The sequence below is a fragment of the Anomaloglossus baeobatrachus genome, chromosome 1 (assembly GCF_048569485.1).
Source record: "Anomaloglossus baeobatrachus isolate aAnoBae1 chromosome 1, aAnoBae1.hap1, whole genome shotgun sequence".
NCBI classification, from domain to species: Eukaryota; Metazoa; Chordata; class Amphibia; order Anura; family Aromobatidae; genus Anomaloglossus; species Anomaloglossus baeobatrachus.
The window spans coordinates 819,533,412-819,605,500 of NC_134353.1; the positions used below are offsets into that span (position 1 = coordinate 819,533,412).

General features: G+C 45.7%; 2 protein-coding genes across 2 annotated transcripts; one reads left to right on the plus strand and one right to left on the minus strand.

The window, feature by feature from the left end:
• Positions 1-15,498: 15,498 nt before the first annotated feature.
• RFESD (Rieske Fe-S domain containing) lies at positions 15,499-39,786 on the minus strand. The gene is made up of 4 exons (XM_075341907.1): positions 39,714-39,786; positions 27,106-27,295; positions 26,628-26,662; positions 15,499-16,262 (listed from the first exon to the last, which is right to left on the minus strand). Exons 2-4 carry the CDS (start codon positions 27,281-27,283, stop codon positions 15,987-15,989), a joined length of 489 nt encoding a protein of 162 aa, XP_075198022.1. The 5' UTR covers positions 27,284-27,295; positions 39,714-39,786; the 3' UTR covers positions 15,499-15,986.
• A 25,463-nt stretch (positions 39,787-65,249) lies between these two features.
• GPR150 (G protein-coupled receptor 150) lies at positions 65,250-68,645 on the plus strand. Its single transcript, XM_075341908.1, has one exon. The coding sequence runs from the start codon at positions 65,299-65,301 to the stop codon at positions 66,553-66,555; it is 1,257 nt and encodes a 418-aa protein (XP_075198023.1). The 5' UTR covers positions 65,250-65,298; the 3' UTR covers positions 66,556-68,645.
• The last annotated feature ends 3,444 nt before the right edge of the window (positions 68,646-72,089 follow it).

Sequence of the window (72,089 nt, forward strand, 5' to 3'; positions counted from 1 at the left end):
GGATCGTGGAGGGCTGACAGGGGGTAATAAAGATGGAGTCTCTAATGTGTCTGTGTATTTATTTCTATTAAAGTATTTTTTCTCTGTGTGGTGTCTTTTTTTTAACCCTTTATTGGAGATTCTTAATGGCCGGGTCAAACGTGCCTGACATTAAGAATCTCTGGCTTAATACCAGCTAGTAAAACAAAGCTATTATTAACTCATTATTACCCAACAAGCCACCCGGCTTCAGGGCTGTTGGAAGAGTTGGATACAGCGCCAGATGATGGCGCTTCTATGAAAGCGCCATTTTTTGGGGCGGCTGCGGACTGCAATTCGCAGCAGAGGCGCCCAGAAACCTCGGGCTAACCTGTGCTGAAGATTCCAATCCCCAGCTGCCTAGTTGTACCTGGCTGGACACAAAAATGGGGTGAAGCCCACGTCATTTGTTTTTTAATTATTTCATGAAATAAGTGAAATAATTAAAAAAAACGGGCTTCCCTATATTTTTGGTTCCCAGCCGGGTACAAATAGGCTGGGGGTTGGAGGCAGCCCGTGGCTGCCTTCTGTACCTGGCTATCATACAAAAATATGGCGAAGCCCACGTCATTTTTTTGGTGGGAAAAAACTTCTGCATACAGTCCTGGATGGAGTATGCTGAGCCTTGTAGTTTTGCAGCTGCTGTCTGCTCTTCGCCATACAGACAGACAGCAGCTGCAGAACTACAAGGCTCAGCATACTCCATCCAGGACAGTATGCAGAAGTTTTTTGCCCCCTGAAAAAATTATGTGGGCTTCGCCATATTTTTGTATGCTAGCCAGGTACAGCAGGCAGGTACGGCTGCCCCCAACCCCCAGTTGCCTATTTTTACCCGGCTGGGAACCAAAAATAAAGGGAAGCCCTTTTTTTATTATTTCATGAATTTCATGAAATAATTAGAAAACAAATGACGTAGGCTTCGCCCCATTTTTGTGTCCAGCCAGGTACAACTAGGCAGCTGGGGATTGGAATCCGCAACACAGGTTGGCCTGAGCTTTCTGGGCCCCACTGCTGCGAACTGCAGTCTGCAGCCGCCTCAGAAAATGGCACTTTCATAGAAGCGCCATCTTCTGGCGCTGTATCCAACTCTTCCAGCACCTGCCGGCTATACCTGGCTAGCATACAAAAATATGGCGAAGCTCACGTCCTTTTTTTGTAGTTTTTTGGCAAAATAAATAAAAAATGCTTCCCTGGATTTTCCATTGCCAGTGAAGGTAACACCAAGCAGTGGGGGTTAGCAGCCAGTAGCTGCTTGGATTACCCTTAGCTAGCAATACAAAAAATGCAGCGGGAGCCCATATATATTTTTTTTAATTATTTATTTAAATAACTAAAAACAAAATGGGCTTCCCTGTATTTTGATTGCTGGACAGCTTCACCCCAGCTCATCCCGTGCCCTGGTGCAGTGGCAAACGGGGTAATAAATGGGGTTGATACTAGCTGTAAAGTCACCTGAGATCAAGCCCAGCAGTTTGTGATGTCATGGCGTCTATTAGATACACAACATCATAAACTGTCAATACTAACAAAAAAAAAATGGACAAAAGAAATTTATTTGAAAAAACAGTCCCCAAAACATTTCCTCTCTCACCAATTTATTGCAAGAAAAAAAATAAAGGGGTCCCACGACTTCTCTGGACCATCTAGAATATGGGGGGGAGGGACACTCAGGGAACGTATCCCCCATTTTCTAGGAGTGCAGACCCTTCATGTGAGGAGTGTGGGTGCAATGAATCTGCACTCACTCTCCCCGGGTCCACAGCAGCAGAGTCCATGTCGTAATGGTTGCTACCAAAGCTGCAATGCCCTGCTCATGAGGTAAGGGCATGCCTAATCAGGAGAACTATTCTACATTTCCAAATATTGGTATTTGCTAATATTATTGCTATTCCACCTACTATATATTGGGGATAGGATCTTGGAGATGGAATACCCCTTTAAGTCTAGTTATCCAGCTGAATGAATACTTAACAACAGAGCTCGCTATTTAGATGTGTTTTCTTGTGGCGTATAACGGACTCTCATGTTTGGTAGTCGTTCAGCAGGGAAACTATAAAAGCAAATCCCTCCATTTGGAAATGTAGTATATAGCTCTCCTGATCAATTATGTTCCTTACCTCATGAGCAGGGCATTGCAGTAATAATAATAATTTATTCATTTATATAGCGTTATTAATTCCATAGCGCTGTATGTCTTTGGAGTGTGAGAGGAAACCGGAGTACACGGAGGAAACCCACGCAAACACGGGGAGATTATACAAACTCCTTGTAGATGGTGTCCTTGGTGAGAATTGAACCCAGGACCTCAGCGCTGCAAGACTGCAGTGCTAACCACTGAGCCACCGTGCCGCCCATTTAGCTTACAGATGCATAACCACCACTCACTGTGTCTGAACACAGGAAGCTGAGCTGACAGCCGCTCTGTGCATGCGGCAGCGTCTATTGTGAAGGAGAGGGCCGTGGGGGGATCAACGCTGCACAGGTACCGTGGGACACCGGGGAACACCGGTGGGGTTATAGGGGGTGACCTGGCAGGGCCTGGGGAGGAGTTTTCTGTCGCATGTGTCATGGCACATGCGACAGAAATCAGAGGAGTAGGGTGAATGCGGCCGGCGCGCTGCTGTGCGCGCGGCCATCTTGAATTTCTGGGAGGGCATCAGGGGGGGCACTTTGGCGACACCGGGGGACCGGAGGGGACCGGGGAGGAGATTTATCATGTTTGTTCATGCCAGATGGGAGATAAATAATTTTTTACCGGCGCTGTCATTTACTGTAACGTGATCATCGGTGTACGGTGTATACCTGTGATCACGTGAGCGGGGACCGGAAAAAACCGTCCTGAATCATGATCTACAGGGTCTCAGCTAGGCCTGAAACCCCGGAGACTTTCTGACGCTGGGGGGCGTTATTCACTTATTTCTGCCTGCTGTTTATAAACGGCAGATCAGAATAAGGCTACATTAACACGACCGATCCATTTTTGCGGTCTGCAAAAAACAGTCCGTTTTTTTTCACGGGTGCATCCGTGTGGCATCAGTTTCCGTTCCGTAGACGGTCCGTATGTCATCTGTTTGTCATCCGTGTGCCTTCCGTTTTTTTCGTGTACTGCAAAAAAACTGAAGGAGGGAAAATACATAAATTTACCCAGGATCCATAGTTTCATCCTACATGAGGCGGTCACATGTTCACTCCAGTGTCATTTTCTACTGCTTTTCACAGCGTAGAGCGCTCTGGTGATTTTCTTGTGCTTGTGCACTTCATATCAGTCTTTTCTGTCATTATAATGGCAGAAAGACACATAATGTCCCACTCTCCTGCATTTTGTAATTTTGCACCCTTTGGTGCCTTTCATGTGGCACTAAGGGGTGCTTAGCTTTGTATTTAGCCAAAAAAATGAAAAAAAAAAATGACGTAGGGTTCCCCCTATTTTTGTAGCCAGCTAGGGTAAAGCAGACGGCTGCAGCCTGCAGACCACAGCTGGCAGCCTCACCTTGGCTGGTAATCCAAAACTGAGGGCACCCCACGCTGTTATTTTAAATTAAATAAATAATTAAAAAAAAAAAACACGTAGGGGTCCCCCCAAAATTGGATCACCAGCCAAGGTAAAGCAGACAGCTGGGGTCTGATATTCTCAGACTAGGGAGGTCCATGGTTATTGGACTCTCCCCAGCCTAAAAATAGCAGGCCGCAGCCGCCCCAGAAGTGGCGCATCCATTAGATGTGCCAATCCTGGTGCTTCGCCCCAGCTCATCCCGTGCCCTGGTGCGGTGGCAAACGGGGTAATATATGGGGTTAATACCAGATGTGTAATGTCACCTGGCATCAAGCCCTGGGGTTGGTGAGGTCAGGCGTCTATCAGATACCCAACATCACCAACCCAGTCAGTAATAAAAAAATAGATGACAAACACATTTTTATTTGAAAAAACACTCCCCAATACATTCCCTCTTTAACCAATTTATTAGAAAGAAAAACGAATCCAGGTCTGGTGTAATCCAAGGGGTTGCCATGACGATCCACACTGTCCCAGTCAATGAAGAGCAGGATGTTCCCCATTGGCTGGGAGAGCAGTGCAGTGACCTGAGCTAACATCAATGGGTCAGCCCAGGTCACTGCAGGGGATGACAAGTGCTGCTGTCAGCGAGGTACATTACCTGCGCTGATCTCCTGCACTGCTGACAGCACCTGTCACTGAGTTCAATGACCGTCGCCTTCACAGCCAAGTATCGCGAGCGGCCCGTGACGTCACCGCTAGTCAGTCTCGGGTCGTAAGCGAGAGAAGGTGATGTGACAAGCGGCGGCCATGGAGGACAGTGACTGCGCTGAGGTCGGGACTTCATCATCGCAGGTAAGCCAAGCGGGACCATGTGTGCAGAGTGCAGGTGGGCGGAGCCATGTGTGCTGGCGGCGGAGTGCGAAGTGGGTGGCGCTGAGGATGTCAGTGTCGTGGACTGCTTGGCTGGGGACAGGTGACTGTGAGTGTGTGTGTGTGTGTGTGTGTGTGTGTGTACATGCCGCATGGAGGAGGGGGCGGAGTGAGCTGAGCGGGGAAGTGTGGGCTTCCTGCACGTAACTAGGATAAACATCGGGTTACTAACCAAAGCGCTTTGCTTGGATACCCGATGTTTATCTTGGTTACCAGCTTCTAGCAGGCTGCCAGCGATGGCTCCTGCACACTGTAGCTGTAAAAAGCCCTGCTTTTTGCTGCTAGAACCGTTCACGAACGTATCTAGAACTATCGAGCTTTAGCAAAAAGCTCGAGTTCTAGTTCGATCTAGAACAGCCCCCAAAATCACTCGAGCCGCGAACTGGAGAACCTCGAACCGCGAACCGCGCTCAACTCTAGTCCTAAGAGAATCATGGGCTCCACAGCACCTCCCCTGTGTTGAGCCAGCACCAGGCCTAATCATAAAGAACAAGGTAACTGATCAATCTTTGTTTCTGCTTGTGTGACGCCCTGGACTAGCCAGGTAGTCACAGGTAGGCCCTTGCACAAACACCCTTCCCCTAAAAAGGTATCAGCAGCCAACCTAAAAACCCTGAGTCACCCCTCTCAGGTCTTGACGTCCACACCCGGGGGCGGAGCCAGGTGGTTGGCCATGCCCACCAAGGAGTTTGGATCGCCTGAAGCAGGAAAAACACACAGATCAGTTTAGGAGGTGAAGGAGAGTAGTTGGAAAGTAGTAACGTCTGTCAGGGATCTGGGTAGGAGCCCGGATACCCTGTGGCCAGGAGGCAGATGGTGGTGGCCGCCTGCAGGAGCCGGGAAGACAGCCGGTGGAACCATCAGGGACTGGGACAGGGTAGTAACCCGCCGGTACCGAACCGGGGAACCGAACGGAAACCGGAGCACCAGGAGGGGTACTCAGACCCAGTATGAGGCCCAGAAGCCACTGGACCAAGTCGAATTCACTGATTGGGGTCTGGACCTTAGGTTCTTTCCCACCCAAGTCCCGACTGAAGGCAATAGCCCAATGAGGGGGATAGAAAGCCACCGCCCAGGCATAGAGATCCCACGGGCCAGCGTCTGCGGGCAAATGGGCTCCCCGACATCCACTAGCCGGGCAACGGACTCCCATCGCTGAAGCGAAGGAAGTCAGCATTCTACTAGAAAGGTGCAGGAGAAAGGCAGGAACCACCAACCTGAGTAAGGGGCAAAGCGCAGCCGGCTGCGGGCACCGACCACCATCTTTTTTGGTTTACCAGAGACTCCGGTGTATTTATAATAGTGAGTACAACAGTGCCCTCAGACAGCGCATCACACCGCACCATCCCGCCTGCACCTCACAACCACCGGGCCCCGGGACCATCACCCCCTGCCCACGGAGGGGTCAACACCAGGCTGCACAACACCATCCCCGGGAGCCTAGTTAATGGCAACGGTGGTGTCCACACTCACCACAATCCATGGGTGGCATCACGAACTTAACCCCCAAACAACCACAGCCCCGGCCGTGAACCTCCCCACCGAACACCACCCCTCACGTAGCGCCAGCATCCCTTCAGAGCGACGTGACCCCCCGGGTCCAGGAGGAGCTCGAGCCACCCACCGAAGAGACCGGATCCGAGCCCCGGGGCGGTATACTTGCAACCATAACTTACTCGTAACTGTATTTCTAACATAATATCTGTAAATCCCATGTATTGTCTGGTGTGCCGTTAAGGCGATTAAATATATAATTTAATCTTGGGCTGTTTCTTTTATCTCAATCCCCAAATCCGATGCCTGTGGGTTTGGTTTAACATCATAAACTACCTGGGTTGGTTTCTGGCCCAATATAGTCCTGCTAATGGACCAAGCCTATATCTAACGAGAGACTAGTGCCGTACTACTGTACAGGACTGGCAGAAACCTGTTTTTCTGTGCCTAGTGAAAAGCTTCCAGCAGCCTGTCAGGGCTGTAAGAGAGCTGGGTGCCGTGCACGCCCTGCTTTGTCTCCCTCCCTGTGCCTCGGTGCCCACAGGGATAGGAGGTGTCAGTGTTACACTGCGTCACATGGACCTTATGTACCCTTTGGGGGCACGGAACATCGTGTGTTGGGGGAAGTGATAAATCGTATCACGTCGCTCCAACGTATTAGAGATGTCAGGTTGGGGTGGCGAGGTGTGGTTTCTTCACAGATTGACAGGGCCATGGCCAAGCGGACAGACGTCCGTGTGACCCCCCCGGCTCATTTTGTGACGTAATTGGTGGAAGCGGTGGGATAGGTGAGGGGTGTACTCACTTTTATGATACTTGCAGTATGTCTTCTCCATACATACATTTATTAACTGTACATACGTTACGCAAAACATTTTTTATTATTGCTAAACGAAATCTAAAGTAAAACCTAGAACAAATCAAGAAATGTGAAGTTTTTAAAGTTTAACACACTAAGAACAATATGTTCAGCTCCACAGGTTACTTTCCAATGCAGCGGTTGTGACCTGAAAGAAGAACACATAATAACATAGTAATCAATCACAACAAGAAATGAATAAAAATTTCTAAGCCGCAGCAGCAGGCATATTACAAGAGTGGCCAGATCACCACAGCTAGGAGCTTATCCACGTATAGATAGACCAAGCTTTAAAGTTAATAATCACTTTTAAAGCATATTTAAATACTATAATGTGACTACTTATTCCATGTAAATGATTTTTGACCAAGTTATTGAAGAACCTAATAATGTCTTTACTTATCTGTAGTGTATCTATAGTGCCTTGTGAAAGTATTCACCTCCCTTTGCTTTTTCCCTATTTTGTTACATTGCAATTTGTGTTTGGGAAAAATATAGGCAAAAATTTAATGTATGGGATAAAATAAAGAAAAATTGCCATGTGCATATGTATTCAGCCATTTTGCTATGAAGCCCCTAAAAATTTCTAGTGCAAGCAATATCCTTCATAAGTCACAAGCTTAGTGAAAGGAAGTCTACCTACAGTGCCTTGCGAAAGTATTTGGCCCCCTTGAATATTTCAACCTTTTCCCACATTTCAGGTTTCAAACATAAAGATAAAAAAATAATGTTATGGTGAAGAATCAACAACAAGTGGGACACAATTGTGAAGTTGAACGAAATTTGTTGCTTATTTTAAACTTTTTAAAAAATAAATAACTGAAAAGTGGGGCGTGCAATATTATTCGTCCCCTTTAAATTAATACTTAATAGCGCCACCTTTTGCTGCGATTACAGGACAAGTCACTTGGGGTATGTCTCTATCAGTTTTGCACATCGAGAGACTGAAATTCTTGCCGATTCTTCCTTTGCAAATAGCTGGAGCTGAGTGAGGTTGGATAGAGAGCGTTTGTGAACAGCAGTTTTCAGCTCTTTCTGCAGATTCTCAATTGGATTCACCTGGATACGTTTATTTGTGAACCATTCCAATGTAGATTTTGTAGAGCAGGTATGTGCGTGTGACGCTGCTGTAGCGATAATGTTCGCTACGACAGCGATCACCACATATCGGCCGTACGACGGGGGCGGGTGCTATCGCGCTTGACATCGCCAGCAAATGCTAGTGATGTCACAGCGTGTAAAGCCCACTTAAGTGTCCCGGGGTCTGTCAGTATATACACACATTTTCTGATAGGCCATAAAGGCTGCAACACCATTAAGCAAGAGCCACCACTAACCAAACAACACCATGAAGACCAAGGAGATCTCTAAACAAGTCAGAGACAAAGTTGTTGAGAAGTAGAAGTCACGTTTGGATTCTAAAAACATATACCAGTCTCTTATGATCCCAAATCCATTATCATCAAATGGAAAGAATGTGGTACCACAACATACTGCCAAGAGAGGGCCACCCACCAAAACTCTCAGCTGAGGCAAGGAGGGCATTAATCAGAGAGGCAGCACAGAGACCAAACCCTGAAGGAGCTGCAGATTTCCAGGCAGAGACTGGAGTATCTGTCTATACAGCCACCATAAGCCTTTTACTCCACAGAGCTGGCCTTTATGGAAGAGTTGCCAGAAAAAAGCCTTTATTTAGAGTAAAAAATTGAAAGGCTCATTTTGAGTTTGCCAAAAGGCACATGGGAGATTCAAGAAATGTATGTACTGTAGGAAGGTGTTGTAGTCAGATGAGACTAAATTTTATTTTTTTTGGCCACCAAGGTAAATGCTATGTTTGTCGTCAGACCAACACAGCTCATTACCCCTAGAACACCTTCCCCACAGTGACACATAGTGATGGCAGCATCATGCTATGGGGATGTTCTTCAGTAACAGAGACACAGAAAATGATCTGAGAGGAAGATGGATGGTGCAAAATACAGGGATATTTTTGAGAAAAATCTGTTTCAGTCTCAGTGATATGAGACTGGGATGGAGGTTCACATTCCAACAAGTCAATGACCCAAAGCATATTGCTAAAGCAATACTCAAGTGGTTTAAGGGGAAATGTATAAATGTATTGGAGTAGCCTAGTTAAAACCCAGACCCAAATCTAATTGAGAATCTGTGGTCAGACTTGAAGATTGCTGTTCAGCAGAGTAAGCCATCTAACTTGAAGGAGCTGGAGCAGTTTCGCGTTGAGGATTGGGCAAAAATCCCAGTGGCAAGATGTGGAAAGCTCATAGAGACTTATCCAAAGCAACTTGAGCTGTAATTGCTTCAAAAGGAGACTCTACAAAGTACTGACTTTAGGAGGTGATGTCAGGCAACTGAAGAGGAGAGCATGACCTTACCACGTACAAACGTGCAGGTCTGTCCCTCATGTTTCTGGCAGTGCCCTGGCTCCCCCTCGAGTAGTCTATCATCATTGTCTAGTTGTGGGGAGGGAGATGCCACCTCAGTGTTGGTGCAAGTCACTGCCGTGCCTGTGCCCTTCGTTCCCTGAGTCCAACCTCGGGTCTTGGTGTGGTGTGGGGCCGGGATGCCAGTACTCTCACCACTTACGCTGTTCTGGGGTCCTGGGACCCTGGGTACCCAAGCATCACTTGTTTTCAGAGAACCTTGGACATTTTGTTTCCTGGCTCAGGTGTGTGATGGGAGGTTCCCTGCTCTTCACCCTCCTTGCCATGTTCTCAGTCACTCTGGTGGAGGCTGGAGATTGGGTGTTAGGTGACCTATGAGAGGGATATTTAAACCGGCCATCTCCTCTTGTTCACTGCTGATTATTTTCAGTTACGCTTTACTGAAGACCACGCTTGTCCTTTAAGCTGCCTGACACCTGAATAGCTATGTAAACTTAAGTTTTCAGTTATTTTCTCCTATTTATTGTTTGCTCCGCAATAAAAAGAAAACCAAATGATCACAGTTATAGGCATGTTCTTTACATGAACTGATGCAAACCCTCAAATAAACAGTGAAATTCCAGGTTGTGAGGTAGCAAAACACGAAAAATGTCAAGGGGGTGAATACTTTCGCAAGGCACTGTATTCTTTTCTTTAACAAACGTCAACAAGCCTCAATACTGTCTGTGTGTAGCCCCGCATTACCTTCAGGTGCAGGTCGTCGCAGGGTCTCCACGGGTTTTGAAATCTTCTGGTCACAGGTAGGTTAACTTCAATGGGGGATTCGTGACGCCACTCTCGATATTTGCGGTCAGGGGTGACTGCCACTGCAATTTAGGGAACACCTGGGGCTGATGTTAGTTGCAGTCAATTGTTGTGGCCTCCCGAGAGTGAGGCTGGCCCCAGGGCCCAGTGTAAGTGTGTAGTACCACAGGTCGCAGAAGAACTCACACACAAACAGCACAGTCTTTCAGGGTTTTTTACTCACTTTCAGATGGCAGGGGTGAGTTAACCCGGGCGATGCTGTGATGCTCCAAGAGGGGAACCAGGCTCCTTCAGGCTGACTTAGTGGTAGCTGCTGACTTGCCTTCCTAGCCCTCTTGTTTTTGTGGTGACCCAGACTTGAAGTCCTACGGGGTCACCCAGAGAAGTTGCTTCCGCCTGTTCTCCCCTTTTCACCCCATTTGCTTGCAGCCTGGACCATGTAACTCTAGCTGCTTGCCTCTTGTCACTTATGGGCCCTCTTGTTGCTGCGTGGCTCCGGACTCTGTATAGGTTTGGTGAAGGGCATAAAGTGCCCTCACCAGCAGGTTTGGCAGGCTAACTGAATGGGCCCCTGCTCTGGGGACCTGTAACCCCGTGCGGGCCTGGTCCACCAGGCAGTCCCCCTTACTCAGCCACCCTTTAGCACTCTGGCCCTAGGTGGTTTTCAGGCGGCACTGCAAGGTGGCCATTCTCCCCCGCCAGCAAGCACTACACCTGCGGTGTCCGAATAGTGACAGCCTGCAGGTTCTCTTTCTGCGACTGCTCTCTCTCCCTGAGCTTCACTAACTGACTCAGCTCACTACTCCCTCCCCTCTGTGCCTGCCTCTGCAACTTAGCAACCAGCCTCTCTGCCACACCCCTTGAGTGGAGTTGGAGGCCACACCCCATCCTGGATTCCCCAGGGGTCCCTTCAAAGGTAAGTGTGGGAGACCTGGTTACTATGTGCCTGTGTGTCCACACCCTAGTCAGCCTCTGGGATTACCTGCGTTGTACTGACACAGCATGGGTGCAGTACTCAGTGGTGCCTGACCAGGTCACGGGTGCCACATCTGCATGTTATACTAATCAAGAATGCTAACGTGCCCCATCCATTAACAGTTTGCTTTTCTGTGGTTATGAGATGAGGAAGAAAAGGGGGTGCTTGAGAATCCTACTATACTGATCACTGGGCGATCCTGTGGAGCCCCTAGTGATCAGACATTTATCATCTATTCTGTGGATTAGTGATAAATGTTCTTTTTGGGGCAATGCAACCCTTTTAGGAACTGGCACCTGCTACACAGTAAAGCGTGAGCACTTCAGCTCTTCTGCTCAGCCACTTTAATGTATACGAAGTGCTACCTTATGTCTACCACATTGAATTTGTTGGGGTATGGACACAACAACATACTGATAAAATGGGTGTTAAAAATTTGTCAGATGCAGAATTAAACATGATACTCCAAAGGTTCTCTAATAAATTAGGGTCAAGAGTCTGTGCAGGTCACCGAGCTAGTTTCAATATCATGTTCTTCGTGACATTTTGAATTTTAGTAGTATCCAACACAGACTGGCTATATATGTTTTCACATTTTCACTGTGTATGTACATATAATGCCTTGAAAGTATTCATACTCTGTGAACTTTTGATTTTTTTTCCCACATTTTTTCATATTACACCTACAAGCTTAAATGAGGTTTTTTGGGATTTTATGTAATATCCCAACATAAAGTAGCAAGTGCTTGGGAAGCGTAAAGGAAATAAAGTCAAAACCGACAATTAAAGAAAAGGTGAGGGTGTAGATAGAGGGAAAACAAGCAGGTGGGAAGGTGTTATTAAATGCCCGGATATGACGCACAAGTGCCTGTACTTGGTTTGAACATTTATTCTGTGCTTACAGAGTACCTCTAAGACTGGGACATAGCTTCACCTTCCAGTAGGAGAACGACCCTAAACATACTACCAGAGCTACAATGGAACAGATCAAAGCAAGCGCTAGAGCTATTTTGCAAAGAAGAATGGACAAAAATGTCAGCCTCTAGATATGGAAAGCTGGTAGAGACATACCCCAAAAGCAGTAACTGCAGCAATAGGTGGACCTACAAAATATTGACTCAGGGAGCAGCCTAATTTTACCTAAGTTGCTGTGTAACCCTAGCCTTATTGCTGTGTAGCTCTAGCCTTATTGTGTTTGGTTTGACTAAGAACTGAACCCTTTGACTTTATCTACTTTTATGGCACACAATTAATTTAATAAATAATTGTGTTATGCCACTGGAATTAAAGATAGGAGTTTATTCAAATCAAAGAGTTTTGCTAAAGAAAATAGCCAGAACCAGAGCCACCCAAGAATCACCCAAGAACCAACCAAATATAATGTAGTATACATGTAAAAGGGATTGTCCACTTCTGGGGCAACCCCTTCTTAATCATTGCTTTTGCCCCCATGAAAAAAACAACCCTTATACTCACCTTACAGAGCCGGCACCATTCCGGCTTTGACAGCACTCACTCTACAGGGGCTCACGTGACATTGTAACGTTGTATGAGTCCTGCTCCCAATCACCTCCAGCTTCACTCTCTCCATCTTTTGGATGAATTGAACATTAAGAGGAAGTCTGACCTGAGTCTGGCTGCTCACTTCCTCTTGATGTTTGTGACCTCTGAAGGCAGGGACAGAGAAGCCAAGGCTGATAGGTCTCATGGCTCACGTGATGTAATAATGTCACATGAGCCCTGGGAGAGTATGTGTAAACATCGTTGAAACAGTACCAGAAAAGGAAGTTGAGTATAATAGTTGTTTTTATAATGGCGGCAAAAATAGGGATTGAGAAGGGGTTGTCCAAAGAAGAAGAAAAGTAAAGTAATAAAATGAGCAAATCCATTTGTAGGACAATGGTGCAGCAGCCAGAAAAGTATTCAATGGCAGCTAGACAGGAGACCTGCCAACCACTTTGTATCTGCCACCAGCCGCGGATATTCTGTTACAATATCACCTGTTGATGCTGGCATGTAGGAGGCAGTTTGCAAGTCTCCTGTCCAGCGACCATGGAATACAGATGAGGCTGGTGGACCAGTGTCCTGCAAATTTATGCCCTCATCTCTGAAATTGAACCATCAGTCAGTGTGCGACCCAGTATACTACAATTCCAAAAACAACCCACACAAATACACTACTTTATATAAAAATGTATGCCTCTATATTATGTATTGTATTCTTTTGCACAGGCAGATGGACAGCCCAAGACAATCAGCGCTCGGTAATTTCATTTTACAGGTAATGATAATGGTGATAAGGTTTGCAATGATGATGACCCTACAGCAGATCATAGCTTGTATTTACTGCACATGGAATCGCATGTGGATGTGATTCTTCTCTGATTTATGGCTGCTTGCTGTACCATTTCTTTTCCATGAATGACTATCATTAAGGCCCCCTTCACACGTCCGTGAAAAACACGCACGTGTGTTACGGGCCGTTTATTGGGTCCGTGTCCCATTTTTGTGTCCGTTTTTATGGTCCGTGTGGCACCTGTGTGAATTGCGTATGCTAGCCGTGTTTGTGTGTAGAACGTCCGTGTGTGCGTGTGGAATTAACGTGTATGTGTACGTGTAATGTCCGTGTGTAATGTCCGTGTGTGTGATGCACAATGTCGTTTATAAATGTCGGCTGACAGCAGACAGAGTTGCGCGATGAGAATGAACTCGGGTGAACTTCACGCGACTTCATCCTCATACCGCGGCTCTGTCTGTGTCGAGTACTGATTAGCGGTCACCTGTGAAGGATTCACCGGTGACCGCTAATCCCCCGAGTGACTGAAGTTCCCCCCCCTCTCTCATACTCACCGTTCCTCGATCCCCGGCGCGGCGCTGCACGGCATTCACACTGCTGCGGCGGCTTTTACTATTTTGAAAAAGCCGGCCGCTCATTAAACAATCTCCTATTCCCTGCTTTCCCCGCCCACCGGCGCCTGTGATTGGTTGCAGTGAGACACGCCCCCACACTGAGTGACAGGTGCCTCACTGCACCCAATCACAGCAGCCGGTGGGCGTGTCTATACTGTGCAGTAAAATAAATAAATAAATAATTAAAAAAAAACGGCGTGCGGTCCCCCCCAATTTTAATGCCAGCCAGATAAAGCCATATGGCTGAAGGCTGGTATTCTCAGGATGGGGAGCTCCAAGTTATGGGGAGCCCCCCACCCTAACAATATCAGTCAGCAGCCGCCCAGAATTGCCGCATACATTATATGCGACAGTTCTGGGGCTGTACCCGGCTCTTCCCGATTTGCCCTGGTGCTTTGGCAAATCGGGGTAATAAGGAGTTAATGGCAGCCCATAGCTTCCACTAAATCCTAGATTAATCATGTCAGGCGTCTATGAGATTCCTTTCATGATTAATCTGTAAATCACAATAAATAAAACACACACACACCAGAAAAAATCCTTTATTAGAAATAAAAAACACACACATATACCCTGGTTCAACAATTTAATCAGCCCGAAAAAGCCCTCCATGTCTGGCGTCATCCAGGATGGTCCAGCGTCGCTTCCAGCGCTGCTGCATGGAGGTGACAGGAGTTGCAGAAGACACCGCCACTCCGGTCACCTCCACGCGGCAAATGAAGACAGCCGCGCGATCGGCTGAGCTGTCACTGAGGTTACCCGCTGTTACTGGATCCAGTGACAGCGGGTAACCTCAGTGACAGCTCAGCTGATCGCGCTTCTCACCTCAGTTGCTGCGTGGAGGTGACCGGAGCGGCGGTGTCTTCTGCAGCTCCTGTCACCTCCATGCAGCAGAGCTGGATGCGACGCTGGACCATTCTGGATGACGCCGGACATGGAGGGCTTTTTCGGGCTGATTAAATTGTTGAACCAGGGTATATGTGTGTGTTTTTTATTTCTAATAAAGGATTTTTTCGGGTGTGTGTGTTTATTTACTGTAATTTACAGATTAATCATGAAAGGAATCTCATAGACGCCTGACATGATTAATCTAGGATTTAGTGGCAGCTATGGGCTGCCATTAACTCCTTATTACCCCGATTTGCCAAAGCACCAGGGCAAATCGGGAAGAGCCGGGTACAGCCCCAGAACTGTCGCATATAATGTATGCGGCAATTCTGGGCGGCTGCTGACTGATATTGTTAGGGTGGGGGGCTCCCCATAACGTGGAGCTCCCCATCCTGAGAATACCAGCCTTCAGCCGTATGGCTTTATCTGGCTGGCATTAAAATTGGGGGGGACCGCACGCCGTTTTTTTTTAATTATTTATTTATTTATTTTACTGCACAGTATAGACACGCCCACCGGCTGCTGTGATTGGGTGCAGTGAGGCACCTGTCACTCAGTGTGGGGGCATGTCTCACTGCAACCAATCATAGGCGCCGGTGGGCGGGGAAAGCAGGGAATAGGAGATTGTTTAATGAGCGGCCGGCTTTTTCAAAATAGTAAAAGCCGCCGCAGCAGTGTGAATGCCGTGCAGCGCCGCGCTGGTGATCGGGGAACGGTAAGTATGAGAGAGGGGGGGAAACTGACTGACAGACTGTGAGAGAGGGACAGAGAGACCGACAGAGAGACCGACCGACGGACTCAGGGAGATTGACCGACATACACAGAAATAGAAAGAATAGCCGACATCACTAGAAATAAAAACACCAAACGGACACGGACTATAGGTAGATGCATACGTGTTTACTAACGTGTGTGCACGTACCCATAGACTTTCATTGTGTCCACGTGTGCGTGCTCCGTGCAGATAACGGACATGCATCCGTGCAAAACGCAAACACATACGGATCACGGACACGCACACACGGACATAATGAAATAACGCACGTGTGACCACAATCATAGATTAACATTGGTGCACGTTTGGCCGTGTCTCCGGTATATACGGAAACGGACCAAACACGCACGTGTATCACGGACGTGTGAAGGGGGCCTAAGACATAGACTCACAGTTCAGTATAATAGATAACATTATTAGTTACACTTTTAGGTTTAACTTTTAACAGGATCAGGACACTTTTCATCATTGAACTTTTCTTTAGAAAAGAAATCGGAGTCACAAGTTTCATTTATATCTGAGAGAGTTACATAGATATTCCCATCCTTGACAATCACTTTGTGAGTCCTTTGTTTCTTTCCCATAGAGAACCACTTTTTTGATCGTTTCGGATCTCGAGGGTTAACTCCTTGGTAAAGGCCTTCACCAGTTTCCAGAACGATTTTATATTTGTGCCAAGGACAGACTACACATGCTTGTCCATTAATATCCTGTACGAAAAAAGAACATTTGTTATCACAAGCTCTAATTCAACTGACGTTTAAATAAATGAGTGACTTTTGTAAATCCTGCTTAAATATTAGCAAATTGCTGTAGTATAGGTATAAAGGTATTATCAAATTAATTCCAATTATGGACAAGAGGCATAGGTAATAAAGAGGGAGGAGGTACAAAGAAAATACATTCCACATAACTGCTTTTCCCAGGGTTTGCTCTTCTTAGACTAGTTAACATATATCAGTTCCATCAGGCTCAGTTTTTAAGCCACAACTAATCACAATTGATGCCAAATCATTCACACATAAGCAAGTTCCCCCCCCAGTTTGCTCACTTTTCCTTCTTTCTCTCTCAGATGCAGGTTCGGGAGATGTATTACGATGTTGCATCAAACTGTGCAACACCAGATATATATGCAAAAGGGGCCTCAAATACTTGTTACTAAACATAACAAAAATCTATACAATACCATAAACTGAAATGATACATCTGGGTTTAATTCAGTGTAATTTACAATGCAATGAAAGTAATGTGTGAAACGCCAAATAGCAGTAAATGTTATAGAAGCATATAAAAGAAAGAAAAAAGTTACCAAATGGGTTAAAAGTGCCACTAGTAAAATAATAGATATCCTCCAGACTTGTTAAAATGTATAGTTTATTGATATGTATTAAAAGGAGGAAAAAACACATCTAAGACCTCCTTCACACATCCATGTCTCCGGTACGTGTGGGGTCCGTTTCCACACGCACCAGAAACAAGGACATATGTAGATCCATTAAAATCAATGGGTTTGCTCACAAATCCGTGTTCTGACACGGACTGTGTATCTGTGTGGAGTAGACGCGTGTCCATTTGCTGCACATGGCGACATGTCCGATTTTGGCCAGCAGCACAGATATCACACAGACCACACTCTGATGAGATTCGTGTGACATGTACCGGAGGACACCTCACTGAAATTAAATGGATTTTTACACTTACCTGTCTCCGGCGCTGCTGTTGCTTCAGGGTCATGCTCATTATGCCTCATTAATATTCACTGCACTGACTGGGGTCCCAGAAGCAAGTGTGACAGCAGCACTGGAGACAGGTAAGTATACACGTTCATACTGTCCGTGTGGTATCTGGATGTCACATGTTTAGCCCACAAACAGTACAGGGAGAACACAGACAGGGACACACAAACGGCCATATGGACCTGCACCATGGACTGTCACACACGTGCGTTTAATGCACAGACATGTGAAGGGGGCCTTAAACAGAGTAATTGGGTCATAAAAGAAATGTGACTTAAAAACAGCATCATTTGTAGATTGCACATGCTATTATACAAGTAAACTCAATAAGGATTTGATGTCTGGCTCATAAGTTGTTATAATTGATCTGCATAAACAGATTAGAAAGACAAAGATTGCTACCACGACCCCAAAAATTAAAAATGAAGTAAACCAATTTAAAAAAAAAATTTAAAATATTTTTTTTTCTTTTTCATTATATTTAGACAGGGATGTATAGTATACATCCCTGTCTAAATATAATGAAAAATAAAAAAAAAAAAAGGTTTTTAATTTTTGTTTTTTAAAGAATTTTTATCTAATTTTTTTTTGTACTACCTTTTATTTGATAAATCTTATTGATAGTAATTTTGTTGATAAATGCTTACAGTGTTTTTAGTTTTATGATTTTTTTAAGTGATTTGTTGTTTGTGGATTTGTTTTTAATGAACCACTAGAGTTGAAGTGAACTAAGAAACTGATTATAGAGCTGTGGTTATATCCACACCCTTATTTGAATACCAGGTAAATTGTATTTATTTTTTTATCTATAAAGTAGAGTGAGATGCATTTTTATTTAGATACCTGAGGAAGGCGGTTGTTCCCGCCGAAACGCGTTGTATCCGTTTTTTATTTCCGTATGTTTGAGTAATAAATTCCATTTGAGGACAAGAGTTTTTAAAATCATTACTACGGGGAGCGCGGCCACTACAGAATTGGTTTACTTCATTTTTAACTTTTTCACCTGTGGTAATCCGAGGCAGGACCATACACAGGATCAATTCAAGGCAAGCAGCAGACCCGGATAAGGAGACTTTGGAAAAGTCATATATGCCTGAAGTTTTGTGGCAAAAGGTGAGTGCATAAAACTTCAGTAAAAAAAAAAGGGCACCAGAGAGCCGCTTTGATAACGCGCTGAGATTGGCGCCGCGTGTTTGTTTTTTATTATATACCCTGCAGGGAATCGCCTTACGACCCCAAAAATGTTTCACTATGCACCACAGCGTCATCAGGGGGCTGTATAGCGTGACACATGTTGAGGAGATGTAAGAGTAGTGAACTATTGCTGATGCGTTCCAACCCCTGAAGACACCAATCGTGTTATTGTCGTGTAATATGAACAATGTCCTGCATATTTTGTAAATATTGTGTCATCTTGATGTGGATTGTAATGTACTGTAATGTGTAACCTGTGATGTATAATGTAAAGTATAGTGAATAAAAAGTAATGCATGTGCTAATGTTGCATAGCACGTTAAGGAAGTTGCAGGACTGTAGGGTCAGCAACAGTTAAGCGTTGGAACAGGGTTGCCAACTTGACTTTTTTTTCTGCACAACTTATCAAATAATGACAGACAGATAATATTTTTTATGAACACATTGGAAAACCATAATAAATCATTATGATTCTAAGTGATATATGTCTACAGCCCAGAATTCTGAAAGGACAACTTCAGCTGTGTTCTCTGTAAACTAATGATAATTGCAGTCAAAATAATCTGTATAAGTTTATTCGGCTTCAAAAAAATCATGCACATCTTAAAAAAAAAATGTTAAGGACAAGGCAAAAAGTGCTCTATTTTTCCTGTAATTTTTGGACGGTTGGCAACCAAGCTTGGCACTAGCCCACCATGGCAGGGGTCAACTGACAGAAAAAGTGACAATTCATTCAGATAGAGTCAGTGAGGACCTAGGGGGCAAAAGTGACGCACGTTTATGTACCACCCCCATGTCAGCGGGCGAGCCACTCAGATCCACAACCACTCTGGCTCGAGGGGTCTCCGGACCTGGGGGTTTGTGCGGACACTCGAATTTGAAAAGGGGAGTTTGTACAGGGGAGTTAGAAGTTCGTGACGCCACCCACGGTGCGTGGTAAGATGGAGTATCACTGCTGCTGTTGGGGGGAACCCGGTGGCGGTGGTATGGCAGCAAGGTGTCTAACCCCTCCGTGGGTAGGGGTTGTGCCCCGGGGCCCGGTGGTGGCAGCTAAGGGGTGCCGTTGAGAAAGGAAAGGGTTTATGCGTACTCACTCAGTCCAAGAATACTGACACTGACAGCTTGTAAACCAGAATTCTGAGCACCGCTGCAGCAAGGAGGGAGCACGCTTGGATCCGTGCCCTTGGTGTTGCTTGTTAGCCTGTGACCTTTTCCGTGGCACCTTCTTAACTGTTGGACCCTATAGTGTGGAACTAATCGGGTCCCGCTCACCCGTATGGCTAACGGAGTGAGCTTGCTCTCAGGGTTCACGCCTGGGATTTGATAGACTGTGTTTTTGGAAAAGTCCTATCCCCTCGTTGCGCTAGTACCCCGATTTTGGAGCGGATGAGGGATGAATCTTGAAGACTTCCCCCCCCGTCGGGTAAATTACCAGGACGTTTGAAGTTACTTCTCGGCCTAGTGTCCACGTACCCCGTCATGCCCTGGCCCCTGCCCGGAGATGGCTCAAGGCCAGCGGCTGCCCTCCTCGGCAGATCCGTGCCCCTTGACACGATCCCCTGCAACCGGGGTTACAGCTCCTACCAGGCCCAGACCAACGTCTGCCACCTAGTAGTCTTCAGGAGCCCTGCTCCAAACCGGTGACTCCACACTCCTACTCCTTCCACTCCTTTTTCATTTCTCCTGTCACTTTTTCACTTTCCCCTACCAACCCCCCAAATGGGCGGCCCTATTCCCTTCAGGCCCCCCAATGGTGTGTCTGGTGGGTGTCATGCAAAGTGTTCCTAGGGTTTTGACTGGCTCTGATCTTAGCAACACCAAAGAACAGGGATCCGTAACCAAGGAGTATGCGGATACTGTGCAGAAGGGCACATTGCACATCACCCTGTGATGACCTGATAGGCCAGGGTGTCACATTTAGTCAGTTGTGAAGGTCGCATACAGTGGGTGGTTTTTGGCAACAAAGCAGAAGCAGAGATAGAGTGAACCTTGAGTGTTGACAGAGTGTGAACAGTGTTAAAATGAGAGACTGACCCTCGAACGAAATTGCCCAGTTAATAGGAGAGGGAGGACAGGACTCTAGAAGCCAGGCCCCTTAACTGTCAATGCACAACTGGCTTGTGAATGTATTTGACAACCTGAGCAGTTTCCCTATAGTTGTCGCTTTACTCCGGTCATGATGGAACCCTTAAAAGAAACTGGACTTGGGAATGCAGGAAGGGAAGATGACTCACAAGACAATTAAGAGCTGAAGCAACTTAGTGGGAACCTAAATTATATTAAAGTAATTTTCAGACATAATCTAACATTAACTTTCTGTAATAATTTGCAAACCCTAAGAAACATTGCAGCACTATCAGGTTCTCAAGACGGTCCCATGTTATAATAACCTGCAACTTAAAGGGATCCATCCTAAAACCAGAAGTGGAAATTATGTAACTCAGAAACAGAAGTTCCTGAACGGAGAATACACATTTCTCTCATGTTGCATACAATTTGCTCTCCTTGAGGATCTGGATAGAGGAAATTATACAACAGTACTGAGTAGTGTTGCTGTGAATCCAGCGCTGAAATAGGCTAGCTATACACTGTACAATGTAACTTTGCCTCACACTCTGCTCCTCTCTCCTCCTCCTCCCTTCTCCATAGAGCATAATGGGAAATGTAGTCAAACATCACACAATGGATTTGAGCTTATTTTTCAGAATAAATAGTGAGGGGAAGAATGGTCGGTAAAAATGCAAATTTGCTTGTATTATTAATTTATGTAAATTTTGTTGAATATTATATGTTGCCACTTAATATGCAAATGGAACCCAAACATTATAAAGTTAATGAGCTAATCTCTATGGGTCCATTTTAAAACAAATTTGCTCAGCAAAGAAGCAAATTTCGCACACATTTACGAAGCAGAAAATCTCACGTCAAAGATGATACATGCAGACTTGGCAGGGTGAGTCAATCTACAGTATGTCTGTTAGTAGAGATAACACCCAAGAGCAAATTTGTTTCAAGTCTGAATAAGTAGATAAGACCTTCTCCCTACTTTTCCTGTGAAAACCCATTACTTGTCTACATGGAACTGGAACATTTACAATTTAATATTCCACTTTAAGACTTCTCGCTAATACTAGGTTCATACAGTACTGCAACGAACATGTATCTCTAAGAAATAGCTCTAAGAAATATTCAAGGCATAAATTGGGGTACAAATTGGGGTGCACAGAATGTTACTGAAAGGATCCACAGTGCTCTAGTAAAAAGGGTAAATCTGCAATTTCTTGGTCTGACTAATTGTATAGGAAACTGTTAGAGATGTTTACATGGAAAACTTTATAGGTGTTTGTACATGTAATTTTTAATACTTCAGCATTTTCTTGAAATCAAGGAAAAAATCGTGAAACCCACATCAAAATTGCAACATAAAAATAAGCTTCATGATTGGAAAGCTCTATGCTTGTCACTCAGATTATGTGAATGACATACTGGCTTTACAAGTAGGTTGTACAAATTTCACATCATGGGATTATTTTGCATTTTATTTTTGCTTTTTCTGATAAAGCATGACATTATGGGAATGCTTTGGCTAAAATCTTTAAAAACAATTTATAAAATATTACCTAAGAGACTTGAAATATCTGTCCAGCTCAGATTACTTAAAGTGAACCTGTCAGGTGCAATATGCACACAGAACCACGAGCAGTTCTGGGTGCATATTGCTAATCCCTGCCTAACTATCCCTGTATACACTAGCATAGATGAAGGGATCTTTAGAAAAAGTATTTCTAAATATATTTTATCGTATGTTAATTAGTGCAGGGACTAGTCCTAAGGGCATTACTTCCCTTGCTAGTCGGCACCATTAGCATGTTAGCATGCCCCTGTGGGTGTGTTATCATGCTAATGAATGTGCATTGTCAGGGGATGATCTCTCTCACCTCCCTCCTGCCATTGCGTCCGTCGCTGGATTTCGTCTCAGTGCGCATGACCCCGGAGTTTCGGTCATGCGCACTACTTCAGTTTGAATCCGGGACTCGTACACCCGGCTTCATAGTGCACATGACCCAAACTCCGGGGTCATGCACACTGAGTCGAAATCCAACGTCAAGCGGTGAAGGCAGCCGGAGAGGTGAGTGAGATCATCCTCTGACGCTGTGCATTTATTAGCATGTTAGTATGCTAGTACGCCCACAAGGGTGTGCTAACATGCTAATGGGGGTGACTAGCAAGGGAAGCAATGCCCTTGGTACTAGTCCCCGCTCTCATTAGCATACGATGAAAGCTCTTTGGAAATACTTTCTCTAAAGATCTCTTTATCTATGCTAGTGTATATAGGGACGGTTAGACAGGGATTAGCAATATGCACATAGAACTGCTTGTGGTTTTGGGAGCATATTCCAACTGACAGGTTCAATTTAAAAAGTTAGAGGTTAACATGCATTATAGTAAACGTTGTCAATGCAAAGATCTGGCACATGGTTTCTTAGGCCTAAAACACACGTCCTTGATACCGAAGCACGTGTTATACGGGCCATTTTTCATGTCCGTAATCCGTTTTTTAGTCCGTAAATAACGCACGTGTGGTGGCTGTGTGTCCGGCGTATGGTAACCACGTGTGCGTGTGGAATGGCCGTGTGTGCGTGTGAAACTTTACTGACGTGTGTGTGTTGTCCGTGTGAAATGTCCGTGTGTGATGTTAAATGTCGTTGATACATGCCGGCTGACAGCAGACAGAGTCGCGCGCTGAGAATGAACTTGGGTGAACGTCACCCGACTTCATCCTCATACCGCGGCTCTGTCTGTGTCGCGTCCTGATTAGTGGTCACCCGTGAAGGACTCACCGGTGACCGCTAATCACCAGATTGACTGAATGGAGTACCCCTCTCGCATACTCACCGTTGCCGGATCCCCGGCGCGGCGCTGCATGGCTGTTCTCTAAACTCCGGCGGCTTTTCCTCTTTTGAAAAAGCCGGCCGCTCATTAATCAATCTCGTATTCCCTGCTTTCCCCGCCCACCGGCAAATATGATTGGTTGCAGTTAGACACACCCACACGCTGAGTGACAGCTGTGTCACTGCACCCAATCACAGCAGCCGGTGGGCATGTCTATACTGTGCAGTAATAAATAAATAATTAAAAAAACCGGCGTGCGGTCCCCCCCTATTTTAATACCAGCCAGATAAAGCCATACGGCTGCAGGCTGGTATTCTCAGGATGGGGAGCTCCACGTTATGGGGAGCCCCCCACCCTAACAATATCAGTCAGCAGCCGCCCAGAATTGCCGCATACATTATATGCGACAGTTCTGGGGCTGTACCCGGCTCTTCTCGATTTGCCCTGGTGCGTTGGCAAATCGGGGTAATAAGGAGTTAATGGCAGCCCATAGCTGCCACTAAATCCTAGATTAATCATGTCAGGGGTCTTCCCGAGATACCTTCCATGATTAATCTGTAAGTTACGGTAAATAAACAAACACACCTGAAAAATCCTTTATTAGAAATAAAAAACACTAACACATTTCCTGGTTCACCAATTTAATCAGCCCGAAAAAGCCCTCCATGTCCGGCGTAATCCAGGATGGTCCAGCGTCGCTTCCAGCTCTGCTGCATGAAGGTGACCGGAGCAGCAGAAGACACATCCGCTCCTGTCAGTTCCACGCAGCAAATGAAGAGAGCCGCGTGATCAGCTGAACTGTCACTGAGGTTACTCGCGGTCACTGCTGGATCCAGTGGAGCAGTGTGAACGCCGTGCAGCGCCGGTGATCGGGGATCGGTGAGTATGAGAGAGGGGGGGACACTTCAGTCACTCGGGGGATTAGCGGTCACCGGTGAATCCTTCACAGGTGACCGCTAATCAGTACACGGCACACAGACAGAGCCGCGGCATGACAATGAAGTCGGGTGAAGTTCACCCGAGTTCATTCTCATCCCGCTACTATGTCTTCCGATATGTAGTAACGACATTTTGCATCACACACGGACATTTCTCAAGGACAACATAACCACACATCCGTGCAAGGAACGTTTTATTTGGACTCCCATAGGCTAACATTATGTCCGTGTGTGCGTGCTCCGTCCCAAAAACGAACATGCTTCCGTGCCAAACGGAGCAAAAAAAGTGGGACGCACACGAACACACGGAAGATCAAAAAACACGCACGTGTGCCTTTAAACATAAAAAACATATGTGCACCTTTGGTCGTATCTCCGGTATGTACGGAAACGGACCAAACACGCACGTTTTAAACGGATGTGTGTTGCAGGCCTTAAAGAAATCCTTTCCACTTCCTATCAACTAGAAGTCCGGAAGCATAGTTGGTGCCGACACATGCACATTGCAGTATTTTGCTCTACCTGTAGTTGAGCAGAGCAAAGTGACCTGCACATCAACTGACAAGGCACGAAATTCACAGAGATCTATGTATGACGTAGAACATACCACCCACATCAATCAAGACAGCAATAAATCTATATATAAAGCAGAAAATCTGTGTGTGGTAGCCTGAATTCAAAAACAGTTTTCACCAAATTTGAGTGAAATGTTGCACAGCCCGTCTTTAACACCAGACTAAAAATGCTGCCAACATTACAACTACATGATATTTGGCCGCATGAATTCAGGATCAATATAAATAAAGGAGAACATTAGTATCTATGTGTTAAATGCTAAACCACAGTTTTTGCTCACAGGGTCTTAAAGAGTTAAACGACAGTGCCCAAAGAGTCTTTCTTAAAGAGCCAGCAACCATATAGTCGCTATGGTGGGGCAACCTGATAATTCGCTCTAAACTATAGCAATGTCTGTCAAGAACCTGTGCACAAGTAACTGGGGCCTCATTTATGTGGATTGCCTTACAGTAAGATCGTTCAGAGTGCAGCTTTCAGCATTGAAGCTCCAGAAGTAAAGTGAAAACTAAGCTCTGATTCTTTTCTATTGACAACTAGAACAGTCTGACTGTGAAGAAGTTTTCATAACTGAGATTTGAGATCCTTTAGGACACATATTCTCTGATTATATATATATATATATATATATATATATATATATATATATATATATATATATATATATATAAAAATTTGCCCATTAGATCTCCCATCAGTGTGAAGTGATTACTAAGGGTCATAGTACTAAGGACTGTTTTTTAAGATGCCACTCAAAACACGGTCATCCATTGGGCAAGTTAATCCAAAACCTAAGAAAGCAAAACTGTCTCAAATACTGTAGCTGAGACAAGTGAACAATGCGTGTAACGTCTTGAAAGGAAACTGATGTTTTATGCTAAATCAAAGACAGCTGAAACGTTCGCAAAAGCCAACAAAAAAGTTGAAAATAATTGAAAAAACTAATTTTAAATGCTGAAGATGTCAACTGAGAATTTAATCTTAGAAAGCATAACCAACAATTAAACATATCATTTTCCGCTAGCAAAGCCACAGGCATTTTGCTAGTAATGTATAATATTTGATCTAGGAAAAATTAATGTAGCGCCCCACGGGGCCTTAGGGTACTCGTCACTGGGCCAGTGGTTTCTCGGGGTTCCTATGACTGGATTGACCCGGCTCCGTGGCCCCGTCGGCTACATAAAAAGACAAACAAGTGCAAGGGGGAATGGAAGGAGGGCGAAGGGTCCCTGGGAGGCATGTCACCGGTTGCAATGGCGACTGGGTCTCTGCCTCCTCCCGAGGTCGGTGCGGTATATCATCCCAGACGGTTCTGTTCTGCCTCCCTGATGGGTGTCTGGCAGCAACTCCTCAGGGAGCTGCTCCAAAGCGTGTCTGCTCTGTCTCTGTCTGACTGGAACTGAATTGACTTCCTGTTTGCTTTGTAACTTACTCCTACCCCTGCCCCCCCACCATTGCAAGGATCCAGATCGTTGTTATGACGATCTCGAGTTCCCCCAGTGCGTGGGCCTGCCAGGAACTGGCTGAGTCACTTCCTGACTGTGTTTAGATGAGCTACGTGAGGTGTGTGTAAACTTACCAGGTTAACCTCTTCCTGCCTGGGAAGGATATAATGATGTACCCTGTAGTGACCAGTCTCAGGGGTGCTACATTAACAAGATGAAATTTTTTTTTCAACCTTAGTATCTATGTTCTTTTATATACCTAAGCAATGTATAGTTATTTTTGTTAATGAACCTACCTCAATTTCTCCCAGATGAAGAGGTCCTCCGGAATCTATAATAGGAACACATTCATGCAAAGTTAGTCTTAAATTGTTTGGCCTTTATAAAATGTGTCGCTTTATGTTACTGCAATCTTGTGACTCCTCACACTGCACACAGTCGTGAGGATTCGACGGTGTCAAAGCTGGTAATGGCGGTCACTTCACCACATGTGTGCAATATGCATAATCCCGGACAGAATCCAACTAGATGGGCTCGGCACTGCTCAATACACTTGTATTGAGCGAAGACATGCCATCTGGTTGGATTCTTCCCTGGAGTATGCATATCGCACATATGTGGCGACGTGACTGCAATTTCCGGCTTTGACACTGTCGAATCCTCATGGCTGCATGCAATGTGAGGAGTCAGAAGTCTGTAGTGAAATAGAGGGACAGCAGACTTGTCATTTTAGACCAGACAACTCCTTTAATGTACCTTCTAGAATGTACTTACGATAGCAGCGAAGGTCCAGGGCATGGAATTTCCCTAGATGATGAAATATCACTATTTCTCTATCATTCACTGTGCTTCTGATCCTCCTGGATACTTTAAAGTCTTCTACTTTACCCACAAGGACAGAAGATTCATCCAATTCTACTGGCTCTGAGATGACCGTTTGTTGTTGGCCCATATTCTTTATTCACTAGTAAATGGCAAAGAAAATCATTATATGATACCTGTGACACCTGTTTTTAAGAAATAGCTGGGTCACTTATCAAAGACTTAAAGAGTGCCTATCATCACCTTCTTAGGGCTGCACTTTTAACTTAAGAAAATAATGGGCACCTGCAGATAAGGTAATTTTGCTAAAAACCTTAATGTCCAGAAGAATATAATGTGCCAGCACTGTTTTAATTAAAGCTATGTTCGCACTTTGCGTTGAGGTAGTTGCAGTTCTAAATGCATCCTCTGGCAGAAATGGTCTTTGCCAACTTTGGTTTTGACCAAAAAAACGCTATAAATACGCTTGCATTTTTACCGCGATTTACATGCTTTTTCATTGCTTAAAGTCAGATGCATTTTGAAGACAAATACACTACTAAATAAAGTTTAAACATTCAAACACTATGAAAAAAAGGGAAAACAATGATAACAAATATCATGATTATAATCATACACAAAATAGCTGATTTTATTAAAATGATAACTGTGTGTTAATATTTATGTATAAAATAACGTTAAATTATTGATTTTCATAAATGTAATTGTCGGACTATGTGTGTGTATGTAAAGGGACATATCATGCCATTAATATGTCAAAAACTCAGGCATTTAATTTGTCCAAAAAGCATGTTTTCTGCATCAAAAAATCATGTAAAACGCTAGGATTTTGATGTAGAATGCGTTTTGCATCTTCTCATTGACTCTGTTAGGCTATGTGCGCACGTTGCGTATTTGCATGCAGTTACGCTGCGATCTGCACCGCAGCATAACTGCATGTGTTCTGCGTCCCCAGCATAATCTATGAAGATTATGCAGGAGACGTGCGCACATGGCGTATTAGAGCGCAGCGCTTCGGCTGCTGCCCGAAGCGCGCGTTCTAAGAAGTGACATGTCACTTCTTTACTGCGCTCTGCATGCAGCGTCTGCTCTGTCTATGGGAGGGGCTGCACTCAGAGCGCATGGAATCGGCTTTTTTTTTCATTACGGACTCTATCTGCAGCGATTTGAAGCGCATGTGTGCTGTTCAAATCGCTGCAGAAATTTCTGCAGGGCAGAACGCTACGTGCGCACATAGCCTTAGCAAAACGCTGCCAAAATGGCAAAAAACAATTGACATGTTGCTTCTTTAAACGCAGAGTTTTTGACAAAATGTCTGCATCAAAAATGCTGCGTTTTAAACAGCATTATGCGCACAAGAAATCCCAATTTCCCATTGACTTTGCTGGAGACTCAAAACGCATGCATTTTGGCATTAAAACGCTGCAGTTGAAAACGCTGCGTAAACGCATGAAAAAAACGCAAAGTGCACACATAGCCTAAAAGTTCTTGCCATTGAAAGTTCAGAGACAGAAAGCCAAGAACAAAAAACATGCAAAAGTGCTGGGTGAATCTGGGCCATCAGTTCATGACAAATAACTGCTGGTTGTTTGATGGTGTCTACCGACCTGCGTAAGGCTATGTTCACACATTGCATTTTTCTTAACTACAAAGTTACAGCGAATTTAGCCCCCAAAAAACGCACTCAAAGCAAAAATGCATAAAAAACACATGCGTTTTTACCACATTTTGTCCAATAGCATTTTTTTTAAGTCAAATCTATTGACTGGAAGGGCTCAAAAACGCAAAAAGAATTGACATGCGGCATCTTAAAAAATGCAGCCAAAATGCAGCCAAAAATAGATGCACTGTGTGGACAGCAAAATAGAAACCTCATAGACTTTGCTGGGAGAAGGAAATGCATGCATTTAGGTGCATCTTTGTGACCTCAAAAAAGCACCAAAAATGCAGTAAAAGATGCAGTGTGCGAACATAGCCTTAAGGGGGCTTTACACGCTGCGATATCGCTAATGATTTATCGTCGGGGTCACGTCGTTAGTGACGCACATCCGGCGTCCTTAGCGACATCGCAGCGTGTGACACGTACGAGCGATCTTAAATGATCGCAAAACAGGCAAAAATCGTTGGTTTTGGAGAGGTCATCCTGAAACCAAATATCATTGCCTGTTTATTAGCGATGTTGTTCCTCGTCCCTGCGGCACCACACATCGCTGTGTGTAACACTGCAGGAGAGACGAACATCTCCTTACCTCCGTCCACCGTCAATGAGGAAGGAAGGAGGTGGGCGGCCTGTTACGGCTGCTCATCTCCACCCCTCCTCTGCTATTGGACGGCTGCCGTGTGATGTTCCTGTGACGCCGCACAACCCGCCCCCCTTAGAAAGAAGGGCAGTGAGCCCCATAGGGGTGAGCAGGCCCATGACGATCGGGAGGGTGCAGGGTAGTAAGGAGTTAAAAGGTTTTGGTTGGGGATGAGGGAGATAGATGGGGGCATGGGATTGGTGGTTGGTACTGGAGGGGGGATTGGTGGAGAGCAAGGAAGGGGTGGGGGCGTAGTTTGAGGTATAAAGAGAATGTAAAGTGTGTTACCTCCCCTTTCGTCGCTTGAACTTTGTGCCCCAGGACGTTTGTGCTGCAGCCCACTGCGATGGCTGACCTGGCTGCTTTAATGGACTTAGTGCGTGGGGCTGCTGAGGTCCTGGGTGCTGACGTAGTACGGGATCAGCTGGCGGCGGTTTGCGGTGCTGGAGCGGTGATTCCTGCTGCTCCTGCGCCCGGGCCTGTTCTACGTGCTCGGCGGTCACGGCCGCCGGTGCGCTACTCCCCCAGTGGAGGGGGGAGAAGGAGATCAAGGAGCCCCTTCGGGGACCCTCCGGCACGAGGGAGCCCCGCGTCTGCTGTGGTGGAGCTGCCGGTTGCCGGGAGGAATCCTCGCCGGAGATCCCGCGGGTCGGAGGTGGGCGGAGCTTCGGCGAGGCCTACTTCCGGTCCGCGGCCTGCAAGGTCCCGGAGCGGAGTAGCGGCAACCCCCGGTGATGTGCGGGCCGGGGGTGGAGCCCAGCGTATCGGATTGGCGGTGGAGACTCCCTGCAGACGGCAGGGGAGCGACTCAGGACGGATAGTGGAGGTGGAGTGCGGCGGCGGGCAGAGACGAGCGGGAGAAGAGTGCGGCGGCCCGGCGGCCATGGTGCGGTCCCGGATTACGGTCCCCTCCGGCGAGGATCGGGCTGGGGGGGGTTCCCGGCATTTGTCAGAGGCGGGACGGCAATCCCGCAGTCGGCAGGGAGGGAGCCCAATGAGCAGGGAGGACGCAGCAGCGGCGCAGCAAGGATACCGGAGGCCAGCAGGGATGGACGGCGGTACGGCGCCACGTCGTGCCAAGAGACTGAGGTCCAGCAGGAGGTGTCCGGAGGAGCGGGGTGCGGTGACCGTGGGGGTCGACGGCCGCCAGGTGCGGGCTGTCCCCTCGCTGGTCCCCCCTGTGGCCGGCAGCGGCAGTTCGGACTCCGGAGGGGATGAAGAGTCGATGGCAGCGACAGGCCGGACGGAGCGACAGCAGGATGATCGGGGCACGGCTGTGCCAACGTCGGTGCAACGGCAGCCGGGTGAGCGAGCGACAGAAACGTTTAATGCTGTGGGTAGTGCGGGCGGGGGAGGGGGTTCCTCCGCGGGAAGTGTTGCGCAAGGGGCGAGTGCGGTCGGTCAATCTGGTCTACCGGGCCCGGATTTTTGGGGGCAGCTTTTGGGGGTGTTGCAGGGGTTGTCGGCGGAACGGGGTAGTCGGATGGGGCCTGGGGCTCCGGTGGGGGCGTGGGTGGCCCCCTCGGAGGTAGTGCAGACATAGGCGCCGGGGCGTGAGGTTGCGGCGCGGGACACTACCGCGGCGGTAGATGCGGGACAGGCGGCCGGTGGGGTGGCTGCCGTGGGTGCGAGTAAAGAGGCGGAAAAGGAAAAAGAGAAAGAGGATGAGGTTGTGCGGTTGGATGATAGGGCGCGGAGTGAAATTTATGTGTGTTTTGAAGGTCAGTTGGGGGTTCATTTAAAAAAGGAAGTGAGGGACAAGATTTGGAAAGGGGAGTATGTGGAAATTTTTTCCCTGCTTCCCCTGGAGAAGTTTAATTTGGATAAGGTGAAGCCCAGTGATACAAAAAAGGAGAAGGAGGATGAGGAAAAGCGGAGGTATAGGTTGATCCCGAGGACGTTTACCAATTGGCTGCAGGCCTTTGCGATCTTGGCTAGCGTGATTGGGGAAAAGGAGCCGGAGCATTGTTCCGCTCTATTCGGTTATATGGACGCGATAGGGGAGGCGTATAGAGTATACGGCGGATTAGGGTGGTTAAGATATGACGAACAGTTCCGGCAACGGAAGGCTCTGCGGCCTGGTGTTCAGTGGGGACACAAAGATATTTCTTTGTGGATGCGGCTAATGACGGCTCCGGCTCAGCCCTTTCGAGGTGGTGCCGGGAGCCCGGGTGCGAGCGGCGGGTCCCCGGCTGGACAGAAAAAGGGGGCTTGTTGGCAATATAACGAGGGCCAGTGTAAGTTCGGGGCCTCATGTCGTTTCAAACATGAGTGTTCCGGATGTGGAGGTTCTCACTCCCTGGCAAGGTGCTTTAAGAAAGGAAAAGGAAAGGCGGGGGAGGGGTCTGGAAAAAGGGAGGATGCCAGTGAGGGTAGAGGCGATGCTTCCCTATCTAAATAGGTACCCGGACGTTAGAGCGGCGGAATTGTTGGCACGTGGTTTTACGGAAGGTTTTCGGATTCCGTTTGAATCTGAGGCGCCGGTGTTTCGCCCGGGGAATTTGAGGTCCGCAAAAGAACATCCAGCGGTGGTGAAGGAAAAGCTGCAAAAGGAGGTGGAGTTGGGGAGGATGGCGGGTCCATTCCAGGACCCGCCATTCTCCAATTTAAGGATTTCCCCCCTTGGGGTGGTGCCTAAGAAGGAGCCGAACAAATTTCGGCTCATCCATCATTTATCTTATCCGGAGGGATTGTCGGTGAATGATGGGATATCACCAGAGTTGTCGGCAGTTTCTTATGTATCCTTTGATAAGGCATTGGAGCTGGTAAGGGCTGCCGGGCGGGGGGCCCTAATGGCAAAGGCGGATGTGGAAGCAGCTTTTCGTTTACTTCCGGTGCATCCAGAGAGTCTTCATCTCTTGGGGTGTATGTGGGATGGGGAATACTATGTGGATCGCTGCCTGCCGATGGGCTGTTCCATTTCGTGTGCACATTTTGAGGCATTTAGTACCTTTGTGGAATGGGTAGTCAAGGACGTGGCAGGGGTCCATTCAGTGATTCACTATTTGGATGACTTCTTTTGCGTGGGTCCGGCGGGCTCTTCGGTTTGCTCCTTGTTGTTGTTTACGTTAGAGCGGATTGCGAGGAGCCTGGGTATTCCGTTGGCAAAAGAAAAAACAGAAGGGCCGGTGACTGCTCTATGTTTTTTAGGTATTGAAATTGATACACTGGCAATGGAATGCCGATTGCCTGAGGGGAAGCTTCTGGATTTGAAGGCGTCGGTGCGTTTTTTGTATCAGGCCAAGAAGGTGCGGTTGCGGGACTTGCAGTCAGTGCTCGGGAAATTGAATTTCGCTTGTCACATCATGCCGATGGGGCGGATCTTTAATAGGAGGCTGGCAAGTGCAACCGCGGGGGTAAGAGCTCCGAATCACTTTGTCAGAGTGACAAAAGTCATGAAGGGGGATTTGTTGGTTTGGGAGAAGTTTTTGGACCGGTACAACGGTCGGACTCTTTGGATGAGCAAGGCTTTGTCCAATAGCCAGTTGGAGTTGTATACTGATGCGGCTGGAGCGACAGGTTTTGGGGCAATTTTTCAGACGCACTGGTGTGTTGGAAAATGGCCAAAGCTTTGGGTGGAAACAGGTCTGGTGAGGAATTTGGCGCTGCTGGAATTGTTTCCCATAATTGTAGCAGTGGAGTTATGGGGCCCCGATTTTTCCGCAAGAAGGGTTTGCATGCATTGTGACAACATGGCGGTGGTGCATTCCATCAATGCGCTGTCGGCAAAATCCCCGCCGGTTGTGGGGTATTTAAGGCACTTGGTGTTGCGTTGTTTGGAGTTGAACATTTGCGTGGTGGCTCGGCACGTGCCAGGGATTCGAAACGAGGTGGCTGACGCGTTATCACGGTTTCAGTTTTGCAGGTTCAGGAAGCTGGTGCCGGGAGCGGACGCGGATGGAGAACCTTGCCCGGACGGGCTGTGGGACCTGGCATCGGTGTAGCTTTTGAGGGGATTAGGAGATCGGTGTCTGAGGCTACTTGGTGCCGATATCAGGCGGTGTGGAAGGAATGGGCAGAGTTGGAAAGAAGGGACTTCGTGGAGTCGGGTTACAAAGACCGAGTGTTGGGGGTCCTGATGTTAATTAGTGGGGATTTTTCGGCAGGTCGGTCCGTTTCGGTGATGGGTGGCAAGCTGGCGGCATTGGCCTTCCTGTTTCAGATGCAAGGAGTCCGGGATGCGACTAAGGATTTTCTGGTGCGGCAGGCAATGAAGGGTTTTCGGAAAGGGGCCCAGTCGCGTGACATGAGGCGGCCGGTGTCATTGCCTTTGTTGGGGCGTTTAGTGGGATGTTGGGGGAATTGTGTTCGTCTCCTTTTGAGAGGGGGTTGTTTTCGGTAGCTTTTGTATTGGCGTTTTTTGGGGCCTTTCGCATTGGTGAATTGGTCAGCCCGACTAAGCAAGCAATGGGTGGTTTGATGATGGAGGATGTAATGCTGGGGGAGGATAGAGTGGAATGTCGGCTTCATTTTTCGAAGACGGATCAGAGGGGGCGGGGGCGCTTAGTGGTGTTGTTTGCGTTACCGGGACACCAACTGTGCCCGGTGGTACAGGTTTCGGAGTTTATAAAGGTACGCGGAGGTTACCCGGGCGTTTTCCTGCGGCATGCGGACGGATTGGCCTTGTCGCGTTACCAATTTATTGCGGTGCTGAAGATGGCCTTAGCTCGGGTGGGGGAGGAGCCAAGTGAATACGGGTCTCACTCCTTCCGGATTGGGGCGGCAACGGAAGCCGCCAGGTGGGGTTTGAGTGAGGATTGTATCCAGCGGATTGGGAGGTGGGAGTCTTCCAGGTTTCGCTTGTACATTAGGCCTCATTTGGTCAGATGATGATTCGGGGGTGGGGAATTCCTGTTTTGTGTTTTGATGCTGGTATGTGACAATTTTCTTGGCTGTTGCTGTTTTATTCGTGGTGTTTATATTTTGTAGGGCCATGCCTTGTGTGGATCCTCGGGCACTCCTACGTGTATTGGGGAGCGTTGCGGGCGGATGTGCGTCACGATGGTCGGCAGCTTGGAGTGTCGGTGACGGAGGCCCGAGTAAAGTGGCTGGGAATTCGGGGCATGACCTGGGGTAGGGTGCGCCCAGAGGTGGCTTATTATAGCCGTATGGATCGTGACCCGGATGTGTTAATTTTACACGTGGGTGGGAATGATTTGGGAGTAAGGTCGGCAAGGGAATTGAAAAGGGACATAAAGTTGGACCTGTTACATTTGTGGAGGGCGTTCCCGGGCATTGTGATCGTTTGGTCGGACATCATAGCTCGGACGCAGTGGCGTTTTGGTAGGTCGGTGGACCGTATTAATAGGGCTCGGAGTAAGCTGAACCGGGCAATTGGCAGGTTTGTGGCACGGAATGGTGGTTTGGTGGTGCGGCATAGAGAATTGGAGGAGTCCACGGAACAGTACCTAAGGGGAGATGGAGTTCACCTGACCGATGTGGGTCTGGATTTATGGATGTTGGGTTTGAGGGATGGCCTGGAGCAAGCACTTGGGGTGTGGGGGGCCCGGGCCAAGTAAGGTGGTCACTTGGCCGGTCTGTGGCGGGGGGATAGGTCCGTCTGAGAGGTTGGGAGTACCGACAGTCGGTTGGTTGGTACGAAGTCGCTCAAGGGGAGTGGCTTCGGAGTGGATGGGAACTTGCAGGCGGAGGTCCTGCAGGTTCTGGGTGGGGGTAATTAACGATGGAACGTTATTACCCCTCACCTTGGGCCGGTTGGTCACGGCCGAGGTGGTCCTCTGGGCCGGTTTGGAGGTTACGGCCGGGGGGTTAAGAATGATGGTTGTTTCCCTCTCGAATGGATCTAACGGTGGTTTTGGTTATAAGGGTATATATGTATAAAGGTTATGTTTAACAATGGGTGGCATGTTGAGCCACGAGTTTGGTATACATATATACGGTTAAATAAAAGCTGTGGCCATTCCTTGCAATAAAGTCGTAGTTATCGTCTTTATTTAAGTAAATAGGGTATGGGGGGTAGAACCTGTTAACCTGCTTATCCCTTATAGATGCGTCAAGAAGGGCAGTGAGCCCCATAGGGGTGAGCAGGCCCATGACGATCGGGAGTGTGCAGGGTAGTAAGGAGTTAAAAGGTTTTGGTTGGGGATGAGGGAGATAGATGGGGGCATGGGATTGGTGGTTGGTACTGGAGGGGGGATTGGTGGAGAGCAAGGAAGGGGTGGGGGCGTAGTTTGAGGTATAAAGAGAATGTAAAGTGTGTTACCTCCCCTTTCGTCGCTTGAACTTTGTGCCCACCCGCCCGCCCTTATTATATATAAGAAAAAAAAAAAAAAAAAAAGAACTACAAAGGGGGTGATGGCTTTTTTAAAAAGAAAAAAAAAAAAAAAAGAAAAATGTTTGTTTTGTTGTCACAGCGGGGGGATAGGTCCGTCTGAGAGGTTGGGAGTACCGACAGTCGGTTGGTTGGTACGAAGTCGCTCAAGGGGAGTGGCTTCGGAGTGGATGGGAACTTGCAGGCGGAGGTCCTGCAGGTTCTGGGTGGGGGTAATTAACGATGGAACGTTATTACCCCTCACCTTGGGCCGGTTGGTCACGGCCGAGGTGGTCCTCTGGGCCGGTTTGGAGGTTACGGCCGGGGGGTTAAGAATGATGGTTGTTTCCCTCTCGGATGGATCTATCGGTGGTTTTGGTTATAAGGGTATATATGTATAAAGGTTATGTTTAACAATGGGTGGCATGTTGAGCCACGAGTTTGGTATACATATATACGGTTAAATAAAAGCTGTGGCCATTCCTTGCAATAAAGTCGTAGTTATCGTCTTTATTTAAGTAAATAGGGTATGGGGGGTAGAACCTGTTAACCTGCTTATCCCTTATAGATGCGTCAAGGAGGCGGTTTGCCGGCCAGAGCGACGTCGCAGAACAGGTATGTGCGTGTGACGCTGCCGTAGCGATAATATTCGCTACGGCAGCGATCACACAATATCGCATGTACGACGGGGGCAGTTGCTATCGCACTTGACATTGCTAGCCGATGCTAGCGATGTCGCAGCATGTAAAGCCTGCTTTACTGTATCGTGACACTTGTATGTCTTGATGAAGAGGTGCCAAACCAGATTGGTTCTGAGTTAAGTCTAGATTCACACAGGGTAGTTTTACGCAGGCTTTTAGCCACAGCCAGGAGTAGTAGAAATTGCAGAAAAAAGAAACAAAGAAAGACTCTTAAGCCCGCTTTACACACTACAATATATCTTACGATGTGCCAGCGGGGTCACGTCGTAAGTGACGCACATCCGGCATCGTAAGATACATTGTAGTGTGTAACAGCTACGTGCGATTGCGATTGAATGGTAAAACGTTCATCACACGCACGTCGTTCATTCCTCGTAAATTGAATGTCAGGTTGTTCATCGTACCCGGAGTAGCACACATTGCAGTGTGTGACACTCCGGGAACGATGAACAGATCTTACCTGTGTCCTGCGGCTCCCGCCGGCAATGCGGAAGGAAGGAGGTGGGCGGGATGTTTACGTCCCGCTCATCTCCGACCCTCCGCTTCTATTGGCCGGCTGCCGCGTGACATCGATGTGACGCCGAATGTCCCTCCCACTCGAGGAAGTGGACGTTCGCCGCCCACATCGAGGTCGTATGGACGGGTAAATACGTGTGATGTGGGTTAATCGTTTGTGCGACACATTCAACAAAATTGAACGTGCCGAAAATACGATGGGGGTGGTTACGATCGCATACGATATCGTATGCAGAATCGTAACATGTAAAGCAGGCTTTAATTAGGCTGGTTTCACATCAGCGTTTTTTTAACTATGGCACAAATGGATTTTTTGCCGCAAAGCCAGATCCTTTACAAATGCATTGTCATTTCAATGCATTTGCAATGGAATTGCGGCAATATGCGGTCACATGCGGTTGCGTGCGGCACACACTGGATCTGTTTCTTTGTGGAATTTTACCTTTATTCAAAGCGCTACTTGCAACGTTTTTGTCCTTGGGCAAAATACCGCATGCCAATGGATCTGTTAGATTGCAGCAGTACCTGCAATGTATTTCAATGGGCGCTGGATCCTTCTGCAGTCTGCACCGGAAGTCACTGGATCCTGATAGACACAGGATCCTGTTGTCTGTACTGAGCATGCCCAGAAAGTAGCCTGGCATGGTCAGTACAGAAATCTCTTTCTCTCTCAGACAGAAGACCAGGATCGTGGAGGGGTGAGAGGGAGTAATAAATATGGAGTCCCTAAGTGTGTCTGTGTATTTATTTCTACTAAAGTATTTTTTCTCTGTGTGGTGTCTTTTTTTTTTTAACCTTTTATTGGAAATTCTTAATTGCTGTGGTCAAACCTGGCCTGACATTAAGAATCTCTGGCTTAATACTAGATGGTAAAACAAAGCTGGTATTAGCCCTATATTACCCAGCGTGCCACCCGACACCAGGGCCGCTGAAGAGTTGGATACAGTGCCAGAAGATGGCGCTTCTATGAACGCACTTTTTTCGGGATGGTTGTGGACTGCAATTCTCAGTGGGGGGGGGCATTAAGCTTGGGCCACCCTGCGCTGCGGATTCCAATCCCCAGCTACATAGTTGTACCTGGCTGGACACAAAAATTGGGCGAAGCCCACGTCGTTTTTTTTCTAATTATTTCATGAAAATCATGAAATAATTTAAAAAAAAAAAAAGGGCTTCCCTATATTTTTGGTTCCCTGTCGGGTACAAATAGGCATCTGGGGGTTGGGGGCAGCCCATAGCTGCCTGCTGTACCTGGCTAGCATACAAAAATATGGCAAAACCCACATATTTTTTTTTTTAGTTTTTGAACAAAAAACTTTTAAAAAAAAAATAAATAGGGCTTCCCTGGATTTTCCATTACCAGTGAAGGTAACACCAAGCAGTGGGGGTTAGCAGTTAGCAGCTACTTGGGTTACCCTTAGCAATACCAAATGCAGCGGGAGCCCACGCATTTTTTTTTACCCCTAACCCTAGGGTTAGGGTTATGTGTTTGGGATTTTTGGTTTTTTTTTAATCTTTCAATGAATTAAAAAAAAATCGACATGGGCTTCACCCATCGAGCATCCGAGCATTTTACTGCTCACTCATCCCTACTCCTGACCATACAGCCAGCAGAACAAGTAATCAGATCAGCTGACTCCAGTATTGGCCGATTACTTGTTCTGTGTCCCCCTGCATCCATCGTAGTGTGTGCGGGCTGTGAGATCAGCTGAGTTCGGCTGGCACTGGAGTCATCTGATCTGAACTCAGTTGAACTCCAGCCCGCACACTTTGCGATGGATGCAGCAGGACACAGAACAAGTAATCAGCCAACACTGGAGTCAGCTGATTATTTGTTCTGCTGGCTAGGAGTTCAGCTGAGTTCAGATCAGCTCACTCCAGTGCCAGCCGACCCAGCTGACCTTACAGCCCACACACAGTCATACATTATGGGCAGCGGACAGTTACTGCTGTTAGCCTGCATCCACAGCGTGTGCGGGCTGTCAGATCAGGAGTTTAGCTGACTCCCGATCAGCTGACTCCAGTGCCGGTCGATAAATTCTGTGTCCCGCTGTATCAAGGATCCTGTAAAATAATAACTGCGGTTGCATGCGTTGCACATTCAATCCACAGGATCCGGTCAGATGCGATTTGCGTTTTTTTGCCTATAGGAAAAAAAAATGCTGATGTGAAACCAGCCTTAAGCAAGCTGTTTGGATTATTTAAGAAAAGGAGTAAAAGCAACACCTGTAAATAACTATAGTACTCATGACCAGGAAAATGCCATATATATTCTTTTACAATTTACTGCAGCATTATCAAAATGCTATGAATTGTGGAGGCAGAATGATGCAGCTCACTAACTATAGACTCTCAGGATACCCTGGTGATGTCTTTCACACTTCATTTTCTCATCTTTTGGATTTCCTATACTTTATATTGGCAGAAAATAAATGCTAATACACTTTAGTTCATGCTAAATCAGATTCTCTTTTTTATATTAATATGGATTAATTATTAAAAAAATAAGCGAAAACTCAAACAAGTACACAAAGCAGAACATCTGAACATCTGAAGATTGCACTTCCAATCTCTAAATTTCTAATTGTGCTTTTTAATAATTGAGCTGAAATAATGCAGTATATTAGAACGCCGTCCCCCTCCTCTTAGGCTTATTATTCGGCTAAAGCACTAAGAGGAGGGTGACGAAGTTCTAACATACTGACTCTGGCTAATGCACTTTCTACGTATTTCAATATTCAATATTATTTTCTATGTACATTTTACATCACTCACCAAAATCCAGATTAATGTCCCATACTTCTTTCTGCGTGAACGACAGTGACAAATGTAAGTGCGGTCACTCATGTCATTCACTCTTGTTGGTAAAGGTCCCGCCCTACAGATAACAGGGGCAGAGCATTGAAAACTGCTCATTGAGGGTTTTTTTTTTTGCTTATTGGACAGTTACAAAATGTTTTAAATCTACAAGTTGTAACTAAAAGAAGAATACAAGAAGGATTACATTAAGTTACTCTGTAATGAATTACCTCGATAACAGATTCATGGGAGAAATTGGAAAATGTGAGAGGCATAACATGAAACTCCAAGGCTCCGATGCAAAATCTGAAATAACAGAATTTATAATGCAGATCATAATATAAAGGTTTTTCATTAATGTGACCATATTCTATAGATTTCTTGAAAAATGTTGCAAAAAGCATGTATTTCTCCAGGTGAAGCAAATCAACATCTACATCTAAAGTACAATGAGTACTTTTATTACAAGAATGTGATTAGGTGACTAGCCTAAGGCCCCCTTCACACATCCGTGTCTCCGATATGTGTGACGTCTGTTTTCACACATACCGGAGACACTAGCACACGTAGATCCCTTAAAATCAATGGGTCTGAGCAGACGTGCATGTTTTCACATGGACTGTGTGGAGCATACATGTGTCAATGTGCTCCACACATAGACATGTCCATTTTTCTCTGGCAGCACGGGTGTCACATGGATCGTACGGATGTGCTCCGTGTGACATCAGTGTGACACGTACTGGAGAAAACCACTTTTCTGTGAAATAAAATAAATTTCTATACTCACCTTGTCCAGCACTGCTGTCTCTGCCGCTGCTGTCACTTGCTTCCGACCCCCAATCATTATGCTCATCGCATATTCACTGCACAGAGGACCAGAAACAGCAGCAGCGGGAAGTCAGCAGGGCCGAAACAGCAGAGCAGAAGACATCAGTACCACGGACAGCAGCGACCGAGACAAGTGAGCAGAAAGTTCCTGCTCTCTATATGTTAACACGGATAGCACACGGAGAGCATTCTTGTGCCAAAATCACGGCACACGGAGGGCCATACGCACCTTTTACACGTTCGTGCAAAACGTGCGAGCCCTAAGGCACACCAGTGCAATAATCTTGTTGACTAATCAGCATCTTGATATGCCACACCTGTGAGTTGGATGCATTATCTTGCCAAAGGAGAAGTGCTCACTAACAAAGATTTAGACAAAGTTCTGAACAATATTTGGGAAAAAGACATTTTGTGTATGTGGCGCCCCTGGGCTTCAGGCGCCACAGGGTATTACACCTCATTTCAGGGGTAATATCCATCCCGCGTTAGGAGGGGGTTAACTGCTGGTGCCGTCACAAACACACATTCAACAGTAAGGTGCTTACCCACAGGTGGGTGGACTAGCGCAGACAGGATAGTTAGCCACCACGAAGCATGGGACTTCCCCAGTCGCTAGAACAACCACTTGGGGCAGGCACCACTTAGGGTAGAAGAAGGCACAACCATCACACTAGAGCAAACTTTCCCGGGCACAGCTTGGGATAACATCTCGCACAGACAACAGGAGTCGAGTGTTTCTCTTTCTCCGTGGACCCGTGGCTTGGAGCTGGAGGCTCAGCCCGGGTTCCGGATAGCAACCGAGGGACACTTCACTAGAAAAACTTTCACGGGCACCGGCGGTGACTGCCGACTATCTGGGATTGGCTGAAGCACATCGTGGCAGAGACCGGTACTCTAGGGCAGCACCTGAACTATCAGTGAGTAAAAGGCTTAGAACCGCAGCCCCTGCCTCTGCCTCTCATTTGCTGGCGCTGTCGCCCAGTGCTGTGGTGCCAATGGGGACTACCACCACTCCTGTCCATCCTCCATCATCCTCCTCGGGGTAACCCCGCTGTGTGAAGCGACACCATCCCAGCTGCAACCTTCACCATCAGCCCCGGAGAGCAGTACCCAGAGTGGCGGCCCATCTCTGGCCACGGACCACAGGTGGTGTCCCGATCTAAAAAAGACTTTCCTAACCGTCACTACCTCCCCCATCCTCAATCCTTCCTCCTGTCCACAACCTTCCCTTCCCCCCATCCTGTACATCTCGGGGTCACGAAACCGGGCTAGGCCAGCCCGTGACGACACAGAGGATCTGCTACCCCCGCACTGTGACGTGTCGGGTGAAAACCCCTTGACCCTGGGGTGTTACATGTGCATGAAAAAAGTCTTAGATCTATGAAAACTGGAAGCAAAAATAAAAATGTTGCATTTATATTTTGTTCATTGTACTCACGTATTATCCTGTCATATGTGTTCGCAAGCACTGACGTAGAGGGCTATGGTTTTGACAACCAATGATGCCATCTCAAAAAAAACTTCAATAAATGTTTCATCTGGGAAGACATTGACTAGCATGAGGGCTCATGCGCACACTGCGTCCTGACCAGTGCAGAAATAAATGCACCCTCTGGCAGACTTGACATTGCGTGTTGACAAAAAGAATGCATCCAAAACGCATGTATTTTGGATGCATTTTGCATGCATTTTACATATGTTTTGGAAGCATATTTGTCATTGCAGTCACCCAGCTCTGCTACATGCCCACTGACAGCAGACACAGACAGAGCCGGGCGATGAGAATGAACTCGGATGAACTTCACCCGACTTCATTGTCATCCCGCGGCTCTGTCTTTGTGAGCTGTCATGAACTCAGATGAACCTCTGAGGTCAGTGCCAGGACCCAGGAGTCGCAGCAGTGACATCAGAGCTTCACCCGATTTCACTGACATTGCGTGGCTCTCTCTTTGTGTCGCAGCCTGATTTGCAGTCACACGTGAAGGATTCGCCTGTGACCGTAAAACTCCTGAGTGACTGAAGTAAGCAGCGCGATCAGTGGTGCCGTCACTCAGGTGGCCACAGCTGGAGTCCTCCACCTGAGAGCGGTGGCCGCGAGTAACCTGAGTGACATCATCGCTGATTGCACGGCTCACTTCAGTTGTTGCGTAAAGCTAACAGAGAGCGGTCGTGGTCTGTGGCCGCGCGCTGTCAGCTTCATGTAGCAGAGCTGAAAGCATTGTGGGACCTCATGTGGATTACGTCGGACCTGGAGGGGTATTTGGGGATTAATAAAGTGGTGAAAGAGGGTGCTTTTTGTCTTTCATTCCAAATAAAGGATTTTTTGGATGTGTGTGTTTATTTTCTTTAACTTACAGGTTAATCATGGAAGGTATCTCGGGGAGACGCCTGCCATGATTAACCTAGGACTTAGTGACAGCTATGGGCTGCTGCGATTAACTCCTTATTACCCCGTTTGCCACTACACCAGGGCAATTCGGGATGAGCTGGGTAGAGTCCTGGGACTGTCGCATCTAATGGATACGGCAATTCCGGGCGGCTGCTGGCTGATATTGTTAGGCTGGAGGGCTCCCCATAACGTGGAGCTCCCCATCCTGAGAATACCGGCCTTATATATTGTGATGTGATCACTGGTGATGTGCACGAGGGGGGATATGTGTCATTGCGACTACTGCAATCAGTGATGTGAATCCGGATGTAGTACTCCAGCATATTAGGTGCTGAGAGGGTTAATTTGTATTACCTGGGCCGGGTTTGTTGTGGACAGTTAAAGAGATAGGTGGGATTGCTGTTCACCATATCTCCACCTCGAGTGTGGTCCCAGAGGTAAAAGCCAGGCCTCTGGACACACTCGTGGTCTGCTCTGTATTTTCCTGTGCTGGAGGAAGTAGCTCTGTCTTTTGTAAATGGATTGTGGCTGATTATAATAAACCAGGTGAAAATCGACATGTGAGGTGTTCCTGCATCCATCTCCTACTGCTGAGGGAGTGGCTCTACCACAATATATATATTAGGATGGGACCCAGGCTCAGGCTATGGGCTATATACCAGAATGGGGCTTAGGCTGGGGGACATATATACTAGGATGGGAGACATATGTACCAGGATGGACCCAGGATGAGGACATATACAGTACATCACGCTGAGGACATATATCCCAGGATAGGGGACATATATATATATCAGGATGAAGGACATATATGCCAGGATTTGGGACATATATACCAGGATGGGGGCCATATATACATATATATATACACCAAGATGGAGGCCATATATACAAGGATGGGGACGTAGTATTATTATATTTATTGCACTGTTAAATCCATGGTGCTGCAAATGAGGATATATCAGGATGGGCCCAAAATGGGGGTCATATATTCCGGGATGAGGGACATATATATGCCAGGATGGACCCAGGGTGGGGGGCATTAGTACAAGATGGAAATATTACTACATAATGGGAGGGGGGACAAAATATAAAAATATATATCTTTAAATGATTTAGAATGCTACAAAGTGCTATACATCTTACTAAGGCTACTTTCACACTTCAGTCTTTTTCCATCAGTCACAATCCATTGCCTTGAGAAAATACGATATCCTGCAAAATATTTCGCAGGATTCAGTTTTTTCCCCATAGACTTGTAATAACGACGGATTTCGACTGATTATCTTGCGTTGCATCCGCCATGTGGACCGTCGGGCAGAAGGAACTGACACTGTAATGTTTTTTGGAGTGTCAACAAAACGCACTGCGCAGGATTCCGTCGCAATCCGTCAAGACTCAGAGCTATAAAGGTTGTCTATGGTGCAGGATTCCACCGTAATCCGTCACACAACAAATTCCAGTGCTGGATTCCATCATGTTCTACTGAGCATGCCCAGCATGTCTGGCACTCCCAATTGGGCTGTGGCAAAAACAAACGGATCACGACGGATGCATCGTAAAATGGACGCACAACAGATGTAACGGGCGTGACTGATCAGTTTTTTCACATGATTCCAGTGAACGGAATCCTGTGAAATAACTCACCCGTTGCGTCCGTTGACAGCTAAAAAACGACAGATCCGACGTTCAGTCACAACGACGGACATGGCAGATTTGAAATGACTGAAGTGTGAAAGTAGCCTAACATGCAGGGGGGCCATGCAAGCCAAAATCTTGCAGTGGGTCCAACATACTCTAGTTACGCCACTGAGTTACATCAAAAGCTTTCACTGCATTTCTATCAGATCAAGAATGAGGCTCTCATAGATATGTATTGCATTGAGACCTCCAGCACGCTATATGAAACACTTCAGCATGCTGGCAGATAAAAAAAAAAAAAAATCGCTGGAGTCTGTCGGAGTGGTGGCAATGACAGATAAAGCAGCTGGAAGGTGAATATCAATGCAATTAAGAAAAAACACTGGAGTGGTACTTTAAGTGGAGGAATGGAGCAGCATTACTTCCCACTCGGCGTATGTATATATCGACCGCATCACTTCCCACTAGGCATATACTATATATTCTCATGAATGCTCAATCCTGATAAACTGCCAAAATTATCTATATATACATATAATTTTTTATTATTGTTTTTTGTATAGGTCATCTAATATCACCGACATAGGCAGATTTAAATAAGGGCAATATGGGTTACCACCCGGCGTCCAAGGCTCCCGGGGCCCATGGCCAGGTTGTCCTCACAATGTATTATGTGCTGTCATCGGCAATACATGCTCAGCTCTCTCCTGTTTTCCTGGTGCATATCTCCATGCAGGGAGCTTTCCTGTAGCTCTGCTGCTGGCAATTGCAGCGCAGCTTCAGGGGAGCTCCCGCTGCTTCTCCTGTGATGTGCCAGTGCGATGACGTCATCATCAGCCAACACGATAATGTCATTTTGTCAGCATGTACATGCCAGCATCAATAAGAAGTGGATTCCTGTGGACCAAAGCAGAGCACCTGGGTAATAGGAGTGACTTCAGTATGTTTGCTTTTTTTTAATAAAAAATAAATAAATTATATATATACAGTACAGACCAAAAGTTTGGACACACCTTCTCATCTCTAGAACAACTATTAAGAGGAGACTTTGTGCAGCAGGCCTTCATGGTAAAATAGCTGCTAGGAAACCACTGCTAGGCACAGGCAACAAGCAGAAGAGACTTGTTTGGGCTAAAGAACACAAGGAATGGACATTAGACCAGTGGAAATCTGTGCTTTGCTCTATTGAGTCCAAATTTGAGATCTTTGGATCCAACCACTGTGTCTTTGTAGAAAAGGTGAATGGATGGACTCTACATGGCTGGTTCCCACCGTGAAGCATGGAGGAGAAGGTGTGATGGTGTGGGGGTGCTTTGCTGGTGACACTGTTGGGGATTTATTCAAAATTGAAGACATACTAAACCAGCATGGCTACCACAGCATCTTGCAGCGGCGTGCTATTCCATCCGGTTTGCGTTTAGTTGGACCATCATTTATTTTTCAACAGAACAATGACCCCAAACACACCTACAGGCTGTGTAAGGGCTATTTGACTAAGAAGGAGAGTGATGGGGTGCTACGCCAGATGACCTGGCCTCCACAGTCACCAGACCTGAACCCAATCGAGATGCTTTGGGGTAAGCTGGACCGCAGAGTGAAGGCAAAAAGGACCAACAAGTGCTAAACATTTCTGGGAACTCCTTCAAGACTGTTGGAAGACCATTTCTGGTGACTACCTCTTGAAGCTTATCAAGAGAATGCCAAGAGTATGCAAAGCAGTAATCAAAGCAAAAGGTGGCTACTTTGAAGAACCTAGAATATAAGACATATTTTCAGTTGTTTCACACTTTTTTAAGAATTTCATTCCACATGTTTTAATTCATAGTTTTGATGTCCTCAATGTGAATCTACAATTTTTAGAGTCATGAAAATAAAGAAAACTCTTTGAATGAGAAGGTGTGTCCAAATGTTTGGTCTGTACTGTATGTGTATGTATATATATATATATATATATATATATATATATATATATAATGTCGCCCTGGCAAAACCAGGGTGTCACAGAGGTCTGCATCCATCTTTCTGGTGCAGATCTCACTGTCCCTTGGGGAGTTTCCCACACCAATACATACCAGCCAATCAGGCCCCACTTGCCCCCTCCTCAGGAAAACAGGAGGGGGAGAGAGGAGCTTGGAGAGAGAGCAGAGTGTAGTTTCAGTCAGTCTGCAGGAGGAGAGAGTTCTGGAAGCAGCCCCTGTGTGGGGCTAGGAGAAGTGGCAGTGAGGGCCTCAGGAATAGGCCAGCCGCTTCCTGTGTACGGAGCAGACACAGACACCAGGCAGGAGAAAAACACCCGAATTACACACGGGTGTGGGACCCGTCCTCACAGCAGCCGTGGGCACCAGTTACCAGCAATTTGGTTGACAAAAGACTGTGTATTTCTTCCATCTCTGTTCCTGACCCTCCACATCAATCCAGCTTCATCCAGCACCACGATAACTGAACTGTGAGTGTACTATTCCCTGCAATCCCTGCCACCAACACAACTCCCAATTGGGCCCCGGGACTACACCTCCCCTACCCGTGGAGGGGATTCCATCTTGCTGCCCCACACCACCAGTCCCAGGCACGGTCCCCAGAGGCAGCGGCGGTGCCACCATCTCATCACCGCATCCCACGGGTAGCATCACGGACAATTCCCCTGTACATAATCCCCTTTTTGCTGTGGAGCCTGGGATCACAGACCGGGTCACACCACCGTACACCTACAAAAGTGACCCCTTGGCCCGGATCTGAGTACCCCTTATCCCTGGGCGACACATATATATATATAATTACCTGGGTGATACTCCTCCACAAACTGCTGGTTGCCATGGGATATCACATGGGTGGACCAGCTGGTTCACGGAGGATTAAAAGAGACAGAAGTCACAAAATATAATTTTTACTGAACGTTAGCTTGGTGTCAACTATGTGCAACAGATAGTAGGCATGGATCTTCAAATATACTTCACTTGCTATATGCAGGCATGTACACTTCTTGGTTACATCACACAGCGGTTCCTTTTGATTGCCTTCCATATACTTGTATATCACTACAGTCCAATTAACAACACTGAAAGGTTCCGTCTTCCCCTGTGAGGCTTCCACTATAAAGATTATGTCGATATAACTCCTTACTATTATAGATATAGTCAATACTCTGAGCGTCAGAGACTTCAGGCTGTGATGTGCCCCCGATCCCCTGTAGAGAAATACATGTCCCAAAATGGCGACCATAATCTACCTTGCAGCTAAAGTACCTCTCATTCTGAAGTATATTGGTTACTTTTGTCCTTTTGATACAAGTCATTTCTCAGTTCATTTCTCTCTACGCATGTCTCCCAACTTACTTGGATCTCTCTCTGTTTCGCTGACTCGGCCTCCCTGGCCTGGTTCTGGTCTATCGGACTTTCAGTCTCCGCAGTCTTTCACAATACGTCTCCTCCAGTTCCTCAGATTTTATTATCTGCTGTAGCCTCTTCTTTACAATACACACCCATTTAATGGCAGTCTGCTAACGTTGGGGCCTTAGGTCCACTATCACCAAACTCTGGGTCTAACTGTCTCCTCCCAAGGTGCAACCCTCTTGTCTTCCCAATAACTCCTCCACATCCGGTTCAATCTTTAACATTAACCTCACCTGTGCTGGACTCAGTGCTTTTTTTGCGGTGGTATGCGCTGGTACGGCGTACCGGAAAATCTGACGAGTGCCTCTGGCTCTGTCCACATGGCTAATTTGTAAACTATACAAATTAGCCATGTGGAGCGAAGGCACAAGCCAGAGGCGTCTCCAGGGGGCGCTGTCGGGCTGCCTGAGGCGGTGTGGAAGTCTGCCGGGTGGGAGCCGCTATTCTCTGAGCATGGCTGTCACGCTGACAGCCGCACTCATAGAAAGTGCAGCGCGCGGCTCACACTGCTCAATTGTCCTTGCATCTGTCAGACGCGAGGACAATTGGAGCGGTGACGCCGGCGCTGACTTCTGGGTCAGCGTGACGGCTGTCATGTGATCAGGTCAGCTGATCAAACTGCTGACCCGTAAGCCAGCGCTGCAGCCCAGAGGCGGCAGAGAAACGCTGAGAAGTGTTCCACTGTGGAGCTGAAGAAGACACGGACGGAGGAACATTATGGGGTAAGAGGGGAGTATTTATGAAACAGTATGGGGGAGAGAGGGGGGGAGGGAACTATTTGTGGACACACTATGGGGTGGACAGAGGGTGGGGGAGGGAACCATCTGTGCACACACTATGGGGGGGACAGAGGGTGGGGAGGGGGCAATATGTATATACACAGTATGGATGGGGGAGGGAACTATCTGTGGACAGAGTATGGGGAGAGAGAGGATGAGGTTTCATGCATGGGGAGAGAAATGATGAGGGGTGATGTATGGGGAGAGAGGATGAGGTTTCATTCATGGGGAGAGAGGATAAGGGGTGATGTATGGGGAGAGAGAGGATGAGGTTTCATGCATGGGGACAGAGGATGAGGGGTGATGTATGGGGAGAGAGAGGATGAGGTTTCATGCATGGGGACAGAGGATGAGGTTTCATGCATGGGGACAGAGGATGAGGGGTGAAGCATGGGGAGAGAGAGGATTAGGTTTCATTCATGGGGACAGAGGATGAGGGGTGATGTATCGGGAGAGAGGGGATGAGGTTTCATGCATGGGGAGAGAGGGTGAGGGGTGATGTATGGGGAGAGAGAGGATGAGGTTTCATGCATGGGGGCAGAGGATGAGGGGTGATGCATGGGGAGAGAGAGGATGAGGTTTCATGCATGGGGACAGAGGATGAGGGGTGATGCATGGGGAGAGAGAGCATGAGGTTTCATTCATGGGGAGAGAGGATGAGGGGTGATGTATGGGGAGAGAGAGGATGAGGTTTCATGCATGGGGAGAGAAATGATGAGGGGTGATGTATGGGGAGAGAGGATGAGGTTTCATTCATGGGGAGAGAGGATGAGAGGTGATGTATGGGGAGAGAGAGGATGAGGTTTCACGCATGGGGACAGAGGATGAGGGGTGATGTATGGGGAGAGAGAGGATGAGGTTTCATGCATGGGGACAGAGGATGAGGTTTCATGCATGGGGACAGAGGATGAGGGGTGAAGCATGGGGAGAGAGAGGATGAGGTTTCATTCATGGGGACAGAGGATGAGGGGTGATGTATGGGGAGAGAGGATGAGGTTTCATGCATGGGGAGAGAGGGTGAGGGGTGATGTATGGGGAGAGAGAGGATGAGGTTTCATGCATGGGGAGAGAGGGTGAGGGGTGATGCATGGGGAGAGAGAGGATGAGGTTTCATTCATGGGGAGAGAGGATGAGGGGTGATGTATGGGGAGAGAGAGGATGAGGTTTCATGCATGGGGAGAGAGAGGATGAGGTTTCATGTATGGGGAGAGAGAGGATGAGGTTTCATGTATGGGGAGAGACAGGATGAGGTTTCATGCATGGGGAGAGAGAGGATGAGGTTTCATGCATGGGGAGAGAGAGGATGAGGTTTGATGCATGGGGAGAGAGAGGATGAGGTTTCATGCATGGGGAGAGAGAGGATGAGGTTTCATGCATGGGGAGAGAGAGGATGAGGTTTCATGCATGGAGAGAGAGAGAGGATGAGGCTTACTGCATTGGGATAGAGAGGATGAGGTTTCATGCATGGGGAGAGAAATGATGAGGTTTCATGCATGGGGAGAGAGAGGATGAGGTTTCATGCATGGGGAGAGAAATCATGAGGGGTGATGTATGGGGAGAGAGAGGATGAGGTTTCATGCATGGAGACAGAGGATGAGGGGTGATGCATGGGGAGAGAGAGTATGAGGTTTCATGCATGGGGACAGAGAGGATAAGGGGTGATGCATGGGGACAGAGAGGATGTGGAGCGAACTGGAAAGAAATTTTGAGGACAGAGAATAAATAGTGACATGGTATGAGGAGCAAGTTGGCAGGATGAGGAGTGAGGTGGAAAAGTATATGGACATGCAGGAGGTAGTGAGGAGACAGGAAGGAATGAGAAGAATGTGAGGGGCACAGAATAGAGACTGGGTAGTGGAGGGGGGTGGTATGGAGAGGGGGCAGAATGGGAGGACAATGTGAGGTTATAGCAAGGAGGGGGACTGTGATGAGGGCACAGTATAAAGACGGTGCAGTATAAGGGGACACAGTGAAAAGGACTCTGTAAACAGTAGGCTCAGTTTGGAAAGAGGGACTATGGAGGGCATGTACCATAAGAGGAACAGTGTGGGTCATATTTTGTGCAGAGAATACTGAGGCCATTATTTATTCTGGGGCACTGCGTAGGGCAGATATTTTTAAGTAGAAGTATTAGGCCTAAGCCACATGGCGAGAAAATCGGTGCGAGTGGAGTGCGATAAAACATCGCATTCCACTCGGACCAATTCTAGCCTGTGTGTCAGCACACATGAGCGATTATTTTCTCAGCCCTAATCGGACCGAGAAAACAATCGCAGCATGCTGCAACTGTAAAGCGAGACTCATTTCTCTCGCACCCATTCAAGTGAATGGGGTGAGAGAAAAATCGCACTGCACTCGCGGTACACCGGTGTACCGCGCGTGCAGAGCGAGAATCGCAATAGCCGGCTACAGAGGAGAGAGGGAGAGAAATCCCTCCCTCCCCTCCGCAGCACATGCCCGTCCCTCCTGAGAGGGATGAGGCTTACTGCATTGGGATAGAGAGGATGAGGTTTCATGCATGGGGAGAGAAATGATGAGGTTTCATGCATGGGGAGAGAGAGGATGAGGTTTCATGCATGGGGAGAGAAATCATAAGGGGTGATGTATGGGGAGAGAGAGGATGAGGTTTCATGCATGGAGACAGAGGATGAGGGGTGATGCATGGGGAGAGAGAGTATGAGGTTTCATGCATGGGGACAGAGAGGATAAGGGGTGATGCATGGGGACAGAGAGGATGTGGAGCGAACTGGAAAGAAATTTTGAGGACAGAGAATAAATAGTGACATGGTATGAGGAGCAAGTTGGCAGGATGAGGAGTGAGGTGGAAAAGTATATGGACATGCAGGAGGTAGTGAGGAGACAGGAAGGAATGAGAAGAATGTGAGGGGCACAGAATAGAGACTGGGTAGTGGAGGGGGGTGGTATGGAGAGGGGGCAGAATGGGAGGACAATGTGAGGTTATAGCAAGGAGGGGGACTGTGATGAGGGCACAGTATAAAGACGGTGCAGTATAAGGGGACACAGTGAAAAGGACTCTGTAAACAGTAGGCTCAGTTTGGAAAGAGGGACTATGGAGGGCATGTACCATAAGAGGAACAGTGTGGGTCATATTTTGTGCAGAGAATACTGAGGCCATTATTTATTCTGGGGCACTGCGTAGGGCAGATATTTTTAAGTAGAAGTATTAGGCCTAAGCCACATGGCGAGAAAATCGGTGCGAGTGGAGTGCGATAAAACATCGCATTCCACTCGGACCAATTCTAGCCTGTGTGTCAGCACACATGAGCGATTATTTTCTCAGCCCTAATCGGACCGAGAAAACAATCGCAGCATGCTGCAACTGTAAAGCGAGACTCATTTCTCTCGCACCCATTCAAGTGAATGGGGTGAGAGAAAAATCGCACTGCACTCGTGGTACACCGGTGTACCGCGCGTGCAGAGCGAGAATCGCAATAGCCGGCTACAGAGGAGAGAGGGAGAGAAATCCCTCCCTCCCCTCCGCAGCACATGCCCGTCCCTCCTGAGAGCCGGCCCGCCCCCCGCAGCTGAGGTCCACTCGCATGATCGGACCGCAGTCGCAGGGATACTAGCATGACACTCGGCTCCTGCTTATAATCATTCTGCTATTTTAGGGGCATCGTGTCGGGATGTGTTACAGAAGACCAGAGAAGATGGAAATCTGCAGAGACGAGATGTGAATGTGAAAAGTCATCATGGCATCAGGACAAGATGAAGAATAGGAAGAAATGACTAGAGACAACATCATCTATAAGGTACCTGAATGTAAATGTTTATTTGTGATACTGACAATGTCTTATCATTAGGCCTTGGTCCCACTTGCGCATTGCTTCTGATGTGAGCACAATGGGACCCCCACTGATCAGCTGATTATGGTGCAGGTGTCCGGAAATGCTTATTTCTGGATCTGCTCCATCCTCTGATGGTGTCTGTGGCCGGGTACTGCACATCCACCTCATTGATTTTAATAGGAGACTGCTGCCACTATCAGAAGACGGAGCAGATCCAGAACTGAGCACTTCCGGCCACCTGCCACCACCGGCACAACACCTAGAACAGGCAATTGGCGGGGTTGCCAGGTGCCGGACCCTGACCAGTCAAACATTGGTGACCTATCCTAAGGAAAGGTCATTAATGTTAAAGTAGTGGACAATCTCTTTAATAAAGTCTTGTGCCATCTGACAAGTTAAGGGTTACTGTGTTTTTATTTATATTGTTAGGAGCATTAAAGGGGTTGTCCAAATTTGTGATGAGTCTGCAGTCACTCCTTGTGTCACTCTGTGACTGCAGACTTCTGAATTCTCACAGTGTGCACTCTGCACGCTGTCAGGATTCTCTGGTGCTGGCGGTGAGAGTGGGAGGTTATGAAGCTGCAAGCATGCGATTTACATAGATGTGGTCAGATGCTGAACAGACATGCTCAATGAAAATGAACTGACTGAGGCTGGACACATCAAACCACAATGTGGCCAGAAGTGTACAAATCTCATACTTGTGCTCACATGATCGTCCACTCTCTCCACTGGCCCCGGCCCACTCCGCCACAACCCCACTACTCAATGTCGGACGGCAGCGCGCCTAACAGCACCCCCAAGCCCCCCCCCCCACCCGCTCCCCGCCTCAGAGATGCGTACCAGCAAATATTTTTTTACAAAAAAAGCACTGGCTGGACTAAACACATTCCAGCCAACAAACAAATTTACCCACAATGAAAACAGTGCATTACATTGTAGCACATCACATTGTCTTCAAGGGGGGTATGGACAGCACTTCCTCCTCCTTACACACAGAAGGACTTTTTTGCTTCTAAACTAATTTGCCAATGAGCAGTAGAAGCTATGTACCTTTACAATATTACTTCTAGCCTGTGGCAGCAATATCTATGCAAGGTACCATATGATTACATTAGTTATTCAGGGAACGTGTACGGTACATTACAGCTCTAATTTACAGTACCATTTTTCAGCAAGTATCAATGGTAATACTTATCCTCATTACTTACAGGGTAAAAATATAGATCTACATTTCTTTTCTACAAGCAACTATTTGCTATAATTATGGAATTTATAGATTTCTTCAAATTTGAGTCATTTAAAACAATTTTGGCATGCAAATTACACTGATAAAAAAGTCTTTTTTACAGCCATAATCAAAAGCCTGAAAATTATTTAATTTTTCCATTTAATCGGAAATGCACTTTATCAAAATTCTGATTTGGAATAATTTCTGTCGTTTTGCAAAAAGGAGAATACCTTTTTACCTGTGTTACTGCTTTGAGGCTAGCGTCTTTCTGCTTGCCATTTCTTCTTAAGATCCTCTTTGCATTTTAAGGTCCATTTACACAAGATTATTATGAAAAAGCATGCCTAGGATCGCTTGGTTCACAATAATATAATAGACTAAACAGGCTGCCGATCACCTGATGAATGTACAAGATGCTCGCTTGTTGGGTGAAATGATCTTTTGTGTTGCACAAAAGACCATCGTTCTCAGCAGCACATTGTCAGTGTGAACAGGATCTGACCTGCTGAGAGTAATGGAAGGCTAGGCTCACTGAACAGGGGTCAGCTTGTTTAAAATGTTAATTAAACGACCGCCGTTCAACAAATAAGCTCTTGATCAATAGTAATTTAGTACACCAGGTATTTGGAACGACTCTTTTCAGCTAGTAAGCCTGGCACTTGAGACCTAAAGCTGATAATGTCTATTGCATGAAGGTAAGGATTTAGTTATTGTCCCTGGTATCTTAGATTGCTCTTCTGCTATATGAGTAAATATTAGTATTGAAATTGCATGCAAAGTGCAGGAAACAATTATTTGATCCCTTGCTGATTTTGTAAGTTTGCCCACTGACAAAGACATGAACAGTCTATAATTTTAAAGGTAGATTAATTTTAACAGTGAGAGAGAGAAAATCCAAAATAAATTCGAGAAAATCACATTGTATAAACTATATAAATTTATTTGCATTTTGCAGAGAGAAATAAGTATTTGATCCCTCTGGCAAACAAGGCCTAATACTTTGGTGGTAAAACCCGTGTTGGCAAGCACAGCAGTCAGATGTTTTTTTATAGTTGATGATGAGGTTTGCACATATGTCAAAAGGAATTTTGGTCCACTCCTCTTTGCAAATCATTAAGATTTTGAGGCTGTCGCTTAGCAACTCTGAGCTTCAGCAATTTCCATAAGTTTTTTTCTATGGGATTATGGTCTGGAGACTGGCTAGGCCACTCCATGCCCTTAATGTGCTTCTTTTTGAGCCACTCCTTTGTTGCTTTGGCTGTATGTTTTGGGTCATTGTTGTGCTGGAATACCCAGCCATGACCCATTTTTAATGTCCTGGTGAAGGGAAGGAGGTTGTCACTCAGGATTTTACGATGCATGGTTCTATCCATGGTCCCATTGATGCAGTGAAGTAGTCCTGTGCCCTTAGCAGAGAAACACCCCAAAACATGTTTCCACCTCCACGCTTAACAGTGGGCATGGTGTTCTTTGGGTCAAAGGCAGCATTTCTCTTCTACCAAACACGGCGAGTTGAGTTAAGGCCAAAGAGATCAATTTTTGTCTCATCTGACCACAGCACCATCTCCAAATCACTCTCAGAAACATCTCGGTGTTCATTGGCAAACTTCAAACAGGCCTGCACATGTGCTTTCTTGAGCAGTGGGACTTTGAGAGCATTGCAGGATTTGAAGCCATTTCAACGTAATGAGTTACCAAAGGTTTTCTTGGTGCCAGTGGTCCGAGCTACCTTTAGATCATTAAAAAGTTCCCCCTGTGAAATTTTAGGCTGATCTCTCACCTTTCTCATGATCCTGGATACCCCACAAGGTGAGATTTTGCATGGTGCCCCTGATCGATGTTGATTGACACTCATTTTGTATTTCTTCCATTTTCTTACAAATGCACCAACAGTTGTCTCCTACTCACCTAGCATCTTATTTATGGATTTGTAGCCCATTCCAGCCTTGTGCAGGTCTATGATCTTGTCCCTGACATGCTTAGAAAGCTCTCTGGTCTTGCCCATGTTGTAGAGGTTAGAGTTTGACTGATTAATTGAGTGTGTGGACAGGAGTCTTCTGTACAGGTGACAATGTAATGCAACTTTCTTTAATTCAGGTAATGAGTTGATTAGGAGCATCTAAGTGGTCTGTAGGAGCCAGAACTCTTAACTCCTTTACGTCCGGCTGTTTTTGCACTTTCTGAGTTTTTTTCACCATTCTTCTGAGAGCCATAACTTTTTGTTTTTCCGTCAATATAGCCATCTGAGGTCTTGTTTTTTGTGGAACGAGTTGTACTTTTAAATGAAACTAATAGTTTTCCAATATAGGAAAACGGCAAAAATATTTCCAAATACGGAAAAATTGCAAAAAACGTGCGATTACACGATGGCTTCAGAGATATTTTATTCACTGTGTTCGCTATATGGTAACACTGATGTGTAATTGTGATGCCTCAAGTCGGTGCAAGTTCGTAGACACTAAACATGTATAGGTTTACTTTTATCTAACGGGTTAAAAAAAAATCAGAAGTTTGTCCAAAAAAAGTGTCGCTCGTTTTGCGCTATTTTCTACGACCCATAGTGTTCTCATTTTTTGGGATCTTGGGCTCAGTGACTGCTTATTTTTTGTGTCTCAAGCTGATGTTTTTAATGGTACGATTTTTACACAGATGCTTCATTTTGATCACCTATTATTGCATTTTGCGCAAAATTTGCTGAAGCCAAAAAACGTAATTTTTGCGTTTGGAATTTTTTTGCTGCTACGCCGTGTACCGATCAGATTAATTGATTTTATATTTTGATAGAGCGGGCATTTCTGAACGTGGCGATACCAAATGCGTGTATATTTTTTATATCCTTTAATTTTCAAAGGGGCGAAAGGGGGGTGATTTATCCTCTAAAGCCTGCTTTACATGTTTCATTTAAACGTTTGTGCGGCACGGGCAATTTGTTGCCCATGTCGCACAATGCTGTAACCCCCGTCACACGTACTTACCTTCCATTCGACCTCGCTGTGGGCGGCGAACGTCCACTTCCTGAAAGGGGAAGGACGTTCGGCGTCACAGCAACGTCACACAGCTGCCGGCCAATAGAAGCGGAGGGGCGGAGATGAGCGGCACGTAAACATCCCGTCCACCTTCTTCTTTCAGCATTGCCGGCGGGACGCAGGTAAGCAGTGTTCATCGTTCCCGGGGTGTCATACATAGTGATGTGTGCTGCCTCAGGAACATTGAACAACTGAACGTTCAATTTTTAGAAAATGAACGACATGTATGCGATCAACGTTTTTGCGTACAATCGGATTCGCACGTAGGTTTCACACGCTACTACACCACTAAAGATGCCGGATGTGCCTCACTTATGACGTGACCCCGCCGACACATCGTTAGATATATTGTAGCATGTAAAGCCCACTTTAGTGACAAAGCTAATTTTCACCTTAATAACCAGGCCATTTTTTACAATTCTGACCAGTGTCACTTTCAGAGGTTATAACTCTGGAACGCTTTAACTAATCCGGTGATTCTGAGATTGTTTTTTCGTGACATACTGGGCTTCATGTTAGTGGTAAATTTAGAACGATATATTTTGCTTTTATTTGTGAAAAAATCAGAAACTTGATGAAAATTTAGAAAATTTTGCAATTTTCAAACTTTGAATTTTTATGCCCTTAAACCAGAGAGTCATGTCACACAAAATAGTTAATAATTAACATTTCCCACATGTCTACTTTACATTAGCGCAATTTTTGAAACAATTTTTTTGGGGGTTAGGAAGTTAGAAGGGTTCAAAGTTCATCAGCAATTTCCCATTTTTTCAACAAAATTTAGAAAACCATTTTTTTTCGGGACCACATCCCGTTTGAAGTGACTTTGAGAGGCCGCAGTGACAGAAAATACCCAAAAGTGAGACAAATCTAAAAACTACACACCTGAAGGTGCTCAAAATCACATCCCAGAAGTTTATTAACCCTTCATATGCTTCTCAGGAACTAAAGCAATATGGAATGAAAAAAAGCAAAGAATAAAATTTTACCTAAAAATGTTGCTCTACCCCAAATTTATTCACTTTTAGAAGAAATAACACAACAAAAACTTGTTACTCACTTTCTTATGAGCGTGCTGATACCCCACATGTGGTAAGAAACCTCTGTTTGGACAAATGGGAGGGCTCGGAACAGAAGGAGCAATATTTGGATTTTGGAAAGCAAATTTGGCTGAAATAGATTTCGGGCACCATGTTGCATTTACAGGTCCGCTAAGGTACCTAAACAGCAGAAAACGCTCACAAGTGACTGCATTTTGGAAACTAGACCCCTCAAGGCTTCTATCTAGGGGTATAGTGAGCATTTTGGACCCACAGGTAGTTCACAGATTTTGATAATGTTACATTGTTATATTGACATTTTTTTTTTGTTCTCAAAAATGTTGTTTTAGCATCAATATTCTCCCTTTTTCAAGAGGTAATTCCAAAAATTGGACCCCAATGTTTGTTACCCACTTTCTTATGAGCACGGTGATACCTCACATGTGGTTAGAAACCTTTGTTTGGACAAATAGGAGGGCTTGGAACGGAAGGAGCAATATTTGAATTTTGGAAAGGAAATTTGGCTGAAAAGATTGCGGGTACCATGTTGCATTTGTAGGGTCCCTAAGGTACATAAACAGCAGAAATACCTTACAAGTGACCCCATTTTGGAAACTAGGCCCCTCAAGGAATGTATCTAGATGTTTGTGGAGTACCCTGAACCCCCCAGGTGCTTCACAGAATTTTATAACGTTGATTCGTGAAAATAAAAAAATAAATTTTACCACAAAATTGTTACTTCAACCAGGTAGCTTTTTTTCACAAAGGTAACAGGAAAAAATGCACCATAAAATTTGCAATTTCTCCTGAGTTTGCCAATACCTTATATGTGGTAGAAATCAACTGTTTGGGTGCACGGCAGGGCTCGGAAGGAGAGGAGCGCCATTTGACTGCAAAATTGGCAGGAATCATTAGCGAATGCCATGTTGCGTTTGGAGACCTCCTGAGGTGCCTAAACAGTGGAGTGCCCCCACAAGTGACCCCATTCTGGAAACTAGACACCTCAAAGATTTTATCTAGGGGTATATTGAGCATTTTGAACCCACAGGTACTTCATAGATTTTGATAACCTTAAGTAGTCATATTGAAAATTTAAATTTTTTTCAGAAAACTGTTGCTTTAGCACCAAATTCCTCACATTTTCAAGAGGAAATATCAAAAAATGGACCACACAGATTGTTATCCAATTTCTTATGAGCGCAGTGATACCCCATATCTTGTAAAAAAAACAAAAACCTATGTTTGGACAAACAGTAGGGCTCGGAATGGAAGGAGCATGATTTGAATTTTGTAAAAGTTGAAATAAATTGCTGGCATCATGTCGCATTTGCAGGGCTCCTAGGGCACCTATATAGCAGAAACCCCCACAAGTGACCCCATTTTGGAAACTAGACCCTTCAAGCACTTTATTCAGGGGTATAGTGAGAATTTTGAATCTACAGGTACTTTACAAAAAATGTTGCTGTAGCGCCAAATTTATCACTTTTAGGCTATGTTCCCACAATCCGGCAACACTGTGTCTAGGATGCAGTGCCAGCACTCCTGCAGAGAGAGAGAGTTGTCCACGGGAGAACGCAGTTGCCTGTGCACAGAATCCAGGTTCGGGCTGCTGTGGACTTTATTCTCCCTCCGAAGAACACTTTGCAGCATAAATTGACAAGCTGCGACTCAGGAAGCCGCGCCGCAGGTCGTTTTATGCTGCAGGTAAAAGAAGTGACGTGGACAGGAGATTGCTAAAACTCCTTCCACTGCACTTGTACTGCACAACTCAGCGTTATTGACGCTGCGAAAACACTCTGCATTCAAAACGCTGCAAATCCTGATTGTTGGCACATAGCCTAAAAAGCTACAATGGATGGATGGATAAACGTCTGACACATATATAATGTTTCACCCCCTGCAAATTCTAAGCTGGCACCTGTTAGTGACTTTCATTGTGGTTAACCTTGTATTTAGCCCAGTTATAAATAAATAATTAAAAAAAAAACACAACAACGTGGGCTCCCCCCTATTTTTGATAGCCAGCTATGGTAAAATAGACGGCTGCAGCCTGTAGACCACAGATGGCAGCTTCACCTTGGCTGGTGATCCAATTTTGAGGTCACCCCTGTTTTTTATAATTATTTATAAATAATTTAAAAAAAAAGTGGGGTCTCCCTCAAATTGGTTCACCAGCCAAGGTAATGCAGACAGCTTTTCTCTGGTATTATCAGGGTGGGAAGGGCCATGGTTATTTAGCCCTTCCCAGCCTAAAAATAGCAGGCCACAGCTGCCCCAGAAGTGGCGCATCTATTAGATGCGCCAATTCTGGCGCTTTGCCCCAGCTCATCCCAATGCCCTGGTGCGGAGGGAAACGGGGTAATATAAGGGGTTGATACCAGCTGTAATGTCACCTGGCATCAAGCCCAGCGGTTATTGATGTCACGGTGTCTATCAGATACCCGACATTACTTAATGTCAGTAATAAAAAAAATAAAGACAAGAAAAATTTTTATTTGAAAAAAACGCTCCCCAACACATTTCCGCTTTCAACAATTTATTGAAGAGAAAAAAATGTAGTCCGCAGTAATCCATTTTGGAGGTCCCACGACGATTCTGCACCTTTCAGAATATGGGGTGCATGCTCAGGGAACGTGCACCCTATTTTCTAGAAGAGTAGACCCTCCATATGAGGAGAGCGGCTGCAGTGATGTAAGACTGTACTCACCCTCCCTGGGTCTGTGTGAGCGGCAGTGTCATTGACAGTGTCGGTGGAGCCGGCACTGAGAGCAGCCCTCTGCACATGCGGCCAGCATGTTACTGAAGAGGAGGAGTGATCATGGGGATCACCGCTGCAAGGAGGTAAAGAAGACTGGGGGAGACCGGGGCGGGACCTGGGGATGACATTTCTGTTGCATCTGAGATGTCACATACAACAAAACTCAGGAAGAGGGGGGGGGTGAATGCAGCGTGCTCCGCCAGTCCCGCCAGCTATTTTGGCTTTCCAGGAGGGGGTTGAGGAGTGAACCAGAGGATCCCAGATCGGGTTGGGAGAGACCTAGAACGGCGGTGAGGACCAGAGGAGGGCACAGGGGGAGGACATTTCTCTTTGATCTGTAATGTTTGATCATTTCAGATCGGAGGGAAATGAATGCAGAGTCGGCCACGGGGGCAGTTTTCGCTCCGGCGCCATTTTGGATGTTCCGTAGGGAGGGGTGGGGGTGATTTGGGAGCACTAGGGGCTTATATTTCTTTCTCAGATGAGAAAGAAATCAGCTTTACCTGTCATTTCCTTTTTTTTATTGTGATCGGCGGTATATGGTGTCTACCGGCGATCACATTATTGGGGTCCAATTCATAATCTGGAGGGGCTCAGCTACCTCCAGTAGCTGAAACCGCCGAGATTTTCCATCGCTGGGGGGTGCTACAAGCTTTTTTTGTGGGACATCTCAAAGCCTCGGTACAGAACAAGTACCCTGCTTTTCTGATGTTTTGAGACGTTAGGCCGTCGTTGTGGGGTTAAACTTTTAGTTTTTTTTATTTTTAAAACTTTTTTTTACTTTTTTTTTATTTTACTAGTATCCATAGTGACTATAAGGATCAGCAGTCTGATCACTCTTCCATATCTGCTGATCACAGCTACACAGCTGTGAACACCAACTATTCTTATCTCCTGTCTCACAAAGCTCTCGGCCGGGTGAAACAGTAAGTGATTCATGTGAGCTACAGGAGTCATCACATGACCCTGTGCTACCATGACAACCACAGGATCCTTGTGATCACGTCACGTGACTTCCAGTGGCAGGTGGTGAGTAAACTTTAACCGTGACCATAATTACGCAGTCACATTTTGAGAGCGCAATTTAAGGGGTTAACAGGTATGGGCAGATCGCAAATGTGCTCGTGCCTGCTAGGCACACATGTCAGTTGTACAAATCAGATGACATGTGCGTGGATCTCCCCGGCTGCTTGCGGCAGCCGGGTGGGATTAACACTGAGGAATTCGAAACATGCGTTGAGTATGTGGGGAACGCCATCTTACTTTTGCTGCCGTTTTGTTATAGGTAAAAACATGTTATTTATATAACCACTACGTGTCTGTGATGTATGGTGATGCATTATGATGCCACTTTTTGGCATTTATGTTAAAGATATACTGTAAATGACATAACGATACGCTGTGATGTATTGCTGACACACTTGTGTAATTCATTAACATTGATTAACTAATCTTTGGTGATTAATGCCGTTGAATGGGCTTTATTGCAAGCAATGTATTGTATTTTTTAATGCATTATCAACACATTTGTGTTTGTATCTAAGGATAATTATGGTCTGGTTGTACTATTATCTGAGTTAAAATTACCATTGTTCGGCTTGGTGTCCCCAATATATTCAGTTCCCATTCCCCCATCTGTTGGGGTTCTGTTTGTAGAGATAACCTTTTTATACAATTTTATATATATTTTTTCAATAAAGATGAGAAAAGGAATTTTTTAATTGTTGTTGTTGGTGTAATTGGAAATAGAGCTACATATACTCACTGTGCTGTTTGGTGACATGGTGTGTACCACACTCAGCATAGACCAGAGGAATCAAAGGAAAGAGTTGTCTCGGGAGATTAGAAAGAAAATTTATAGACAATCATATTAAGGTAAAGGTTATAAGACTAACTCCAAGCAGCTTGATGTTCCTGTAACTTCAGGTGCACATATTATTAAGAAATTTAAGATCAATGTGATTGTAGCCATCCCTCCTGGATATGGCCACAGAAGGAAAATTGATGACAATCAAAGAGACGGATAATACGAATGGTAACAAAAAAGCCCAGAAAAACTTCTAAAGAGATTAAAGGTGAACTTCAAGCACAAGAACATCAGTGTCAGATCGCACCATCTCTCATTGTTTGAGCCAAAGTGGACTTCATGGAGATGACGAAGGAGGACACCATTGTTGAAAAAAAATCATTAAAAAGACAGACTGGAATTTGCCAAACTACATGTTAACAAGCCACAAAGCTTCTGGGAGAATGTCCTATGGATAGATGAGACAAAAATGGAACTTTTTGGCAAGGCACATCAGCTCTATGTTCATAGATGGAAAATGAAGCATATCAAGAAAAGAACACTGTCCCTACTGTGAAACATGGAGGAAGCTCTGTTATGCCCTGGAGCTGCATCTGGCACAGGGTGTCTTGAATCTGTGAATGGTACAATGAAATTTCAAGACTATCAAGGGATTCTAGAGAGAAATGTGCTGCCCAGTGTCAGAAAGCTTGGTCTCAGTCGCAGGTCATGGATCTTGCAACAGTATAATGACCCAAAACACAGAGGTAAAAACACTCAAGAATGGCTAAGAGGAAAACATTGCACTATTCTGAAGTGGCCTTATATAAGCCCTGACCTAAATCCTATTGAGCATCTTTGGAAAGAGCTGAAACATGACGTTTGTCAAAATCAAGCTTCAAACACGGGACAACTGGAGCAGTTTGCTCTTGAGGAATGGATCAAAATACCTGTCAAGAGGTGCAGAAGTCTCATTGACAGTTACAGGAATCATTTGATTGCAGTGATTGCCTCAAAAGGTTGTGCAACCAAATATTAAGTTAAGGAGGGGTGCCATCATTTCTGTCCAGGACTATTTCATGAGTTTTATTTATTTATTTTTTTTTTAAAATTCTGTGGAAGCAGAAAAACAATGTCTGACTTTCATTTCTTCATTTTCAAAGATTTTTTTTATTCATTATTACTTTTTGTCAGATTCAATTAATTTATGTGACCATTGTGGGGTTTTCTTTAATTAAACGAGGGGTACCAACAATTTTGAGCGCATGTGTATATGTTTTCCCTTTATTGTATTTCCTTGATGGCTATATTTCCATGTGAACTTGTTACTGGGATCTCCAACTCATTATATGTGGAATTTATCTTGAAGAAAAGACCAATTGAGTATTTGATTTCTGTTTTTTCCTTCCAGCTCCTTTATCTTTTCTTATTGTACCTGTTTTAGTTTAGTGCACACAAGATTTCTGTTCGATACTGCACTCCTTCCTCTCCCCTTGTAAGCAGTGCTTGCGGACTCTCCTCTGTTCACTCAGAAGGCATGAGAAACCCTTCAATGTCCATTTAGGGAGCCTGGTCCAAACTGGCACTATTAGTTGTGCAGCCAGGGTCTTTAGTCTGTACAGGGACCAGTTGGGTGAGGCCACTCATTCCCCTTTTCAGTTTCTTGTTTTCGTGTTATATGTTCATAACAGTCTTTCTCAGCTGATTTGTTCCAACCTAGCTCTGCTTTACTTCTACCTCCTAACATAAACTGTATTTTACATCTATGTCTCTAAGCAGTGTAAGGTACTGTACAGTAGACTGCCTAGCTGATTTTATCTCCTATCAGCCAATTTTATCCTAAAGTTTTTAAATACTAAGCAGTACAAAGTTGACCTGTGTTTGCTGCTTGGTGCTGACAAATATGTGATGTGATAATGCAGTTGATACTCTTTGATGCTTATGGCAGAAGATAATCCTCTGCCATATGCATCATCAAAGCAACACTTGTTTATGTTGTGCTTAGTCTGTATATTAACAATAGTTATGCATTTACTGTGCTTTGTGAAAAGTATTTTGATTGTGGGAATAACCTTTCAATACTTTTAATGCTGGTAGGGAATTTAGATTGTGAGACGCAATGGAGACAGTGATGATGTCTCTAAAGTGTTGTGAAAATTAATGGCGCTATGTAAGTGAGTAAAGTTAAATAAAATGCTCATATATACTCGTAATTCAATGTTTGACCAATAGATGTCGCCTATACCCTTTCTGTTGAATCTCAATCTCACACTATCCAATTTTCTAGTTTTTAATGTGTATTGTGAATAAAACGGAATTATTTTTTTTCTTGATTGTGTATTATCAGTAGTTGTCTTTTGTTTGATTAATTTGATCACTATAGCCCTATTGTAAGTCCTCTACAGATTGTCAGCTATAATTGATCCCCACAATATGTAGTTTCTTTATTTGTTACCATAATCTAATACAGTTCATTTGATGAAATTGTTAAGGGCTTAAGGTGCGCTTAAGCTCGTATATCATAAATAGCCTGTAAACATAATTGATCTATAGCTCACTAAGTATCATAGACGTACATATACAGTATATCTTCTGTACTAACCATAAATATGACTGTGTACCATAAGATGAACAGCAACAGGTTGCTTCAATGCATAAGAGTAAAGGAGATTCCTACAAGATGAAAAGCTCTGCACATTTGCATGCCCCCACCACATACAATGAGCAGTGTAGTATGGGGGCATGGCTGAAGACCACCCATACATGAACGTCAGATGACAGACACACAGGAAAACTATTCTCCAATCTATTCCATGAGTCTGCTCCTGGAGATTTCAGCACCAGGGTGACTCCGGACAGCAGCTGCAGGCACTTACAACAGGACTATGGATGAATTATTTCTCTATGGGAGCTTTTCCCAAGATAATAACCAGTCTCTGGTTGGCAGTAATGTGCCCTCAACTCATTCACTTCTGAACAGCTCTTTATCGGACCAGAAAGTCATGGAAGCCCCTCGTTACAACAGGCAGCTGCGGATCATCACTATGACCATCATCTTCACAGTGGCATTGGTGGGGAACACTGTGGTGTTGTACAAGATCTACAATGGCAAAGACAAAAAGAGGAAAATTAACTTTTTAATCACCCACTTGGCGTTGGCTGACTTGTATGTGTCAGTCATGACTCTGTTGTCTCAGATTGTGTGGGAGCTGCTGGAGGACGAGTGGTTAGCTGGGGATGTCTCTTGCCGGATTTTCAAAGTGTTTCAAGTTTCTGGACTCATTGCATCCTCCAATATAATCGCCATAGTTGCCCTGGAGAGACATCATGTCATCATGAACCCTTTGAGCACCCCTCTGCCTACCAGGTGCTTTGCAGCTTTGGGTTGGCTTTTAGCACTTCTTTTTTCTGTACCACAAGCATTTGTGTTCAGAGCAGTCTATACAGAGCATGGTAGTAGGTGTCACAATGTTTTTGGGCAGCTACCTAGGTGGCATTTCCAGGTCTATATTATATACAGCTCAGTTACAGTTTTTTTCTTGCCCTTCTGTATCTTGGCTGTGGCATACATTCGCATACTGTGGATCCTCTGGAAGGGAAAGCCAGCCAGAATCCCTAAACACCACAATGGTGATTTGGAGCTTCAGGTGACTAAGAGACCCTTAAAACTGATTGCAGCCAATAGTTGTATTCCAAGAGCCAAGATTAAGACACTAAAAATGACATTGGTGATTATTATCTTATTCATTGTGTGTGGGCTTCCCTACTTCATTGTAGAGATGAAATTGGCATTTGGCACCATCACTGGCTTGGATGCAGAAGTGATGGCAGTGCTGGGTATTTTTGTTGTGACCAATAGCGCAGTTAACCCTTATGTGTATCTCTTCTTTAAAACCAATAACGTGTTTCTTCAGAACCTAGAGCTGAAGGTGTGTTTCTCCTGCTGCCTCCAAGAGCACAAAGAGATCACCTTCCAGAGGGAGCACTTCTCATCTTACACACCTACACAAAAAAAAGAGGCATCCAGCACAACCACCTCTGAAGTAGAGGCATCTTCTGTCCTACACCGATCACTATCTTTCTTGCATTCTGTTCCTCCTTTAGACAAAGGGCTCAGTGCTCCATGTGAGAGTCGTATGTGATGGAGGTGGATGTTTAGAGTGGATGAGACGAATCACAAAGATACAAATTGCATACAAACAGGTTACAGTCTGCAGTGATCCATTATTTTCTTAGGATATAGTCTTGTGTCAAAGTCTAAACACTACATAACTTTAAGTCTAGCCTTACATAAATGATGAATTATTGCTTACTATCACTGCTGGTTCCTCCACCAGGTGTTAGGAATCTAACACATGGAAACCTCTTATATTTAGACACTTATGTCCTTGTTTCCCTGCACAAGAAATATGAAATAAATTAGTAAAGAGTTAAAGAAATTACTCTTGGCAGTACAGTAAGATATAGTAGCACAACTATACATTTTTAGCCTGTTTCTGCACTCAATTAATAAAAAAAATTGCAATTCATTTTGAGGCTGCAACTAAAATCACTAGTTTGTCTTTATTGGGGCATCTTTCCTACAGATAAATGAGTAGCCACACATCCTCCTCCAGGAAATAGTTGGACTTGATGATTGCCCAGTTCATGAGTCTTAAGAAAAGGGAGTCTAGTTGGGACTTAGGTTAGTCCACAATAAAAAGTGTAGCACTACAAGCCTACAAGCGAGCCCCACAGTGTGAGGATAATTAAGGATCTCAGTGAAAGTCAGGTGCCTGCTTGGAGAGTGTAGGACTACAAGAGCCAGACGTAGAAGACAAGTCCAGCACAGCAGGGTCTCTTGAAAAACTTGCAAGTGTCTATTATTCCATAGGTACAGAGACATACACAAAGCAATGAGCTAACAGAGTCATGTCTCAAATCAACAGCTCTTAGCTTTCAGTCACAGCCATGACTAAGAACTGTTAGCTTATACTTAGGCTATTCCTCAATGGTAACTTTTAGTCATGTTTCCCCAAGATGAAAGGTAATTTGTAATTATGTTCTAATTCTTGCATTGCTTCACAACTTTTTCCATACAGAGAAGAGTTAAAGTTGACATGTCCTAAACAGTAATCTATCATTTTAGCTGGGGGACACCATTGTGCACTAGGCTTCATGTATAAAGCTAACCACCATATGCAGTATATCATAAAAACAATATCATGTTGAACAAGGTACTATATTATTTGTAACAAATACATGAAACCTGTTAATGCTTATTGTTCTATCAATATTTGTATATGTTAAACAATGGTGCTTCAAAGTTTGTGAACTCTTCATAATTTTCCATAATTCTTCATAAATTTGACCTAAAACATCAGTGCCAAAAGTAGATAAAGAGAACCAAATCTAGCAAATAAGTAAAAAATATTAGACTGTCACTTTTGTTTATTAAGGAAAGTAATCCAATATCACATGTCTGCAATCAGAAAAGATATGTGAACCTTTATATACAGTATCTGGTGTGACTACTGCGCAGCAATAACGTCATCCAAACATTTGTAATGATTGTTGATTAGCCCTGCACATTGAATAGGCTGGAGTCACACTTGCGAGTGTCTTGCGTGTGACTCGCGTGTGACTCGCGTGTGACTTGTGCGAGCCTTGCATCACCTGGTACGGCCTAATGCTCTCTGGACAGGAGCGTCTCACCTGCATAGAAATACATGCAGCTGACCCGCTCCTGTCAGGTGAGTGTACTGCCGTGTCAGGGTGATGCGATGCGAGAATCGGTGAGTCACTCGCAAGTGTGGCTCGGAATTTTTGCACATTCCTCTCTACAAAACAGTTTCAACCATTACCAGATGTAGTTTTAGGTCAATTTATGCTGAAATATAGAACATTCTGAAAGGTTCATAAACTTTCAAGCACCACTGAATGTAGTAGAGCTCATTGAATGCTTTGTACAAGTGTTTAATAAAATTGTAAAGATGGAAAAACTATGATAGTTATGGCAAAATGGACAAAACTATAGGCAATATTTTGGTTGTTAAAAAAAGAATGAGCTTTGATTTGCTTTTATATGAATATATGGCAATGGCAATGGCAAGTAGCACGTTGAATACTTTTCTATTGTACGACGCCTTCTCTAATCCCATATGCCTAATCCATTGTGAAGCTTACTATTTTGCTAGAAAGCTCCAGGCTACTTAATGTTTCTGTGTACTCTGCACGTTGAATATTGCTGATATTGGTGAAGATCTTGGCAAAGTATGAACAAATAAATTATTAAAATTGATTATTAGTATTAGCGCATAGTGTAAATATATGCAGTGTAAGTGTCTCCTAGTTTGTTTTATTTTTATTTTTTTCAGTACTATGGTCATTGAAGTTCATTTTATTTGTCTTGCAGATTACCAGCATGTATCCTATCACAGTCTAAAGAATGCTAGTTATAAAGGATTCTCTACCTCTAACATTATTACACCTTGGCAGTTACCATTAGGTCACCATTTACAGTATAGTTTCACCCTCCCTTACCTTACTGAAAGACCTCAAAGAGTAAAGGCCCTGTCACACACCGAGATAAATCTTTGGCAGATCTGTGGTTGCAGTGAAATCATGGACATATTGTTCCATTTGTACACAGCCCCAAACCTGCCACTGATTGTCCACAATTTCACTGCAACCACAGATCTGCCACAGATTTAACTCTGTGTGTGACAGGGCCTTAAGACCCGAAGCCATAATCTGTCTTGAAACTTGCCATCTGCAATTGGAAATATAGTGCATAACTCCCGACGTTGAAAGACTATTAGAGTGCACGTAATGTGTCAGGGCATTTTTTTTATGCTAAGCAACACACCTAACGCCGCCCAGGCTTAACCTGTTATTTCCTATTGCATAGTCTTTATATGTAAGATATCACAAGAACCACCATCAGTACATGAATTCTGCACCAGAACCACCATCAGTCCATGAATCCAGCACCAGAATACCATCAGTATATTAATACATTACTAGAACCACCATCAATACATGAACACATCGCCAAGCTTAGTACAGCAATCAATTGCAATGCCCGATCAGCCCAATATACAATTGCATTGAATGAGCCTACAACTTACATAATGTACTCAACCATGGTAAGGAAATAGTGGGAGTTGTTGTTACCATCCATCATCCCACTGCGGACCATACAAGAACCATAGTACTCATGGGATATCAACATTTACTTCCAGGAACCTTATAGATGGCATCCTATCTTTCCCAATGTGACTTGGATAACGAGGAATAGGTGGTGCTATGCTGTCCTTCATGCTAGGGTGCCCAATGCTATTCCTAATCTCAGGGATACTCCTGATGGTGGAAGGACACAGGCAAGAGTGTGATGTTAAACACAAATGAAGACAGACAGGTGAAAACCAAAATTCTGACACACTGCACACTTACAGGATAGGACAATAAGAGATTCAGGAGGAAAACAAGAGCAGGAAGGAAACTACAAAAGACAACTGGGGTAAAGTCAACAACCGAACAAATCAATAAGAATTACAATCACCAAATTGTGTAGGACACCACACCAGACCAACTAAGATAAACTATAGCTGGCATAGCAGGAAGGACCCAGTGAGTATACATAGGCAAGGAGCAGATGTGATAGGCTCCCTCACAACAGGTGTTCAAAGAGAGCAAAAAAGCAGACTAAAAGAGATTAACTCTTGCTAGCCTGCCTATGAATCAGCAGGTCGACGCTTGACTGGTTGCATTGCTCCCAGACACCAAAGAATCTCTCAGGCGGAGTGTCAGAATCTGCAATCTGAACAGGACCTGACACCGCCATGACAGTCGGCACAGTTAGTGAAAATCTCTGTGTGACACTCTCTGATTGGAGCCGTTATATTTCTTTTTTTTTTATCAATCCTGTCCAGACATCATGATTTTTCACATTCACAGCTCGTCTCTGCAAACTTTCATATTCTCTGGTCTTTTGCAGCACATCCCAACTTGATGTCCTTAAAAATAACAGTGCCATTATAATATCCCTGAATAAAATTTTTCTTTGCTGTACCCCTGAAGAATATTTGTCCCTCATTGTACTCCATGCACAAAATATGTCCCTCACATTGTCTCTCTTATGCTACATGGCCTTCACACTGCACTCTTATAAAATATTGCCTCTACACTGTCCACCTTTATGAATTATATATGCCCCATTGTACCCCTTGAGAACTAAAACTGCCTCTGTTCACCATTCTAATCTATAACTGCCTCACTTTTTCCCCTAATTAGCAACATACGCCACACTGCTCCCTTCCTTTCTATCATATTGGACTGTCCACTCATCCTGTGTCCTCTAATACTGTCCTGTCTCTATATTCTGCCCTGTCCTCACACTTTTCCCACCTATACTTTACCACACTTTGTCCCCTTCTCATATCCCCTATACCAGTGATGGCGAACCTATGGCACACGTGCCACCAGGGGCACGCAGAGCCCATTCTGCTGGCACGCGTGCTGTCTCCTGATCCTGCCGCTTTGATCTGCTGGTGCAGTCGCGCCGGCAGTTCAAAGCTGTGTTGGAGCGGAGGAGACATTTCTGCTCGCTCTGACACTCCTCCTTTCTCAGGCCGCAGGTCTGTTGCCTAGGAGACGGAGGAGCGTCAGTGAGCGGCGCTGGCGTAATGACGTCTTCTGGCCGCGTGGGAACTGAGGACCCAGTGGCACGCAGCGGGGGAGCATGTGCTGGGAGGTGAGTTGTGTGTTGATTTTTTTTTTTTAATGTATAACTTGTGTGCGGCTGTGCCAAGGTGGGAATGAGGGGGCCAGTGCCAGCATGGGGGGAACATACATGCCAGCATGGGGGGGGGAGAACACACATGCCAGCATGGGGGGGGAGAACACACATGCCAGCATGGGGGGGGAGAACACACATGCCAGCATGGGGGGGGGAGAACACACATGCCAGCATGGGGAGGAACACACATGCCAGCATGGGGGGGAAAACACACATGCCAGCATGAGGGGGAACACACATGCCAGCATGGGGGGAGAACACACATGCCAGCATGGGGGGAGAACACACATGCCAGCATGGGGGGAGAACACATGCATGCCAGCATGGGCGGAGAAAACATGCATGCCAGCATGGGGGGGGAGAAAACATGCATGCCAGCATGGGGGGGAACATACATGCCAGCATGGGGGGGGGAAACATGCATGCCAGCATGGTGAAAACATGCATGCCAGGATGGGGGGAAACATGCATGCCAGGATGGGGAAAACATGCATGCCAGGATGGAGGAAACATGCATGCCAGGATGGAGGAAACATACATGCCAGGATGGAGAAAACATGCATGCCAGGATGGGGAAAACATGCATGCCAGGATGGGGAAAACATGCATGCCAGGATGGGGAAAACATGCATGCCAGGAAGGGGAAAATATGCATGCCAGGATGGAGGAAACATGCATGCCAGGATGGGGGGAAACATACATGCCAGGATGGGGGGAAACATGCATGCCAGAATGGGGGAAACATGCATGCCAGAATGGGGAAAACATAGATGCCAGGATGGAAGAAGCATACATGCCAGCATGAGTAAACAAACATGCCAAGATGGGGAACAATGCATGCCAGGATGGGGAAACATATATGCCAAGATGGAGGAAACATGCATGCCAGGATGGGGA

Excerpts from the sequence above, each read along its gene's own strand:
- GPR150 (XM_075341908.1), top strand. The coding sequence starts at position 65,299 with ATGGATGAATTATTTCTCTATGGGAGCTTTTCCCAAGATAATAACCAG.
- RFESD (XM_075341907.1), bottom strand. The coding sequence starts at position 27,283 with ATGGGCCAACAACAAACGGTCATCTCAGAGCCAGTAGAATTGGATGAA. Across the intron at positions 26,663-27,105 it reads CCTGGACCTTCGCTGCTATC|ATTCCGGAGGACCTCTTCAT; the intron begins GTAAGTACATTC and ends TTCCTATTATAG. Across the intron at positions 16,263-26,627 it reads TTCATCTGGGAGAAATTGAG|GATATTAATGGACAAGCATG; the intron begins GTAGGTTCATTA and ends TTTTTCGTACAG.